This window comes from Strongylocentrotus purpuratus, unplaced genomic scaffold, assembly GCF_000002235.5.
Source record: "Strongylocentrotus purpuratus isolate Spur 01 unplaced genomic scaffold, Spur_5.0 spur5_scaffold_2, whole genome shotgun sequence".
In the NCBI taxonomy this organism is placed as follows: Eukaryota; Metazoa; Echinodermata; class Echinoidea; order Camarodonta; family Strongylocentrotidae; genus Strongylocentrotus; species Strongylocentrotus purpuratus.
Window position 1 is genome coordinate 1084378 of NW_022145605.1, and position 72089 is coordinate 1156466.

Consider the following 72089-nt stretch of genomic DNA (forward strand, 5'->3'; position numbering starts at 1 on the left):
ACGCGTCATTACAGCGTCATGGTACATTAGGCTGACTTACTCCCATATCACTCGACCCTCTCTCTCTCTCTCTCTCTCTCTCTCTCTCTCTCATCTCTCTCTCTCTCGTTCTCTCTATCCCCCCTCTCTCTATCAATCTCTCTCTCTCCCCCCCCCCCTCTCTCTCTCTCTCTCTCTCTCTGCATCTTAACAGTCTTATCATCCCCGAATTCGACTTTTCAAACTTACAATTGTGTTGTATTATTTTCCTATAATCTTGGTTTTGACGTATATTAAATGTGCAAAATTATTGCTTATTTCCAACTTTATGCTATCTTCGATTCAAAGTCTACTTTACACGTTACATTATCTTCTTCTTCTTCTCTCTCTCTTCTCTCTCTCTCTCTCTATCTCTCCCTCTCTCACTCCCCATCTTCCCTCACTCATCCACCTCCACCGCGGTCATCCTCATCATGAACACGATGATTCAGCGCCTAATGAGTTCGCTCTTTGTCTCATGTCTCTCATACTTCCAAGCAGTTGATCGTACTTTCTACTCAAGGTGTCAAACCGATAAGGATATTCAGCGTTACGTCATCATCGTCTGCTTCGCTATAATAAAAGGCGCCAAACATCTTTTTGGCGGGTGCATGGTGACTGGCCTTGCCCACTGGAAATTACATCCCTTATTATGCACAGTGTGTATCTCCGGTATATTTTAAAATTCACATTTGAATTACATCCATTACAACAACAAAGGTCTTTCTCTTGTAAAATATCGTTATCGTCCACATTTTTCTCCTTCTCCCACTTTCCATCTATTACCCTAGCAATTTCCTCTCTCTCTCTCTCTCTCTCTCTCTCTCTACACACACACACTTATAGTATTTATATGTTTATACATACATAAGTCTCTATACAATTCTCTGAGTTGGAATCTTCATTAGACCATTATTTACCCCTTTTCAAGTAAATTAAAGTATGTACAATTTAACATTTCACTATCGTGGGGGCGGGGTGGGTCGTCAACATATCATACGAAATTTGAAACAAAGTTTTAATTGAGATCCCATCATTCAAACATGCGCTATTCATACCAGTAAATTCGCTGCTGATATTCGCATACTTATGTAAGAGAGCTTTTTTACTTTTAATTCACATGCAAACGATTTAATGACAATTTTGAATAAAATGCCTAAATATTCAAATGGTTACAAAAGTATTACAATCTACAGGTATATATTTTGTTCTTGTACATGCACGTATCATTCTTATAATGAAAGGACATTGGAATGCAGAGATCCACATTGCATATTATATGCAGACAACAAACATTCATCTACCACCATGTCGAAATTATGCACACCCATTTTGTCTACCCATGATGCCTCAATTCGTACGGGAAGAATTGGCGCGGTCGTCTCCAGTTTCTCCGTTCGTCCGTACTCTCCCCTGCTTCACAGCCGTACATAATACAAGGGGGTTTGACAGATAGCTAGCGATCTGGTGTCATTGAAACGGGAGACGAGGGTTTTTACCAAAAGAGCGTGCAGGCTTGCCTTAGACCAATTGTTTTCATTTCACCTTAGTAAAATGGCGTCGATAAATCTTCCAACCTGTCGAGTGGAATTGCGTTACAAGACGAGCGCGATACACGACTAATTGTTTACGCGCCAAATTCGTCCACCGCTTAAAAACTGGGTAATGTCCACCCTTGCTTTACCGATTCGTTATCTTTCCTGACAATGCTCTCACACGCTCTGACAAGCGGTAAACGTAAATTAAACTTGCATTCCGCTCTTTCAAGGGATTTTCCTATCTTTGTTATTATCCATAAAAATGTAATTTCGTTGATGACAAATTGCTGGACACTTAAGATGATTTCAAGTGGTTTTGAGGTCATTTGGTCTCATTGATATAAATTGGTTTTGGTCAAACTTTAACAGGTTTTGAGGTCCAGTTTCCATTTCTTCTTTTTTTTCGAAGGAAAAACAACGAGTGACCGATTCTTGACCGCATTCATCCTTCACGGTTTGGTTCGAGGAAAGAAAATAGAACAGAAAACCTGGTTCAATCATGAGATATATCGATTAATATAAATGCTAATATTCTACAGTAGGTGGGAAATTTTGATTAAAATGTCGATGCTTTACTCGCACCTGTCTCTTCCCTTCTTCCTGTTTCATCTATTCCTCTTCCGGGTCTCCACAACCTTTCTTTTACTCATTCCATAATACATCTCATACGACAAAATTAATGACTGAATGGATAGGGAGGTGTAGGAACCATGCAACAAATTCAAAAATAGGCTACGGATACCACGTTAATATTTCTCTGCATATGCCTACAGATAATGTTGTTTTAATCGTATTATAAATATATCCTCTCGGTTGTTGACCTGTAGATGGAAATACACATTGTGAAGAGGAATTTGAGAGATGGTGTTTGACATGGTAGGTAATATAGCTATATACCCTGGTAATATTCGGTTCGACACGCTTTCAACCTCAACAATCTTTGTCCAGCGTCGTTCTAGCCCATGCCTCTATGCTGATAATGATGACGGGTTCTTAGATGCTTCCCGCAAAAGACTTCTTCCACATCTACCCCAGATTTAAAGTTCACATAAACAATAATACAACTATACTATCCAAAAAACTTTTTCAACAAGTAGTTTCAAAAGTATTTGAGGGAATGAGAAAAGAGGAGAAGAAGAAGTAGAAGGTGGATGAAATGATGGTATTAATCTTACCTGTATAACTCTCATGTTAAGTCCTGTCTCTTGTGCGAGTTGTTCCCTGATATGACGCGTTGGTTTGGGCGTGGCTGCGAATGCTGCTTTCAGGGTTTCTAACTGTTTGGCCTTGATGGTAGTCCTAGGTCCTCTCCTCTTAGCCCCACTCACAGGGATCCCTGCTGTGTTCTCATTCTCCCTGTTCTCAAGCCCTGCCTCGTGGTTGTTGTTGTTGCTATTATTATTATTGTTATTCATGATGGATGCGTCCTTGACACGATCTAAGTCATCTGGGGTAGTAGCAGGGGTGACGCCCAGGGATGGTGAGATAGCATCACTCTCTGCTTCCAGAAGACTCATGTCCTCTGTGCTAGGGCTCTCTGGAGGTGAGCTGGAGTCATGGCTGGAGAGGGCGGTATTGCAGGAGCCCGGGGGTTTGTTGAAGTGATCGTTATCCGGGAGCTCTGGTCTTCTGACTGTGTATATAAGAACAAAACAAGATGGTTTCTGGTAAATACAAATTGTACAAGATTTAGAACTAGTACCAACAAAAACCTAAGACTGAACTATACCATGTTTGGGGCACACAAAGGGCAGCGCATATTGCAGTACTGAAACATAATGAAGTAAAAAGAATGGGGCATGAATGTAGACATTCTCAGACATAGATAGTTCCATATACATAAACTCTAGGCGCTTTAGAAATTACACACTAAAACATATACACGTACATGTGCATTTTTGCTTTCATAAAGTCTACTGGAACTATAGCATTATAAACACATTCACTTATGATGGGTTTTATATTGAGTTGAAACGCTTTCCGCTCTCCTGCGTTTAGGTTTTCATTTCCAGTTCAGATGACACGATGTGCAACGGGGATGAAAATTTATGAGATTCGGGTTTTGATATTAAACAATGCGATTTAAATAAAATGACAATAGGGCTACGTCCTCGCTGAGCCATTACCAACATCAACACTTCTACTATACGTATTGTTGAACTGTACTAAGGCACAAAGATCAAATGGCCATGTGTTATGTGTTATTGCATGCCAGTTTATCAATTAGGGGGAGGGAAAAGAGGCGGAGTGATGAATTGATATCACTCTCTCAATTAATCATCAAATAAAATGATGGCGCTGAAACTTCGTATGGTGTTCCGACTGAGTGGTCCCGTTTCTGTTTTAAAAAAGCATCTTCTTCCTCTCCGATAATTTTCTATTTCGTTTCAAATTCACATTCCCTATATTTCAGTTAGCCTATATCGGCCTGCGTGGTTTCGTCTCGTGGAATGGGATGCGCTTGCTTTCTACATTCTCGTGGTAAATAGCTTCTATCACTATCCACATACATTTCGTTAAATAAATGCGATTTCGACTTATCAAACGACATATTCAGAAAAAGTATCATCAAAGTGACTGGATGGATAAGTCTATAACAGGAGGTCGATGCACTATGGTGATACCTCTGTGGTGGGGTGTGGGTTGGGAAGAGGGAAAACGCGCGAGAAAAAAAAGAGAACGCATAAATATTAAATGAAATATTCAGCAGCATAATCACTATAAAATGTCCCCGTTGTGGGTTAGGGTGAAAATTATAGGAGCCATAGAACGCAAATAGAGCTTATGATGGGACTATAAAAAACAGTCCTATGTATATAGGCAATATCATTAAGCGTGCAGGCAGAGGGATGAGTGGTTTGCTTTCAGTCCGTCACATTACGACTGAGGATGTTGCGGTGAATAACTGCATTTATTGTTTGTTGATGTATTGAGTAGTACAAAACAAATAACGCTGTCCCTACTGATCAGTGTAAGAGTGCAAAAACAATAATATAAAACCTAAAGTCACTTAATGAAATGATACATGTAAACTTATTCGATATTTAATGATTTTGACATGGAACGATTAGGCACTACTAATCTACAGTAATAAGGTTATCATGATTATCACCCGATCGTTAATCATTTTTGTTTGTTTGTTAGTTCTCCTTCCTTGGTTCTCCTTCCTTTTTTCTTTGATTCAACTTAATATTTATACCACAGGTATAGAATGTAGCAGTGAATGCTCTACAGTGACCGTTATATTTTCGGATAAATCATAACTCGTATCTCTTTCTCAGGTTGTTTCAATAAACCTCATCTTAATATGAAACAAGTCTGTTTGGTTTGAATACGTTAGACAGTCTACTACACTCCAACAGCCATCACAGGGTGCACTAAAGAACAGAACGGGAATACCAAAAACAGGTCAAAGAAATCACGTTTGCGAGGAGAACATACGATAGAAAGTGATGAAAAGCTGGTGTGTATGATCGTGTCTTTGCCGCAGTAACAAACTTGGTCAAATATCCGAAACTACTACATCATCAACTCCACGAGCACCCTGTAGCTTGGCTACTTCTTTTGACGGCTTGCTTTTACAGGGCCTTAACTACGTGCTATTAAACCGCAACAAAATCTTTCAAGTCTATTACAATCTCCTTTTCTCCTTTCCTTCACATCATCTCTCTTTCTTTCTCTATTGCTATTTTCCACATTCATTTCTCATTCATAATACAAAGATTTTGCCCCATTTTATACATTATAATTTCTTTTTCACAATTCAATAGATCTAATTATACACTCTTTATATTGCTTAACTATATTTTGTTGTCTTCACTCTCTTTCGTTCTGTCACTTATTTTCTATGTTTGTTCAGATATTATTCTGCTTCGCATTTCCCATTCATAACTCTTACTCCACTCATCCCAAATCTCTCTCTCTCTCTCTCTCTCTCTCTGTTTTTTCTTTCTTATTCCTCCGATCAATTTTAATTTTAATTTCCCTTTCCCATTCAACGGGTTGTCATAAAATGAAAATCGCCTCTTCCATCGGTTATTTCCATATCTTTGACATATTTTAGGATATGGAGGTATGATAAGATCACCTAGAGGTCATCAAGTAGAGAGAAATCTTTTCGATTACTAGTGACGAAAACTTCTGACTATTAAATGGGAATATGCCTCTTTACAAATGCCGCCTTCTACATTAATCGCATCCACTTTCCCCTCGAGTGTGGAACAGGGGTGGGGGTACGAGAGAGGAAGAGAGAGGGAGAGAAAGAGAGAGAGAGAGAGAGGGAGAGAGAAAGAGAGAGAGGGGGAGAGAGAGAGTAAGAGGGGAGACAGAGACAGCGACAGAGAGACAGAGAGACAGAGAGAGACAGACAGACAGAGAGAGAGAAAGTGAGTAAGAGGGGAGAGAGGAAAGAGGGGCGAGAGAGAGAGAGAGAGAGAGAGGACGAGAGGGAGAAGGACTAACAGAGGATGAGAGAAAAGAAGAGAATGAGTGGGAGACAAATGGAGAGGGGAGAAAGAAACAAAGGGAGTGCATGTAGGGTACCCTATTCAGCTTTTCAAGATACACTGTAATCATTACGTGTACAAAAATTAAAACAAAGTTTTTAAAATAAAAGGCATCATAACTCATTTCTAAAAGCTCTTATACGATTATTTCTCCACTCAGGAGAAACGCCACAGTCGAAGTTGTTGATTGTTGTGCTTATCTTTCGAGTAACGAAATATAAAAATGATTTTTGAGGCTTACAAAAACCACTAATATGTATCCATTTACAATTAACCTCAAGAATTACTTACGTAGTAGCTTAACGTGTAATCCAGTCGAACGGACATACCTGCTTATGATATACTTTAATCCTTACGGTCAGCTTTTTGGACTCAAAAACTAAATCTCAATCTTTTATATGCATATAAAAATAGGAATATATCAAACTAAATAAAACATGAATATAAGATCTATTTCCAAATATTAATCCTCGATGCTCTCACTGAAAGTAGTTTGTCAACCGGAGAGGCAATCCTGTTTAAATACAGCAGCAAATAAGAAAATGATATCGTCTGACGAATTTATTCTCAGAAGTGTGTTGTAAACAAATCTAAGCCTTCGGCAGTTTTAGATAAAATAATCCCCCTTGAAAGGTTGTGTGGTAGTCCTAAATATGAATCTACTTTTCGTTAAACTAGAGTTTATGAGAGGGGATACTTAAAAAGTAGTGCGATCATCTCCTTTTTCTTAAATTTTTTCGGGGGGAGGGGTAGTGAATGTATACAAACGTTATAAAAGAATTATAATCAGTTGCTGCTCAATTTAGTTATTATATATTATGGACTAACAAATGTTTGTTCATATTATGAAGCGACAACAAACATTAGGTTAATGACTACTCATTCGTTATATGAAAATGCAGATTTCTTCAATTTCTTTTTATATTCCAGATACTGACTGCTCGATCTTTTCGCACACAATGTCAGAAGATCCAATATGACCTTTTCTTAATGTTTCACGGCATCATGATTCTCCACTGATGTTTTTGAAGGTGTGAACATTAAAAATGCTTCAAATATTTGCCAGTCTCGTCACAACATGGAACAACATGGGCATCTGTGGGTAGAGCCTGTCATATGAAGGTAGATGAAGAGAGGATACTCGAGGGTATAAAACAGGCCTTCTCACTCTGCATTATTCAGCGAGGAAAACGAGTAAATTATTAATACATCCATCGTAGTGGGACCCAGGTGGCTAGGACTACTGGGTGAGGAGCCTGCCTGCCTACAGCACTCACTTATACACCGTTATCAGAGAAGCAAGTATACAGCGGAATATATCAAAAGAGATAGGCAGAGATATGGATCATAACAATTACATGTTTCTGCTTTTCTATGATTCCTATCAACCTTGTTTATAACATCATCTTGCGTGTATTTTACATGACCTTTGTAATCCGATTCGTCATGAGTTTCAGTGTGATTATTTTCAATGCCTTTATTACTAAGCCGCCTATACTACTAATAATACTATTGAGTTTTGAGTTTATTGATTTCACATTTCACATGCAGAAATAATACAGATAACAAAATATACATAAAAGACATATTGTTTCATAATTTAAAACAAAAATGATTATATTAATTGGCAAGGTAATCATCACATTTGTTTGAAAACTAATATAATTTGAAGGAAACCCAGAAAAAAGTACAAACTGTGAAATGTGCAGGAACCTATAGAAAAGCAGAGCTTGTAAAGAATAGGTTCCTGGGAGACTTGAAAAACTACTACTACTACTACTACTACTACTACTACTACTACTACACTACTTCTCCTACTTATGCTACTACTACTACTACTAATACTACTACTACTTCTACTACTACTACTACTACTACTACTACTCCTACTATTAATACTATTGCTACTATTACTACTACTACTAGTAGTACTACTAATACTACTACTACTACTAATACTACTACTTCTACTACTACTACTTCTACTATTACTACTACTACTACTTCTACTACTACTTTAAATTCTAAAAATGTAAGCGGTGCTTTGCAAGAGTTAGCTATCAGATAAGGACTGTACAACCCTAGTCACAGACGACAGCGCGTGGTATTAATAATTCATCCAACAAATACAGACATCTCGATTCACGGCAATGAGACGTAAAAATGCGAGTGACAGAGAACTACAAATAACCGCGAATTTTTAGTTTAGACAGAATGAGAAAAGGTTCGCTGTGGGTTTCTAGAGGGAGACCCTGGAGACTTTAACATACATCATTCAGGTTCCACACTACAATGGGTATCAGTGAAGATGTACACTGAGCATAAACTATCAGATTCAAGCATGTGACACACTATATGGCCCCAAGATATTGCTCTCGTTCTATCTCCATTTCGGTTTTGTTTTGGCCCAAATCGGAGTCACGCATAAATGGATGACAATAATGTGTTATGACGTGAAAATACTCCAGTGGTTTTTAGAATGTAGGACGGTTAAGTTCATCAGAGTAATACACTCTACCGACAAACAATAATAATGATAGCTCATGAACAGCCTGGAGACGAGCGTGAAAAGCTGTTTTAAATTTGCACGTGATAAATATAATGAAGTTTCGACTATCTTCTATTTTATAATACATGAACTGTCATACAAGTAACACAGTTCTTTAGTTTGAAAAAAGAACGATGATTACCAATGACCACTTCACATGACATGAAGACGATAATAGATGACATTTAAATTATTTAAAGAAATATTTTTAAGAACCAGGGATGCCTTTAAGTATACGTGAGGACCAGGTATGCCTTTAAGGACCAGAGATACCTTTAAGAATCTTTGATGACATTCAGTTGAAGGAGAAGAGAAGGTTTGAAATCAGCCGTCAGGTGACAACAGGTTACTCTTGATGAATGTCACAACCACAGCGCCCCCTACTGAGTGAGATAGGTTCATACCATGTACCATGGAATGTAGTCCGTGTATGCGGCTACGTATCATTCACTCCTTGTTGTCATTCTAAGGTCTTAACCAAAGACCCTACGAATCGAAGCACAATGGTTCAGCGGTTGATATACTCGTCTCCGAACTCAAAGGTCTTAAATGGGTTCGAAACCGCTTCTGCAATGTCAGCGCGGTAGGTCTCTTGGGTGATGCATTCATCCTAAATGGTATCGTCCTTCGGATAGGACGTACATAATAAATCCTTCGGTTGGCTTATCCCAAAGCATTATAATTACATATTCGTATTTCGATTAAATTCACTAGATCAATGTCTAACCTGATGCCGTGTCGGAAAAAGAAAATACATATTTTGAACAATACGCCATACTTTGGAAAAAGATGCCTACACCTTTTCAAAATGCTAACTTTATAGTGTAAACATCACTGCTGCTCTGTGTTTAAGATAAAAAAAAAATCATAATCAATGGCGGCTGGGAGAAAGACTCGAAGCTTAGCATGCCTGTGCAATGAAACATAGAGAGAATGTTTGTGACTTCCCCATTCTCCCTTGAGATCGGAGGAAAGAGAAGAGATGTGGTGATAATGTGACAAGTCACGTGTCAGCTACTCTATATGAGGTGGCGAAGGAATACAATGGTGTGAGAACGACAAAGATGATGATCATGGTGATGATGAGAATCACGACTTCCATCATGATGAAAAGATGACGATGATGATGATGATGTCGACGACTATGATGATGAAGATGATCATACAGAGAATTATTAATCTATTTATAACTACACCCTTTGTGCTGACGTTCAGGGTGACGAAACGGGTGACGAAGATGAGGAAATGAGATTTTTCGATTTTTGGAACAATGACGACGACAATGACAGGAATAATAATGGTTATAACTGCAAGCGGCGAGACTTAATATCCTCATCCAAACTTTAGAAGTCAATTTAGAGGGACCAAATGAATGGTAACCACTGTGATACATACTATTGATTTTTAAACCTAAACATGAAATGATTATATCAAGCATGGATCTTCAGAAGTGATACCGCTTGAAAAGCACTTTCGTATACAAAGAATTTTTTTCAGTATTTTTGGAAAAAAAACTGGCCTATTAATGTATTGATCCGTTTTCTTAGTGTACGTGACAAACGCTCACAGTCATTATCTTGTATTTTCATTATTATTAGACAAGCAATTGTTTTATCTTGATGCCCCATAAATATCGACATGATCATGGGTCATGGATGAAATTATGACAAATAGTACATTGAAATTGCAAAGTCAGTTGGAAACTGAAAGCCCCCTGAAAGAATCGTGTTATGATTTAGAAAAATGAGCTCGAGTAGGCACAGCTTCTTCTTTATCTGGTAAATATTACCTGATAAGATGCCAAACATTCTCCAAGTGAACACCATTCTTACATTCGTAAAATGTATATGCTACAAACAACAACAAACGAAATGTTTGAGAGTCTGTCTCGCTATGATTGCGGCTGCTGGATGAGTCGACCTTGTCTGGCCGTGTTGGCCCCGGGAGCCCGGCGGGTGTGAGAGCCAGGTAGGTACCCCTGACCTTGGTCTGTCACATCAGTCAAACATTAGGTGGGTAACCAATGAAACATGAGTGACATACTGTGGACTTACATGTGAGAGATTGCTAGGAGAGACTCAGCATCTATGAGGACACAAAGGGGATAGGGTCGGGAGGGGTGGAGCAGAATGGGGAGGGGGAGGAGTGAAATTAAAGGGAAATCCAACGCTTGTAATAAGATCATTGGTATGGAAGGAGAAAAATAAGAGAAACGGAATGGCGAAAGTTTGAAATAAATCAGGCCAATAATAAGGGAGTGACGAATGTTAGAGATATGAAATCACTAAATCCATGCGAATCTCAAAAAAGCAATATATGGTCAGTGGATTGTGATGTACACAAATGTGATTCTTTTCTCTCGTATTCCTAAGTGCCTACTCTCTTGAGGCACTACTCAATATACATTATGGATAGTATATTAGTAAATCCTTAAAAAAAGACACTGCTCTTTTTACTGCTTTCATTTAGAGAAGTTGTCTGTTACGGATGAATTTCCCTTTAATTTTTGGTAGAGGACAAGACGAGATGGACCAGAAAAGTAATCTATAGCCCCACTTTCCCTTTGATGCCGTTGAAGTAATAAAATAAATTTCGTCACCCCAAAAATATCGTGAACTCTTCTAAAATAAAGTTGCTTTCTTTAGTTCATAAACATGAAATGTAAAATTAAGGACGGTACCACCTTCTTCTCTTGCCAATGCTGTGAACGCCTACTACAGAGTCAACGAACTCGATGGTCATTTTTAAAACTAGATATTTTTTCAAATATGAATCAGTCGTATACGTAAAGATGAATGGTGTACACGTGCGAGTTTCACATCTATATGTCTGTCCGTGATGTCAGAGGGTGTACCACTCAAAATGCATATCTCTCCTGCAATATCTCACTAATGTAACTTCAGGATAAATCTCTCTCCATTAAGTGAGGATTATTAATCCCAGGAATTATAAAAATTTGCTTTAAAAAGAATCTAAGTTAGTCAATGATATGCCAAAGGGATATACCGACGAAGTGTGTTTGAGACACCGAGCCTTAAGAGTCTTAAAAGACTCCATCATCCACACTTCATTATCATATTTCTTCTCTTCGAGCAGAAAATATCAAAGCATATTTTCGCTCTTGCGAAGCCGTAACACCTTTTACAAGACAGAGTGGTGTATCAGTAAATAATCAAAGGTCTTTTCTGATTTGTTCGCATCTCCTAAGTGCTCGTCAAATTCAAATTTTTGACTTAACATTGTGTTAATTTTAGGCTAGTTTTAAGGGGTTTTGCTTTCTTAATAGTTCTTCTATTAGCAAAGGAGACACGGTCTGACGTATTCTAATCATAATTTCTATTAAAAAATATATTTTTGAAGCAGGGTCATGAGGACATCTCCAAACTTTCATTCTTTCATTAACGTGCCGATATTCAATCAAACTATTTCCTGTTAGGAGTCATTGGGGTGCACACCTGCCACCTCCCCCCCCCCCCCTCTCCCTCTACCAACACACATATATTTTACACCCCTTCACTTTCCTGAGGGGAGCCCGATACACGCTTACTATAAACACATCCCTTTTTCACGGATATCCTTAAATTTCATTTCATTTTATTTTCTGCAATAACCTGAATAAAGGAAAACAAAAAGAAAATATCTAATTCAGCAATTGTCCTGGAGCTAGAAGGGAAACCTTTCAGAAAACTTGTAGATTACCATTCTTACGTGATCGTATGTGAGCCCTCTCTATGTGCCCTTGACTTCAACTATGTCATTCCAGCCTTTTAAACACTGCTTTACCATCAGACTGTCAGACGTATCATCAAACATCCATTTCATTCATCTTCATAGACTGACTGCCTAAAATCGCATCACATTTAAAGCTTTCATCGATCGGATATGTTACTGTCGCCCGATATGACACCTATATGATTACGTAACAAATCGATTGAGGGAGACATGGTTAATAGGTCAAATGGATAGTAGACTAGGCAAGGGAGAAACAGAAGAAAAAAAATGAAAATCAAAATGATATACACTCATGACAAATAGAGGTATCTTAATAACTTGAAACCTTCATGGCCTTTCAGTGTTTAGACATATTAAATAGCCCTCTAGCCATTTCAATTATTGAATAAAAATAACAAAGATATAATAATAGTAAACTATACATAGTGTTTTTAATATGTTTTTAAGTGCTTTATTATTATCATGATCATTACCCCATCATTGGCCGATTTACCCTGATGAGGCGCTCTGGTGTTCAAGAAGTTCTTACTACCGGGTAGCCATTTACCCCATCTCGGTGAAAAGTAGCGAAGGTAGATTAATGCCTTGCCCAAGGACATAAGTGCCGTGGCGGGGCTCGAATCGCAAACCATGTGATCTACCGTCCGGTGACGTATCCACTAGACCATGACACATCTACTTAAAGCTTTTCTTTGAATTAAAACACTACTAATTTCATTTCGTATTTAGTTGCATGGCTAACATGGCTTCGGGAAGGAGGTCGCCCTCCTGAATGGATACAACGACCTCGGGTATGTTCACCCCATATCGAATCAATGGTTGTCTGCAGCACGCACGATGGCTAATTGAATGCGGGCGAGTCGCAATCGGTCGTAAATGAATTAATGATCGACAACCGTGTGTAAGTTACATCCACCCCTTCGCTAATTTATAGCGGGCCTAAATCTTTGATCTCATTTCTGTTCGAATCTTTAGAGTCGCAATGCAACGATGAAAAGGATGTTTCTTCCACGTTCGACCACTGTAAATATGCATAGCACGGTTCCCAAACCATGTGATGTCATGTCATGCTCAGAATAATAACCTATTTTTAAATTGACGCTATGAAAGTTTTTCAGTACAGGAGAAAATAAAAACGGATGAGATGCTAAAAAATGTAAGGGCAAAGTGTCACACACAGAGATTGACCATTTTATTTATAAACTTGAGCAATGGAGAAAAAGCATTAAGAAGTGTGTGTATTGCAACCTCTGAAGAAAGATAGAAACACGTTTCAAAACTATTGAAAGCAAAGATGAAATCAGGTAAACCGAACACAAAATATATCACAAATAAAATGGGGAAAGCGGGAGAAAAAAAAAATCATTTTCACTATATTGAGATTTTAATAGTCCTGACCACGACTCGTTATTGTAGCTATTATTGGGGAAGGCAAAGAGGGATATTAAAAGCACTCATGTCGGGCGTCGCGGCATAGGAGACGGCCTCCCATTATTCTCAAAACGTTAAAACAGTGTGAAACTTAACGAAACGGTGCGAAACAGCATGAAACGTGAACAAGGCGGAATCAAATCACTTTAGAAACACTGTCCGTCTCATGGACCTCTAGAAGGGGGTTCAGTATGCTACTCTGTAGTGAGACCAGAAATAGAGGAAGACTAAAGTTACTATCTTGGTGATCTATTAAAATCGGTCATGAAGGTCTGATCTCTGCTAGAGCTATCAGTGGTGTAATTGGTCCAATTCAAACCACTCACTGTGAAGTATTTTGTCACTGCTTATTATTTCTTCCCAGCCACCATACCGCGGCGTTATTACGATGAATTGGTGCATTTATGTTGTTGATTTAGCCTGGGATAGCGTTAATATACCTGGTGTGAAGGAATGGTGTCGCCGTTCATCCCAAACCCATTTCACACGATCTAATCCTAATATATTCTGGATAAATCAGCTAACATTTCGTTTAAAACAAATTTTGATAATCTTTGTATTCCTTGACCAAAAGCACAGACTGAAAGGATCAATTTATAATTAAAAAGAAAGAGAAAATAGGATAATATTCATGTTGGCACTTTTTTCCATACATTTTTAAACAGTAACAAATAAGTTTTTAGTACACTGTATGAAAGCAAAGTAATAATTATCCATACATGTAATTATCGTAAAAGTACTAGGCCTATATCGCTTTGTTTGAGCAGTGTTGTGCAGTGTTGTCTGAGAATGTATGGCATGTGTTCATAATTCGGTTCATGATCCATTTGACTCTGATCGATTTGAATATTGATTTAAGCTCCATTATACACAGATTTACCAAACTATGGGTTTGGAGTCATATTGACAAACCTTCCCCGGTATGTTTCGTCGTCTGTTTTCACTTAATGCTTTTTTGTTTTCTCTCATATTTACTCTCCATCCCCTCCCCATCCTCTCTCTCTCTCTTCTTCAGACTATCACCTTGAAACATGTGTAAATTGAGCAATACGCCTCAGAATATGTCATTTTTATATCTTGATTTGTGCGGAGTCGGCACCGAGGGGTCAGCAGTAGAGTCAAGACAGCGGTCTAGTTCAAAGACACTAGCCCGGGTCATTGTGCATAGTAGCTAGGCCAAATCACCGAGCGAACAACTCAAAGCTTGTAGCTACACTATGGTGATGACTGCTAAACTGCTCCCAATGGACCCACATATAAAAAGAAATAGTTTTTCCCTTCTCTTCTTGATTTTACTGGATTTCATCCTTTCTGCCAAAGAACGCTGCCTGAAAATGGTGGTGATATCACATGGAGAAAGTGTGCCATGAGCCCCAGGCTACTACACAACACGCTTAGCCCCCTTTATCCAACCGATTTGCCGGAAAAAATCCTAATATTCCCTCTCATTTTCAGTTTTTATTTTGCTATATCTTAATGAAAAACAAATGATAGTGCCATCTTGCGCATATTCCTATAGTAATCCTTAACAATAATTATATTCAACTTATAAAAACCAAAAAACAATGATTCAGGCAATTAATAGGTGTCCCCATGAATTGCGCACGAACGCGTGACACATTGAAAATATTTGAGTCATTATACTTCAAATTAAATTAAAATTGACAAACAATTCTGTTTTCTTCAAATGAACAAACATCATTCATTTCCACATAAATCAAGAAGTACATTACCAAAGTATGGAGTTATAAGGTCGTCAAAAACTAGTACAATAAGTCGATATGATGTTCGTTCAAAATACACTTTCAAAATGTCTGCGTTTTTCCAGGGAATATATTACTCTTTAGTAGCATGCTGTGAAGTATTTGCACAAAAGAAAGGATTATTCTTGCGTAAATGTTAGATTCTAAGCGACGCAAACAAATTGTTGCGCAACACTTACTTACAATTTTTTTCTCAGTCCTAACCTACTTTAAAAGTTGCTATAACAACACTGAATTTGCGAGAGTTTAGCTGCACTTTACAAGTGACGATCGGCATCTTTTTTGTAGGTCGGTGTAAACTTGGTTTCTCTTACAGCTTTTCTTCCTCTTTTCTTTTCGACAACTTATGTTTATGCGTCTGTAAAAAGGGGCGGGCGGCACACTTCAGATAGAAAAGGCAAAAAGGGGGAAAGGAGAAGTATAGGAGGGAACCCCTTTCTTCTTCTTTTTAGAGGCTGGAGACAGGATTCCGAACGACCGCACCACGCCGCCGTCTAGTGTTTGCAGTAAAGCTATGAATTTTGGTATTGTCCAGCCTGGTTCGACACTCAATCTCCGTCCCCATAGCAAAGTCACGATCATACCTATTATAACGAGCAGTAACAGAGAGAACAGCGACTGATCGATAATGTGGTTGTTTGGGGTCGGAGAAACGATCTCAGAGATGGAGATGGTTAGAAAGAAAATATTATGATGTGCGAGTAAAGGAAAGAAAAGGAAATTATGTCACTTATGTAGGGAAATAAAGAGAGAAAGAGAAAAAGAGAGAAAAGTGGATGGTTGCAAAAATATTATGATGCGAAAGTAAACAAGGAATAGAAAAAAACATTCTGGGTAAAGAAATAGTGCATATGACAAGAGACAGATAGAGACAGGGATAGATTTTGTTTTAAATATATAAACAAAATAATGAGAAATGAAAGAGAGAGAGAGAAAGAGAGAGAGAGAAAGAGAGTGAGTAAGTGAAAGAGAAAGGAAAGGAGGGAGAGAGTTGAGTAAAGGTTTGGTGTTCCTCTCTAAGGCCCGCCTTTCAGTCGTCGAGACACGATTGTCGATTTTTCTCCCCTTGGGCAGTTTGCTGACAAGCTCCGGAAACAATCAACGCATCGATACTTCCGGACTACATCCCCCTCCTTCTCCTCCTCTCCCTCCTCCTCCCCCTCCTCCCCCATCCTCCTCATTACTAGAAATTTATAAAGATCATTATCAATAAGAATAGATCAATGTCCTGCCAGATTCGTTTCTTACTAATCATAGTTTGATATATAGGAAGACAAAAATAGGCTTAGACTTTTAAGTATCGAGATTTTTCACGAAAAACTTTCTCTATCATCATGATCAATCGCTCCTAAATACTCTTGCTGACATGTACATGTAGAAGGTATTTTCAATGTCAAGACAAAAAAAAAACATATTAGACAAGCTAAGATTAATCAAAGTGATCACGAACGAAACACAACGAGTGACAGCTCGCGTATTGGAAAAACACATCATTATTCCACAGTGATGAATCTGAGTCAAAAGAAAGAAGGAAAGAAATATGGCTGATTGAAAGAAAGAAATAAGAAAGAACAAACAAAAGAACGTTTTCCATGCTGGCGTATTATTAAACTCTGTTCCAAAACGATTTTTGATCTTACATCTCGATCTCGCAAGGTTGGTTTCTACGTCGAAATTGTCACAAACATGCAAAGTCGTCTAACAAGGGATAGCCTACACGGATATCATTTGCATTTTAATATTTGACTGCCAGCACGGTTGATGAATTGGACAAAAAATCGAAGAAGATTAAACAAGGATAACGTACATGTCTTTTTATTATTCATTACAACCCAAAAAAAACTCACGTACGGAGGAATTCTAGCAATCTTACTCTCTTCCACGCTTCTGTTCAGATGTGTGTTTAAATATCCGATAACCGAAATAACTTCTTCAGTAGCAGTGATCCTGTAGTTCTCGTACCACTCTTTTTTGTTGTTGAAATAAACTTGAAATCGACTTGTCGAAACCTTGATTTCCTCTCTTTTATTATCTTGCTTAAAACCCAACTTGTATATGTCTTAGACGGACTACACGGCTCAACTCAATGATGTAATAATAATGAGCTAATATCCTGCATTAAAATGAAGATATATTTTTTTGTTAATTTCATATATAAAGTTACTGCTTTCTCTCTTTATCGATTTTATAATGATACCCATTATATTGTTTTTCATTATAAACCTTCATTACAGTGCTGATTCAAACGGTGGCGAGGATAACATTCATGTAGTTTTATATAAAACGTCATGTTTACAAGATGCCTGTCAATGACTAACTTATGTAATATAGATATGCAGATTTTCAAACAAGGAGCTCAAAATTATTGATCTAAATTTTAAAAATCATTCCATTGCTGTAGATCATGATAATATATGATGACGTAACGCAGTGAAAGATAACAAGACATGCACGTATACGTATTTTCCCTGCATATCTACCACGAGGATATAGGTTTGTTCTAGCATTCTTAGCAGCCTGAGGACAATTAATCAATTTCAATCTTTAGAATTCTGTTTAGCAACCTGTTGTTAATATTTCCCCTCCGCCTTCATTCCATAATGTCACATACAAATTTTGCTCATCTCTCAGCTTGAATTAAGTAGGTCGATGTTTGCTCGAAAACTCGAAAACCTGTCAGAATTTTCTCATTTTAGTCAGGTTGCGTGCGAATAGCCCTCATTTATCACAGAATAACTTCATCATGGACGACAGACCGTTGAATATAATGGTACAAAATAATTCGACTTTTCACGAGTATCTGACGCATTTGCATTTTTTTTTCTCTTTTTCTTCTTTTGAGTAAATTTCATCACATTACGGTAGCGCAAAAGCGCGCGCATTTACCCGTCTCTTTTGTAGGGCATCAATGTCATTTATAGATGAAATACTAAATGAAAATCAGGGACACCCAGACCCACATTCCCGCAATAGAAAGGCACTAATTTCTGGATATAATTTCGTGAAGTAGTAGGTCTTTTGTATTTACATTCCAAGAAGCGGAGAAGTATTGGGGAGGAGATAGAATCACGGAACGCGTCTCCCAGAGCGTTAACGAGGATGTTATTACATTATCCGATATGCTCCAATTGTCTCCTTTCCCCCATACGGCCTATATAGAAAATGGTGGTGGAGCTTTATATACAGACACGTCTCTTTTCAATATTCTTCCTTTACTAAATATTTCAATCTTTCTATTTTCTAACGCAATATTTTCTAACGCAATATTAATAACTTGAGGAGCCTATATACGCACCCTTGAATATCACCTATCAATAGACCAGTCGTGCCAGTAGTGTGTATTCGTTACATCGTAATGTAGGCCTATCTAAAATAGAATGATCAATGTAATACGTTCATGTCGTGTGTAGTCGTTTTATTTCTCTAAAAATAGAAAAGCTCCATGCCATAATTTCAAACTACAGGTCTGTACATGAATCATCTGCAAATTGATATCTCCTCTAAGAGCCGTCTAAAAAAAAAAAAAAAAAAAACGGAAAATTTTAAATATCAACTTGTTATCGGTTATAATATGCATCGACTTAACGGCGCTTACTTTCCAGACTTAAAACAAATATTGAAGGCCTAACATTTATTCAACAATTGTATCACATGGCGTTACTGGTAATCATGTCTCGTTCACTATTGTATTGTAGTATTTCATGTCTGGTAGCCATCAACTCGGCCCGCCACACGCAGTGCAACTCGCCATCATTAGTCTGGTATTCGTCGACCCCTTACCATAAACCTTCCACTTGGGTGTAGTAGAGCGCAGTTGAGGTGAAACATTACAATCAACAAACTAGAACCTACCCTCCATTTATAGCACGTGACACTTCCGTTCCTATAACATTTTCAGAGCGTTCAAAGATTTATAATCTTCAATTATGTAGTCGAAAAGAATATTTTTTAAACATTTAGATACACTGAGAATAAAATGTAAAAATCATATTCTGGAAGGCCTGGTAAAACTATGTAAAATTAAAAAAAAAACCATAGGTCGAATATTTGTGCTTATAGACATTAAAAAGCAATACATATTTAGTGTCAAAGAATTATGATTACAAAAGAAGCAAGCAAAAATATAATATAAACTAAAATAACCCATGAATTGAGAGACAACTAAAGGTTTATATGTATCTCGCTTTATAGGTGGTGCTGGCAGAAGAGAACTCGTTCGCCTCTTACTACCCTCATCCTGGTCGGTTCACCCACGGCAGCTCCCCGCTGAGAAGCTGGCTCGCGCGACAAACCTCGCGTCACCGCTCAGCGTCTATGCTGTCCGAATCAATTCACAGGACATAGCTTGATGTGTACGACGTATCATCATACTGATATAGACCTACTAGAGATCGACTTTACGATAGAGGGGTGCAACTAGATGAAATGGTGGTATAAATGGGGAAGGAGCTGAGGTCGGGTGGCTCTATGCATTATGATACATTATTTGTCCAAATCCTATATTCTGGTTTTCTACAATGCAAAGCTTTGGTCGAGTAATTATACCAACACATATTTGATGCACTATTGGAATGCATCGCAGAATGCCCCTCTTCTACCCCCCCCCCCCTCCACACACACTTTCTCTCTCTCCCTCTCTCCCTCTGTCTCTTCTCGCTTTCTACCTCATTGGTCCATTTATTATGGCGAATCCAGAAAATATTAAAAAGGGCGTTTGTGCCTAATCTCCCCTACCCTGGAGGAACAAATGTCATGAAAGTTAGATCATATTAAACATGAATCAGTTGAATAATATTATGTATCAACATGTACATGTATAATCATATGTTAACATTTGTTTATTATTATTTATTATATTGAAAACGATATTTTGTAAGTTCTATTATTAAAAAAAATGTTCTTTAACCTACAGATAGGCCTATGCCAATACAAGGAGTCAAAATTGACGAGAGCAATAATTGATTATTTCCTTTAAAATAATTTACATGAAACCCTTTTTTCTACCATACCATTCAAAGTACTTATGCTGAATCTTCGAAATGTGAAAAACCGATGAATTTATGAAAATAAGTTATGGATTCAAAGCGACAGAAAAAAATAATAAAAATGGAACAGTTCAAGAAAGAGAGTGGGATAGATTACAGGCATGAGTACAACCTATAATGTGTAAACCTATATGTTATATAATTGTTCGATAATTTATCATCTATTTGATCAGACGTGAATTTTGTGAAAAGACCATATTTGTACAAGGGCTGCTTTGTGCTCTGTAAATCCAGATGGTGCTCTTAATTAGTAATGCTCAATGTGTAAATAAATTGACGGCATTTCCGAGGAACTTAAAACTCGAAAAGCCATTTAAAAAACACGAAATACGCAATCTAAAAATCAACATGTTCACATTTCTGTGTCCTTCGCAAAAAAGTAAGATCGTGAAGATAAATCGAGTAATTGTGTAGAGTTTCATTATTACTTGAAATGTATATTTACATGATGACTGTATAGTCAATATTTATTATGTTATAGTACAGGATATTCGAACTAATGTTCCAAAACTTACGTAGCTTTTTCACGTGACATGTTTGTTGTATTTTTTGCCATCGTATGTTCATCCTGTTTGTTTTGTAAAAGTATAATTATGTGCATTATTGTTTTGCCATGTTTTGTCCTGTGTATACAGGCAGTAGTCTAGGTATGAATGGAGTTATTTTACGTGCTTTAACTTGTTATATTCAATAAATAAAGTATATGACAATAACAGAGTGACTACAATAGTGCAAAGCCTATAACACCAAATGAAAATTCGTAATAGGTATACTACCATCTTTCAGCAAAAAAATCTATATCAAAAGAAAGCTTCTTTGAAATGGATGTGATATGAATAGCTAAATAGTACAGGCTACCCCGTTTCCCTTTTTGATTTGAGTGTATGTTTGCGGGCGACCCCGCTGTAGCGGCGAGCGAGCGAGCGAGCCCAAGCTCCGTATCATGAAGCGGAGACGCACCGAGCATCACAGGAGGAGCCCCGGCAGCCGTTTGATGTAGCGTACCGATGTTTGGACAACGTGCTAGGCCAAACACTCTACAACACTGTCAACGGGACATCAATAGCCCTGAACTTCTGCCCCCCTTAACAAACCAAACTCCTCCTTATTCTACTCCTCCTCCTCCTCCTCCTCCTTCTCCTCCTCCTCCTCCTCCTACTTCTCACATGCCCTCCATCTACCTTCCAATATCCCCCGTTTGCATTCCTATCCATTGGTTACAGGCTATTCCCTCTCTTATAATATCTCGGCGTAATAAAATTTAAACTTTTCTTGCATCGTTTATAAAAAAAAACGCGCATTGAAACATGTTTATTAAACAGACTGATAAAGTACTTATAATAGTGATTAAACATGGCGCCGCGCATTAGCCCCAAGACTCCTTAATAAACCTTCTTCTATCCACTCTCCCCGCCCTTTCTTGAACTCGTGGAAGCAACCCTTCTAATAGACATATAGATAAACAACTTTTAGCTTTCTGCAGTAGTTTACACGTCTAAATGTACTTTAACCTATCCGCGTAAAGTACCTGACAATGACAATAGAAAAGATGTCAGGAAGCGAACCTCTGTCCACCAATATGAAGAAACAACCCTTGGCGGAACACAATAGGTCCCTCTGGTATCACTCCTTGTTTGTCGGAAGGGGCGACTCTGTCTAGCGATACTATCCGAGTTGTGTTACGGTCGAGTTTAAACAGTGAAACTAAACAAATACTTATTGAGCACAATGTCACGACTGCACAAGAAAGCTCAGAAAGACCAGCTTAAATATAAACCATTCTCTCCATTTATATATTATATTCAACCTCGTTTCCAAGATTATTTTGTGAATATTTTGTGTGGAAAAGGACTTAATATTGACTAATCGTGTATGTTACTATTGACATTGGGGCAGAGGACGGGGGATCAAAAGTACACAACACCCTCTATCGGCTTCCCTCTCAGGGTGGGCGGCATCCTAAAACCACGCAAAAAAACACCACACGTTATGCTCCTGAATGCTTACTAAAACGCAATGCATGGTCGGCAAATAACACAAAGATTAATAAAGAATGAAAGTATCGGTTCATGAGTTAAGGATACTTAAATGACAAACAGAAAGAAGGGAGAGAAAAATAGCTTAATAATTATGACAATTTTAGAGCTCTTTTCTAACTTGCTGATTGGTAGGTTTTACACGGTCTCTACATTGGCTGCAGATTGAAGCATGGAGCTGAATAGACAGACATCATACATGCATGTGAGTGGGTAGAATCTGTTCAATATTACGACGAATATGAAATGTGTTGGAGAAATACTGAACACCTAAATAAGCAGGAAAAAGTTTGACTTTTGACAATCGAAAAAAATACATTTTTTATGCAAGTACGCAATCGGATCGGAATGCATGTCAACATAACCCTGGTCTGCGGCGAGTGTACTTTTGTGACAAGTCGGTTTTGACTTCCTGCACAGACGTAGAAATCATGACAAATGTATCGAGCTTTCTTGCCATTCAAACTCCTTTCGAAAACACGAATTCATGTCAGCCTCGGATGGGTCTGAAGCTAGCCGACACATTCACATTTTAGTAAGCGGACAATCCCGACCAATGCTCGCGACAATCATGGCGTAAATCGTTGATAGATGAGCAGTGTGCGCTACACTGTCACTTGCGCTTTAAATCGACAATCCTTTTGGCTTTTCTTTCTGTCGTTTCCTCACTTTTCCATCAGACATCATTGTTTTGATGAATGTTACAAATTTCTCTTCTATCATCTCCTGACCTGGGTTGACGTGGTCCATTGAATAACCATTGTGCACGGGTTTGCATGCATGGCGTGGTGATCTGAGTGAGTGCTATACAATTAGAGGGTAGATCTAACACACACTTGTGTGTACCTCGCCAATTTTCCACTAATATTTTTTGCCGATCTCACACAAGATAGAAAAATATGATAATAGCTGCTCATTGGCTTGAGACAATTATAACAGACAAAATAAACGAAAATTAGGGTTCTCTTCCTTGTTTCTCTCTCTCTCTATTCCTGTCACTCAAAATCAAGTACACACAACGTGAAGCCCCTTTTCCAGACACAATTTTTTCAGAGAAATTCAAATTAAAAAAAACCCATAACTCAAATTATTGAGTAATTTTCTTATATCAAAAGCTAAAGGACACATTTTGAATCCATCTAAGACCAAAATGATATACTTCTCCTAGTTTACATGATTCTTATCTTGTACATCTAAACATTACCCAAACCAAATTTCTCTCATAAAAACAACCCCATTGTTAAACGGTGCCCCATGTTCCGTATCTTAAAGCGGCTACGCCAATATGGCTCTCCGTATACGGCCCATTTCATCCGTGCCCCTCCCAAAATCGATGCTTGTAACTATCACCCTTATAACCTTGGGCGCCTATTCAATATGCGTATGAGACGATTTCAGCACAAGCAATAAATAATAAGAAATCAAAAAGGGGGTGGCAGTCTTGGTTGTCGTTTACGGTGATGAAATTACAAGTCACCTTGACTTTAAAAGACAAGAACAATCTTTAAATAATTCTCGTTCCATTTCAAGCCTCACTGAAAAATTAATGGCGTGGTTTACTCCTGGTTATTTTAAATCTTTCTGCGTCGGCCTTGGCGGTATTTTTACTTTATTATATTCAATTCTTTGGCAACGTAAACAGATATGTTCCGGCACATTATGCAGTTTTCAAACTCCATATTTAAAAAGCAATCACTTCCAGTCAATAGAATCAAGGTCGATAAGATGGTAGAAGTTTCGAACTGCATGCATGATTTCTAGCAGTAAATCATTTTTATCGATTCTCTCATTGTAAGATTCATATTTTGTATTGGTGTGCTGGTACAACTGCCAGTATATTTTGCAACATGTGGGACTGACATGAAACTGTCCTTGTTTTTCGGTAAGAAAGCAATGACCCATGTTTGACCACAGCCCACCTGTTCTCTCTTCTCGTTCCGTGTTTTCACTTTGTCTCCATTCGTTCTCTCTCTCCCTCTATGAAACGGGGAAAACTAAGAAAAAGCAAATACACATAGGACGAGTGTTGCACGTCCCGACTTTTGTATCGTTCTCTCTCTCTCTCTCTCTCTCATAGAAACCCATTTCTCCCCTATATTTTCTGACTCCAAAGTGCATTTTGTGCACGACCGCCCTTGAACCTGTGTATTTGTTGGTCTCCATCACTAAGGTGAGATAGAGAGATAGAGAAAGGGGAAGCATTGCAACAGTTTCGCTTTTATGCCAACTGTACGAGCGCTGATAGCGATCGATAGGTATGAATAAAAGCGACACCTTCGCCAATTCTTGATTTGAGTTGTTTGTTTCCCTCGTGTACACAGTTGGATGATAAACAACAATTTGTTTGTGAATTGTATCGATGGAATTCAAACCCTCGTGTTGTAGGGTACTCGATCTACTGACAGGATTTCTATACGTATAATTTTCAAAGAACATGCCCATAATTATCTCCCAAACTCAGGTCTATACAGACGAATCAAATCTATTGATAAATCGGCATTTTAAAGACCGTACGTTGTACAGCAAGTCAATGTATGCAGTACTTGAGCGTTGATAAACCCGTTGAATGCAACTACGTTGAGGCAACCCTCTCTATCAAAACCATGGCAAACGCGTTAAAACATGGATTTTATGAAACACCAAGAACGGTTGTTTTGCAGATTATTTGAATATATAATGGCACACGCCCTTGTAAGTCAATCAAATTATCCAATCCATGAATTTTACGAATAAATATTTGAACAAACCACGGTGATATTATTGAAGGTAATACATTAATATATTACAGATCCATCTTTCGATTTCAACATTCAAAACAATATATGCCTGAACTTTTCAGGATGCTTTTTCTCACGCATTTTTAAACGGGTGTTTGTACGCACAATCCAACCACTACTGTTAGCCCGTATAGGAGAAATAGTACCTTTAAAGGGAGTTTAGGTTGTAATGGGGTTTAAAGGACTTACGTTGGCACTTTGTGAGGTAGTCTTCTTTACAGATGAACTGATTTTCATCGACCACGTAAAGCTCTTCGCCCGTAGAGAGTTGCTTTCGACATACCATACATGTGAAGCAGTTGAGATGGAATACTTTACTACGAGCTCTCCGCACCAGATCACTAGGTAAGATTCCTTGAAGACATCCTGCGCACTTTGTCCCGTATCGTCTGTAACAAGAAGAAACAAATCCATTGGTTAAACGACATGGTACATTATAGAAGGATCTTACTTTTTAATCACCTATCCTGTTATCCTTGTGTTTCAAAGTAAAAGTGACTGTTTGACAAATGAAATTGATATAACTTATTGTTAAACCTATTTTACTATTTAGTCTACTTGAAAATCAGTGCCACTATATTAACAAATACAACGCACTTTTCATTATTCGTTTTGATTACCAATATTTGTAACCCTTGCTGTCTTTCCCCGCCATTTTTAGTCTTGACCTACAAACTCAGCAGTACGCCAAACAATTACCATGGTAACAGCCGGTGAGCCGTGGTCCGCTCTCATGCTTGACCCCATGCTATGGTGCGTATTTACATGGCTATCGGAGCCTTTAATCTCATGAAGATATCATCATTCATCAACTACAAACATTCTCACACCCCGCTAATTAACACCCTCCACTCGACATCAACAAATACTGATTTGTTAAGAGAAAAGCATCAATGTGATTTTAAAGGTAATATTGAGCTCTGGCTATGAAAGAACATTTCGAGAGAAACTGGTTAAAAGATGTTTCCAAATGTTAATTTCGCATTAAATGGGTTGTTTGGAACCCCCACGAGCCTGTATAATTTTAGGGGGAAACTAAATTATGAAAGCACAACAATTATATTCATTTATGGAACTACATGTACTGTACGAGATATAGTTTGGTCGAGGCTACTAGCTCAAATTCACAACTTTTATTTGCTCATTACTATAAAGTTAGTTTACACTTTCTATTTGTAATATGGTAGACTTTCACCTTTGTAAAGTTGTGTTCGATCGTGTGATAATTTTTCGTCATTTCCACAACACGACTTCAAAATGCGGTTGTTCAAGAAACAATGACGATGATAACAGCCAATGCATAGCACATGAATACAAGATACATGCATGGTCGACGACTACGATATAACATGCTAAGACTTCGGAACAAGTTTGATCACTTTTTGATAGAAAATAGTGAGGCTGTCACATCTAAAGTGAGAGGTATGGCGATGCACTTTCATTGTTTTACTACTGAATCTCACAGTCACGAAGCCTGACTCGAACGACTTCCCTCAAAGCATCGCCGAAACATAGAAATCAACTTATGATGTCACGTGACCGCTACTTTGCCCCCAAATCCCTCTAGATTTAAAGGGATTTGGTCATTATTTATCCTCACATGCTTCTGGATTCATGCTTTATTCAAAATGGCGTCAGGGTCGAGAGGGTGCATGTATCTGTTTGTTTTACCTGCTGGTAGGCAGCTATAAGAAGTGTATTGAACCAATATCAATATAAATGGGTACCTGATTTGGTTTAAATTGTTTGTAAAATGGATGACATGATTGTATCACTGTAAAGAAGGTCGATTCAAGAGAGGCGATCTGACGGAAAAATCATAAATATGTCACTTGATTTCAAATCATTCAAAGCAAGGATTTTCAAGAACATTTATATGATTAACCTCTGACGTTCGGCTTCGTTCACTGTCATTTTCTTTTGTTTTATGGGGAAATACCAACACCAGAAGTTCATTGCACTTACATTTCATTCATTCATTCATTAACAGTCTACATCTACAGTATGTCTTATTTTAGGTCTACTGTGTTTCCTTCAGTTCGAAGGAGATTTACTACATCGAAAACAGCGAGAAAATCATACTATTTGAATATGACATAATTGACCTTAGAATGATCTGTGGGTAGTTGCGTTACTGGAAAGTTGCATTTCCTTCTACCTTCCATAATTCCTTCCTCTTTACATGTTTCTTCTTCTTTTATCTCTCCCTCTGCATGTTATGCCAGTGCCATGCATTAGTAAGACTGACAACTTAACTTCTAAACGTGTTTATTCATAGCAGAGCTTACACACTTTTTGAATAAAGAAAAGGTGAAATAGAGGTTTATTATGGCAGTATCTGACTACCACTACGCACGCCCACCATACAAGGGCGAAACATCAACACCCTCACTCCAACCGCTTTTGAGAAAAACACCGACCTAACTCCTCCGTTTTATAAGCTGCACCCCACACGGGTTCCCCTCCTCCGCTATGATGATGCCCTTAATGGTGTTAACAAACACCAAAGATGTTATCATTTCTACATCATTTCATCCACTGGTATGCGCACTTAACACCCACCACCTTCCAAGGCCCGGTCTGCATTACAAAATCGGCTAATAACGTGTTAACCCTGATTCTTTTCCATAAACGAAAGAAATATCTGGTATAATATTCAGTATAAAATGTAAGACAAATAATTTTTGTAGAAACAGTTCGTAACGCCCCTATTGCCAAAGACACTTTTCGGTTGGTGCCCTACATGCATGTTGGATCAACAAATAATCGAGAGTTTTCGCTTTAATGATGTAGGTTCACACCATTTTTATTATAGTATACTAGCATACACGGTGACTTAGCATTTGATACCTTGTAAAGACTTAGTTATACACGTATACATTCTAAAAGTGTAACAAGGACATTGTGCAAAATTAAAATTCAGGACAGCAACAATCCTGGAATAATACATAACTCAGCATGTCATTCAACATGTACATGTAGCATAGAGAGAGAGAGAGAGAGAGAGAGAGGGGGGGGGGGATGTATTCAGATATGATTTATTCACGGCATCATAACAAGGACAGAAACACTAACAACAGTTCAAACGGATGAGTGGGTCCAAAGCGTTATTTTCATTGAATGGGTTGTATGGGAGTGTACACTCCAAATCGAGTCGCTTACCAGACAATAAACGACATCATACCGGGCGTAAACACTCAACCAAAATACACCACTGCTCACTCATATGCAGTAAGCCCAGAAATAAAAACAGAAAAAGTAGAAATGAGATCAGGTAAGATCAGCCAAAAACCACAGTAGAACCGACATGATATGAGTAGACGAAGAGTTAACACAGTTGGAAACTACTGGACTCAGTCAATGTTCTCTCATTGCCAAATAGAGTTTGGGTGATATTCGTACATTATTAGTATTTCACAATACATGTATTTCTTTACTTGAACCGGTACAAACCTTCAGTTCAACAATTGTACAAAACTTCATGTAATTATCATTAAAATCAAACTCAAACATCTTTACATAATAAGCATTGTTGCTGACAATTAACATCGTCGCGGCGATCTCTTTTATCATGGGATAAGAATAATTATAAGAAACGATATTAATCACGAAATATTTGTTACTCACATCGTATTAAATTAAAATTACGATGTTTGTCATCTAGCGAGATAGCATATTTTTTAACTACAAGATATTTACATTAAACACGATATCTGAATTAACTGGAATAAACTGTAACACACACATGTATCAAAATAACGATTACTGTTCAACCTCAAGGCAAATTTTCTTCCATTTTGTTCAATTTTTAGCATTTTTTAAATATCCAGTCCAAAGTTCTTCTCTTGGTTTTAGAATTTGAAAGATTTATTTATTTATTTATTACTAACAAGTTTCAATCCAAAAATATAAACTGAAAATTGTAAATATTGTTTATTTCATATTTTGTGCGTGTATGCTTATTTCAGTGCAGACTTAAGGAAAAGACACGATTTATTTCGAGCTGCATGAGCAGATTTGTGAGAAAGAAACAACGCTGAAAAACCCTCTCTGGCAAAGACAAAGCAGAATGGTATCTCAAGATTGATATGGTGAGATAGATTGGATAAGAATGGTCTGTTAGGTTACACCATCTTCCAAGACACGCTCCCGGCATAGAAGATAGCTATCCCATACAGATCAGCACACTGTTCTGTGGCGTCGTTCAGATAGGGGTATACCTCTCTCTCCTCGCTCGCCTCATGAATTCATAAGTATGCCTCTAGGCATACAATTACGAAGCGGATTTAAACAAAACGGTCATTTCTGCTCTCATTTTAGATTTCCTACGTGTCGACGATTGGAAAATCAAGTGTATCTAAAGAACAAAAACTAAAAGAGCTCGATTTATTGCTGGTGTAATATCCCTATAACTATGAGCTTCTCAATTCCTAGATGTGAACGTTAATCTTGATACAAATGAACGAGTGATTGCGCCTTAGAGGCAGACTATATTTGATATTTTGTATCCTAAGCCAGCGCGGCTACCGATATAATGGTCTGCATTGGGGAAGAGTGTATGATGAATGATATTTGAATCACGACTTCAGGTCATGTGATTGGCTACTATTGTAAACATTGTCACATGATACGAGAGATGAAATTAGAGATTATGATGTCATCCGTGAATAGAAGGACACATGGACGAACCTGATGATGAAGATGATAATAAATTATACAATCATTTGTGATAAGTGACAATCGTATGGTATTATGTTGATCTGGTAAGCAATGTTTCTTATTATTATAAATGTATTTTGTGGCTGATTTTCTCTGGTGTTTTAATAACAGCGTTATTTATTTACACGAATTACAAGGAATTACTGTAAACTGTAGTAAGAAATTCAATATTGATCGCTCAATGTGATGTCTACGATTCAAAGGAAATTCAACTTTACATGTGCGTCTTTACAGAATGCTTAACCAACCTCAACTTATCTGGCTTCTAGATTTGAAACACAAACAATGTAATGACTCATATAATTGAAATGTAGTTAACATAATACAAACATTGTCACGGAGAAACACGAGGAAGGGATGGTTTGAAAGAGAAGACTTACACGTATCACATTGAGAAGAAAGATGAAGAAAGGGAGAGAGGCAGAAAGAGAGGGGAGAGGGAGTCAGAGACGTACTTCATTGGAATGGATCCTTTTCAAATGAAGATGAGCAGCTGAAGGATACAAGGATTAAACGTTACAATGCTCACTTACTTCAATTCAAATACAACACAAACACAGTAACAGAGGACATCATTTAGGCAATCGTGAGGGAAGTTTTTATTTCATTTTGTTGATTCTCTTCAGGTTTTGAAATGTTTAGGAGGAATGAGGGACTTTCTTCAGAAATCAAGATCCATGCCTTAAAACGAATGAATTGATTGTGATAGTATTTTCGCGTTATTTGAAGCCAATAACAGAATTGGTTTGTCCTTGTGAAGCGGTAAAAGTGGGTGGACGAGATGGGAGCGAACCTGTACCCGTAGAGGGCGGCGTCATAAGATATCCAATCACTCTTCTCTTGCCACGGCAATCTGGCAATTGAATAGTATTGATTAAAAGTAATACACAGCCTAGAATTGATCAAGAAAATGATATTAACATCAGTATTCTATCAATTAGACTGACAATTGTTGATTAAGATACATGTAACTAGTAACTTTAACCTTTAACTTTGTTAATATTGCTACTTTCAAACAACCATAACATTTCCTCATACGAAATATCTTAAAAGTTCTTCCAAGAAATTCTGTCCAAGGGAAGAAATTAAAAAACACGACCTTGGTATCAACATCAATGTTTTTTTTTCTTCTAAAGAGCACCTTTGGCACTCCACTCTCTTGCACAAATAATTAACGAACATGATGACTACCTGTCCGGTAAAAGGGTGAAATCGGAGTGCACTCATTTTAGAGTAATCAAACAGGATGCGCAGAACAAACCAACAGGTCCTTGCAACCTCTCAAAGGAACAAAAAAGCCATGTTTAAAGCCTGAACATGGTAGAGGAAAGTATCTCGACAATCAGAAAGCAGGACTAAAATAAAAAGGGCCACGAGCAAATAAGGGTTTCTTACGAATCAGGGGATGACATCGATATCCCGTCATCGTACGGTAAAACGAAATCTGACACCAATCCTGGTGTCAGACATTTCTCTCTTTCTCTCTATCCCTCTCTCTTTCTCTTTACCCTTCTCTCGTTCTCTATACCCCTCTCTCTATCTCTCTCTCTACCCTCTCTCTTTCTCTTTTCCTCTCTCTCTTAAATCTCACGAAACGCTTTCTAAAAAATTCACCAGCAAGCACACAAGCTCATGGTGTACTGAGTTGATGGGGAATATCGCCACAAGAGTCGTCAGGCATAAAACTCGAAAGGTAAACACGATGGTTAAATATGATATGCATTCTTCAAGAAGGGATAAAACACCAAACATCTTCGTTCAGTACTTTAACGTTAAGGGAATGCGATGATGATACTCTACAATACCTCACGAATATACCCGCAAGAGAAAGACCCATTTTCTTAATTCGTTGGTTGACATTATACGAAGTAAACATGAATATTCCGCGGCTGAGATTCTTTGTTTTGGTGCCCTGATACTATCCGATTTGGGCATTTCATTGATAGTATCCATTGCTATTGTTTTAACCCTGTACAAGCATGGAACCGTGTTAGGTCGAATCTGGATAAATGGACGATTTATCACACTAACGTAACGTATCGAAGAAGAAAACACAGATGGGTGTTACATTTGATGAAAAGGCAGTGATAGATAAATATTTATACAGAAAGAAAAAAAGAGGAAAAAAAAAGAAAACGAGGTGGAAAAAGGTTTGTAAGAGAGATTGAAAGAGGTGGGTTGGGTATGCAGTCCCTTACGAATAGACGATCAATTCATGATGACTTTATCATGCCCGTAGGAGAAGAACAAATCAAATTAAAAAATATCATTTTATTTGAAATAACAGATAGTAGCAAATTATAATTGCAACAGGAGCGTTGATACCTTTGGGTAACTCTTTAAACAAAAGCATTTTCTTTCAATATACAGTTTATCTTATATGATCATGACGTAATATGACCTTTGACCGAACCATAGGGACTTTCCCCCAAGAGGCTCAATGATGACCAGTTTCACTTTACATGAGAGGTCTGATACGAATATGGGAGGAGCGAGAAGAGAAGAGATTTAAAGGTAAAGACCAGTAATGGTCATGCGATTGCATTGTGAAAGAAACATTGTGGAATCGATCAGAAAAGGTTGATCATCTAGCATCTAGCATCTGCAAGGTTCTGGAATCATCAAAATGATAAGAAATTTGGCCCATTCTTCGTAAAGTTACAAGCACTATACACAGAAAGATGTATATGGGACTTATCTCTCTCACACGACCATGAGAGAAATAAATTTACCAATATATGAATTAGTAGGTTTCCCGGCAAATTTTGTATCATCATGTATTAGTCAAAACATATTCTTTCACATGATTGGTAATGAGAGCTTCCATTTCATTTTTGAAATTGGGGCGTTACCAATACTGGTCTTTACCTTTAACTCACAGATATCTTGCAAACTACAAAGTTCATTCCCATTCAAGATTTTTTTTTTAATGCATTTAATGGTTATTCTGAAGTTTTGATGAAGACCTTTGAAGATATTTTGACACAGCATATACGCATCTTCCATCATGTCAAAGAGCAATTACGTGTGATGATCTATAAAAAAATGTAAGAAATGCATGCGCGATCAAGCTCCACCCCCTTCTCTCTCTCTCTCTCTCTCTCTCTCTCTCTCTCTCTCTCTCTTCTTTCAGACTATTTTCCTCCTACACAATAGCGCCGACGGAACACCTGAACTTGTTTAACCTTTGACCCAACTTTCAATATGAAAACAACGTTTACGAGCAGGGGGACGAGATTAAGGGCCTGAACACAGATTGAACAAGTTCCCTCTGCATAATTTGAACTTGGTAGCTTACAACATGTCACACTTTATATATGATATACGTCTCTGACTTAATATCATAAAGCACTGGATGAGGCATATACAGTGAATCATTGGTAATCTGTTGCGATTACAGTAATACAATTAAATACAAATGAATAATAAATAATTATACGAAATACTTAATACTTTTGGTATTATCGTTACGGCGAGTTAGCTTCTATACATAGACCTACATTGAATCATGATTTATGTTGATGTTAATGTAATACACTTAATTTAAAAAATAGTATACATTTAGAATACTAATTGTTTATATGATACATGGGTTATAATTATTGGTATTTTCTATATTTTATAGCTTCCATATCTAGTGAAAATATAAAATTAAATACTTGTCATCCTCATCTGTAAGTATTTAAAGCATATTGATTTAAATCAAATAAATGTTAAGATATTTTACAGAGTCAGTGGATAGAAGATTTCATTTCCATTTGTAATTCCTGAACAAAAAGCGACTGTAAACCCTATGATAACCCTACCATACCAACGTGTACCCGTGGAAGCGGGATGCCATTCACACAGAGAATACAAATCTATTTCATGCGCGGGTGACAAATACTTTACATGTGACATTGTCTTCTTTTATAAAGGCAATATTTCCCCTTTTCTAGTTGACTCTTCAAAAAGGTTGCCTGGACGTTATATAGACCTTAAAATGACACAATTGAAGAGCAAAACACTCCACGGTGGGATACATATTTATAGTCCTGTTTCGTCAACCGTTTCGGTGAAGTTGATCAAATATGACAATGAGGAAAGAAAGACAGAGAAAGAGAGGGAGGGAGAGAAAGAGCAAAACATGCGGTATGATTTTTTTTTATGCTGCTGTTGTGCAAATATAATCTCATTGTTGTAAATCCTACCTAGCAAATAGAACCCTTTATCAGAAAGTCAACAGGAATATGGTAGTGTAACATATTTCACCCCTCAAAAAGTACAAGTTGCCCTCTTAGGGCTTGTTGGTTCTCTTTCTAAACTTGACTTTGCTGAAGTTTACTCTGAGTAAATAGAAATGTGACTATTATTCGTCATATACCACCATAGTTTTCGCTTTAGTCTGGTTATTATGCATCTATTACACGCCTCAATTGAAGACAGGGAAATGGTTACATGTTTATGGCGATGACTTTCGTGTTCTCTCGCGGTTATCCAGAAATGTAAACTACAACATCAATGCACTGAACATGTATAGTTTACATTTAATGAAAATATCTAAAAAGTATGGAATGAATAAATATATATATAGAGCATAACTAAAAAGATGGAATATTGTATTTCCTTTAAATTAATACTCTGCCTTAAATTTGTTAAACTATTTTGGCGGGTTTATAATTTAAAAAAGAGATAAATGTTCTATATTCTGTAGCTATATAGTTTGATGTTATGTATATCAAAATGATCTTAGAAAAAAAATAAAAAGGAAACCATATAACCAATGTTGGTATCATTATCTTCTAGGAAGTCAATGCATAAAGATGTGATAGCGCGCTTTATTTCTAAGACTTCAATACAGAAATAGTAACTTCTAATCCATTGTGACGTCATTAAATATCATCTAAGATCTCATCGGTGGGAGGTCTGGTCTAACAATAGTCTTAAAGAAGTCAATTTTCCATCTATAATCATTAGCGTCAGTGACCCTATAGCCTAGGTACATGTACGTCTTAGCTGTTGTTGACAGTGTTGATACGTCTATTGATCCATTTAAAAGTGACAGATCGGTATAAAGGGACTAAATATTTAATGATGTATGTTTATTTGTCCGCAAACCAACCAGGCTGAGAAGCGACATATTGGTCAACAAATTGAATGATTAATAAGCATATGAATACTGATGGGAGTCAGTGACTTAAGCTCTTTATGTGGAAAGTATCATCTCGCTGTCAGCAAAATAACATAAAAATAGTTTCAACACATGATAACGAATCACTGCAATAAATCATAACAGTTATTTCTTTTATAATGATTGAGTATTTCAATGATTATTATCGTTAATGACCTATGGGTTTCACTATATTGCACTGTATTTGATAAAGAAAATGGAGGAAAGATGTAACAGTTTCTACAGGTGCTCGTTATGTATTACATTAGAGTAGAAACTGTACATAGGGTTACACACACAAATGAACAACCCGAGAACTGCCAGTAATTAAGAACGAGCGATGAAACACATAGATTTTTTCGAACAAGAAACTCATGAAATTAGGATTTCTAAATCATGTTGACTTAATAGTGAAATTAAGAATTCGGATATTATGTCCGACAAATTATGTAACAGTGTCTGATATTGGGTCACGATTCTGAGATAATTAATCAATAACTTTTAGGCATTCTACGAAACAGAAAAAACAGTTATTTGTTATAAGATAATACAAGATTTATAATTGCATCTACTTCATGCAATATTCATCCCTTTTGGAAAATCCCGTATTCTAAAGCGGTTAGCCGGAGCTATGAATATACGTTGACTTGTAGATTAAATAATATGATTTTGTGACATAAATCAACTTACGATTTCTTTCTTGTGTTGCGTTGCGAGATAGTTGTATTTTATCTCATTTTACCATAATCATTGTCTCGTGATTTGTATCCATATGTAATTAATACCGATTTTATTTGTATTCTTCGCCCCTCGCGTTAGATGATCGTGTACGCGCCGAGCAATGTTGAATATACTTGCCGCAAAATACATTCAGCATGCACACAAGTACACCTAGGCTTTAGGCCTTGTAAGCAGACATGGGATTGGATGTATACGTTATAAGATGCCCTATACTCTTTGAATTGATGTGATGGATAACTGAGGTCCAAGAGACATATACGATCGTGATCATGACATACAAGTATTTGAATTGTTTCTCAACACTGCCAACAGGATACAGGTCTGGTAAGAAGGTTGAAGAGAGAAGGGCTAGCCGTAAATGCGAGAGGTAGAAACTAGAAAATGATGTCTTTCAAATTTCCATTTCAACCTGTAAAAGGGGGGTATTAGGTGTGCTGTGGATCATGTTTGCCAGAGTAAGACTGATAAAGCAAAATATTCAATGTCCATACTCCAGGCAGGAGTTTAATAATATGAAATTAAATACTGATTATGCATACAAGAGTATTAGTCGTTGAGAGTTCACATAAGCTCAAGGAAAATAAACAAAAATACGGGTACGTTTGTGATTTTATTATGATAAATAGCATTCTTTAATTTCATATCATTATTGTGAATAGAATATAGGTGAGGTTAAGTCACTATCAAAATAGAAAACCTTTGGTAATATATCGCAAAATTCTTTAAAGACACACATCACTTTTCTCCCGAATTTTCGATAATTAATAAAGTGTAATAAAACTAGTATTAAAATTACAGGAGGTGGGGTATATCAGAGTTACTTTTTAGTTTTTACATTATAAGCTTATGAATGTTGTCGATGACAGAGCAGAAATAAAATTAAACATAGAAGATTATGAGCTTTTGAATATTACATCCATAACAGACAACTATAAACAAAATAAAAAGTAAACAAACATGAACACGTTCCTTTGAAAGCCATTGAGACCGAATACAAGAACAGTTTTGTAGAAGTAACTTGACTACATGTGACGATACATATCTGTCAGCTGTTGGGTCGGGAGGCTGAGAAAAGGCATGCAAGTTAATTAATGAGCAAATGACGAGCAATCCATCACCACGTCTCCTCTCAAACGCAGAGAAGAAAAAATGACATGCCCCTACAAATTCCCTCTTTACTGTTTGGCCTATACATGACCGCCCCTTCCCGCAATCAAGAGAACGTGAATATACTCGAATACCGAGACACGTTCTATTCTCACTGCCATAGTAATTATAGAAGTCAAACTGAAATAATTCCATTTCCCCTTTCAAACATCGTGATAAGATGATATGGTTTGTTGAATTGTGTTGTGATCTATGCTAATATTCAGATGATTTACTATGTGTAAGCTACATGTCACACTATATACAAAGCCCTCTCGCATGTCTATAGTATTCGGAATATCTCTATTTGTTTTACATGCCCATACCTCCTAAGAACATCTATATATCCGTTTACATCACCTAATTGAAATAAACTGTTCTTTTCCAGAAAATATTTATGATAAATTATAATATCTACTGCATGTTATCATTATTGTATTGTATAATTTGTGACACAAAATGTATATCCCGTTATTCATGGCAAAGTACTAATTATAAATGTCAAAATGCACCTGAAAATATATGATGTCACTTAATATTAAGTCTAAAACCAAACACATTGAGACACCCCCCCCCCTAAATTTAAGAATTAAAATATGTATTCTCCGAATTATGGTCAGGTTCAATGGCAGTGATTGATGTACTGATATTCATAATGTATTTATATTTGATCGCTTCTTTTCATTCCATGGGTAAAATACTCAATCTATTATACCGTTCCGTATGGTCTCGCAGGTTGTAAGGATATTGTATAATTTGCGTCGTTTCATCGGAGTTTGAAGATGGAATTGAATTATCGCTCACCCCTTAATCATAATAACACTCCTCTGCTTTGGAAGCACGTATTTATTGATAATTGACACTACAGTTTAGATCATCTATAATAAAATGCTTTAAATTGAAAAGTTGTTGCCCCAAGAGCATTAACAAGCGTTTGATACTCGTCCCTGCGCAAACATAATTACACTCAATGTAGTCACTCACAGTCAGATAATCACCTTTATTTTCAAATGACTTTATTAAAATATATTACACACTTGGTGATTTCGCCACGCAGACTGCCTGTAGACTTTCATTTGAGATGTGTTTTAAACAGGTATTTAATTACCAATCTAAATTTAGTAACCACGACTCTATGCACTTCAGTTTCATGTATTGTATGTCTTCAGATTTTAGAGGTATGGTATGGCTTCATTGTAGTTTTTATGTATTGTTCAGAAAAATGTGTAAATAAGAAATCATATTGTCTTTACGGTTTCGTCAATTTACATGTGTAACATAATAAATATCAACTATGATTTTAAGCTCAAATCTCTAAAAGTGAATAACGTCACGATTCTTATGATTATAATCACAATTTCTGTGATTAACAGTATAATTATGTATCTTGTTCTTCAATGTCCTTCCTTATTTGCTAGTAGTTGTTTACAATACCTCTTTACGCTCCTACGTGTGAGATATCATGTATTTCTTTGTTATTTCAAAATTAAACAAATTTAAAAAGGCAGTATTCTACACTCTTACTAATCATAATAAAAATATATACGAACTCTGTCATAAACCTGACACAAAGAAAATCAAACTTTCTTTTAAAATGTTGTAAATCTCGGGTGACAATAACTCTAGGCAACATTCTTACAAGGAACCCCCAATGCCCACGAGTCATGAAATGAGACAGCTTGAATAAACGGAAGCTTACTTCTAAGTTTACTAGAATTTTTCATAAAATTGTTCTTACTTTCTGTTAATATTTATTGACTAAACGTACATAGCAATGACTTACAAGTCAAGAGAAAAGTTAAAACAAATTACTTTTATTATCTGCCCAAGTTGTTTTACCAAATTCCCTCGAAACATATTGCTTAAAATTGTAAATAAATAATAAAAATTGAAAATGTAGATTAACTGTTTGACTAAACTGCAATATGGGCCTCCAAAGAAATGTATCAGTACCCAGTTGAAGAATTAGAAAGTCTTGCGTCTTGTAAATCATAATTAATTGTTTGATGTACGTCTATATTGTTGGTCTCGATGTGCTGTGTAAACAAAAGAAGCGTCTCTTCATGTCATTACAATACAAGATTAAGTTCTTTATCTCTGTGCAGAAAACTATACCTTACACCCCACAAGCAATATGCATCGCTATATAAAAGCCAATGACGCAGTGGTGTACTCCTAAAGTTTTCTCCATCCTTTGAAACAATTAAGTTCCGGGTTGTTTTTAATCGCTGATGAATAGGAATCCGTCCCCCTTATTTTCTTATATGACTTCAGAGTGATGTTTTGGAACAAGATACAATAGTGAAACGACCATCACGATCACGTCCCAAAGATCTATTCATAAATTAATTCTTTGTAAAAGTGAATAGTCAACGGTGAAAAACGGTAGAAGAATCTTTGAAAAGAAAGCGGTTTGAGACGAGTTGTGGCTTTCGACCACATTTTGAAGCGTTCGGATACCCACAACTTGCTTCCACGGCTTACCGACCGCAGAATAAGTTTAGAGAAGTTTGAACCAGTGATAATATATATATATATATATATATATATATATATATATATATATATATATATATATATATAAGGGAGTCATGTGTTATTTAAAACAGCCTTTTTAGGATGTATCGTCAATCATAAACTGCACATTGAGGTATAGTTTCAATTGTAAGACTTCTTGCTTGAGGATTCCAGACACTTAAAAAACACCAACACGACACTTTGTTACGGCAACTCCTAAATGCATCATATGAATATACAATGTATTATTTCTGCCTGACGTTCAACCATTTAGATAGGCCTAAAGCCCTAAGTGAAAGTAAGTTTCTGCCACCCTTATGACTTTTCTCTTAACTTCTAACACAATCTCGTCGGAGTACTCTTAAAGGTAGTAGTTGATTAATAATACTGTCTCGCCAGTTGTCCAATCCTTTTTTAATTTTTAGTTTTGCCCCTTAAACAAAATTTGTGTTATCAGTACATCAGGAAGTCTTTGGATTGTACCACTTCCGTTGTCTGTATTCCTTAAATTTCTTTTATTTGTTGAATATTGATAAGTTATCTCGTTTTACACAATCCCCAGCAGACGTTTAATCCCAGTGGTATACGGTGAAATTGTGTTGTGTGTTTTCATAAACATTACACAGATACCAAAGTGTTGATCCTCACAACAAACAGATCCCAAACACACTTCATATCTTGTTTGGTTGTTAACGGGATATAATCTTCATAACACATGGGATATAGCAAAGAAGAAACTACAATAGTTGAAATACATTAAGTGACAACAATCCTTGACAAAAAATTCAACAATAATCTTAAATTTCTCAAATGACTGCATTTTGGAAGTAGTATTTGTACACGGTAGCTAAAGGTTTAACGATAATGTAATTGATATTAATAGTAGCCAGAGGACTTGCCAATTAATAAAATTTATTGCTTGACAAGTTTAAGTTGACATGAAAGTAGGTAGGTCTATGGAAACAAAGGAAAGTGACATTAATATTTGCTTACAATAATTATATTAATCAATAATCTAGTTTAACGAAACGCACTAAGAATTTTAACAACGTTACAAATTGATCATAAATTACAAAAAAATGCACTAACCTGAAGAAGTCATTCTTGCAGAAGAGTTTCCCCTCTCTTGAGAAGCATTTTTCAGTGAGTTTAGCCTTGCATTCACAGCACTGGACACATTTGACATGCCAGGGTCTATCCAGTACGTTGAGCAAGAAACGATCTAAGATGGGCCGTTCACAGCCCGCACAAACTTGGACCATTTTCGTCGACCACCTCGCCCCGTCGTCAACGGATCGGATACCCACGAGAGTAGGAATGATGACGCCTGAGATCGCCAAACGACGATGGAAAATAGTAAAAATGGGTTATATGGTTGGTTGTTTTCCGGAGATTTCTTGCTGCGTTTCTCACGCCCCTTAGGCGTAATATGAAGGTTGGATTAGCGGCTTGGTATCGGCGTGATAAAGCATGAAGGCCGCTGATTCTCGCTCGCCTCCGCTGCGATCACTACCCTATTGTGGCGAGTCGCTCGTCGCCGACTGTAGGCCGCTGAGAGTGATAAGGGTTCGGTGTAGTGTCAGTGGAGCAAAGAGCTGCCACAATATTCCACTTCACGTCTACTTGAATTTGTCCACAAGTATGTAAGCTGGACCCCAAATCAGAGGTTCAGTTCCAAGTTTAGCAAGAACATGTGTGATGCACTTGATAAGGCGACATTGGCACAGCAGGAGATGGCTTGTTACAGCGTGACTTGTCGGGGAGAGGTTAGCAGGCGTTTACCGGTAGCTCACGGGCTCCTCATAAAGCGACCTCGCTTGCGGGTTTACCCTCCACTCCAACAAATCTCAGTTCCAGATATGATCAGAAACACCGCAGCTTACAATTCACAGCTGTAAAATTTCTTCAGATTGATGAAAATTCGATGAATATCGGGAGAATGTAAATAATACAATCCCTCGATTTAAACTCCTTCAAACTTGCGTTGAAAGTAAACAAAACAACTTGACATGTTTCTCCTCAAGTGTTTTACAATTCACAACATATCCGACGAACTGTTTCGGCAAAGTGCAATTTTATAGCATAAAAACATGCTGTGTGTTGCAGTATACTTCCAACAAAACAGAGCAGGATAAAATTACAGAAAACCGTCAAGGCGACTTGAAACAGCAGAAGTGGACACCAAATATGTGGTGTTGTGTTATCAGCTGACTAGTATTTGTGTGTGTTCGATGGGTCGATGCTGTAAGATTATATCTTCACTTTCAGACAGACACGCTGCAAACTCTGGTCTCGACGAATATTTGTAGTAGTATCACACAGTAGCGTGTAACAGCCACGGTCACAAAAGTCGAGAGATTATCACACAGCGTGTATTCTGTAGTTGCGCTCTCTGTGCCGTCACGACACAGTAATAGCAAAAGAATTCAACGATAGATACAATATTACCCGATGTGCTTTTTTTTTTTTTTAGTATTCCTCTCTCTCCTCTTCTCTCTCTATTGCTCGGTAGCCGTGGCTCAATGCACAGATATTACGGGCGAAAAGTTGAGCGAACGAGACGCTAGGTCTCTCCGCGCGGCGACGACGGCTCACGATAGTTGCCTATCATTTTCAACACCGACCAATCAGGGCGCGTGCTTGTTCTTTGTGCTTGACTGCAAGCCCTGGTTAGACGTGCCGATAATGCACCAATGGCGAGACGACAAAATCCAACCAAACTCCACCTTTTTATGATAATATTCCAGCACGATTCTTAATCGTGCGAGGGATGGAGAAAAGAGGCAGAGATGGGAGAAATGTTACACGGAACATCCGTATCTATTTTAAATGGCCTCACCAATCTGCTACTGTCTTCTACCCACATCGCTCTGAACCAGATCGCTCTTACCAATACAAGTCGATTGGTGGTTTCTAAGAGGGGAACAAACTTGGCCCGCTTGAAAGCCGAGGTTATTGATCCGAAAAAGAGCAAGCTTGTATCGGTGTCAATGATCGCAAATTTGTAAACAAAGGAGTTGGGAGATATGTTTAATAGGATCAGCCACTCGACAGTCACAGTCAGTTGCAACCAACGAAAAGGACAGGAAAATATATTTTATATTTCTTAAAATAAGGAGTACATGAAGTCGTGTTTTCAATAGTTATCGGTGAGATTGACATAGATTCTTGGGTGGTACCGGAATGGGGGTTAAGCATTTCCACTTATCAAATATTAGAACTGATTCGCACCACTTTCAATTAGAGACGCACTTTTCTGAATCTGATATCCATAAGCAAGCGTGAAACTTTAAGAAAGACGTTCTGAAAAGAAGCAGAATTTTCTATCTTTTTAATCGATAAACCACAAAGCTTTTAGTCGTGAAATGATGATATTTTTAATCAAAAATATTTTTGATTCGATGACGGCAATAATTAAAGAACATCATTCAATATAAATGGGATCATTCATTTATTCTTTCATACATTCGGGTTTTATCAACATTAAAGGCACACTGTCTTACTTGTAGCTACTTGCTCCCTCTATATAGAAAACTTCCCAAATCGGTGCCTGTTGGTCCCCCATGATCCTCTTTTTCTTATGTTAAATGAGAGCTGAGTTAATGAGATAGCCACCTGTCACATTGACCTCGCTGGCTCGATGTGTGGTCTAATCCCTTCTAGCTGCAGTAGTAACGCCTACCTTTAAAAGAAATTGAAACATGATACCTGATTTTAGTTTGAATACTAATATCATATTTACACCATACATCAAAATCATGAATACAGAGTAAAGATGAATCTTTAAAACCGATTGTGAAATCATGCTACAATTTGAATCGGTAGTTCAAAGTTCATTTTAAATTCATTGGCCATGTTTGTGTGTTTATTGAATATTGATGCATTGCGATAATTATGCTTATAACTCTTTTTTTAAATTTTTTTACTTATTCCGAGATATCTGTTTCCGGTTCTATCGGAAAAGAGCGCCTGCACAAGAAGAAACATAAAGAAAGGGGTCTATAATTATATGAATTCTAAGTCACTGAAACAGAAGAGTTCTCTGAAATACCATGACCCTACATACACCATAACGGCACAAGCCACTGATACTTGGAATATACATAATTATACATGTATGTAAACTGCCACGAGACCCGGATGTAACACGAATTCTTCTTGTCGTGCTCATGCAAATGTTATAATTCCATTCAGTTCGTTTATTTCAACTCCAGCAAATATATTAAAAGTACATTGGGTAGACAGAATAAATAGATATATGTTGTAAAATATATACACTATACTACAGTACATGTTATTTGAAGGAAAAAAACGTAGTATGGGAATAAGGATGGCCTTAAAAAACCAAGTGGGTTCTTTGTCGAGACGCCCAACCGAATAAAGCATCTACTGTATAAAGTGTATTGCAATTCTTTAGAATAAATATCATTAAACAGCCCCCCCCCCCCCAAAAAAAAAAAAAAAAAAAACGAAAAAAAAAAACGAAAAAAAACCACGAAACACAATACACCTACACAGGCCCGACACAAGATACACAATGCAGTATTTTGTTTTAAGTGATTAAAAAAATTTCAGATGTTAATATATATTTCTTCAATTTTCTTATAAATGTTTTAAACGAATTGATTGATTGACTTGAATTAGCATTAATTAAATAAAGAGTAAAATTATCATGATAAAGAAAAGGAACATAGGTTAGGTTATGACTCATTGGTCATAATGAATGTGTACAGACGGAGAACTAAGTAGTAGTAGTACATGTAGTATTCATTTTCCGTATGAAAAACAACATGAGACTTACAAAGCGAAATATATACCAAATAAAACATCCGGCTGGATAGCCCTAGCTGCTCAGCAATAACAACTTGATATCGCTGGTTTTCAGAGGGGTCTAAGAGCAACTATCATGAATATTCATCAACCAAATAAACACTCTTCTGCAATAATTTTTTCTAGGCGATTGCACTCTACTTCTCAAGAACGTTGGACTATCTTGAAATCCTTTCGTGCATGTAATGTTTTGTTTTGGTTTGTTTTTACTTATTGTATGTGTAAAGAGTGCTAATAATTATGAAAGTGAATATCTTATTCGTACAATACATTTGTTTTGTCAAAGTCAACTATGTTTTGTGGTCAACAGACAATGCCTATAGTACGCGCATACCCGGATCGACGGACAGTTACAGTAGCCGTAGATCGAGTTCCGATTGACGACCTCACCGGAACGGAAGAACATTCCAAAATGACATGCTTATCAGAGGGCGCGTGTCGGATTATCGGAACACACTTCTCACAATTAGCCCGTAAATGAGCTCATTATCAGCCATGTTTTAATTCAAACAAGAGCTTAGAAGATGATAGGAGTTAGACAGACTATACAGTTATCATTGAATGTCTTGCACAGAGGCGACGTTAATTTCCTTGATTTGACTATCTTATCTACACCTTATACTGCCATACGGCGAGGACTAGTTGTAGGAAAACAGCCCCGAAGATGGACAGTGTTTTACAATCATTATCTTTGCATGCCCGGTTAGGCGTGTGCCAGTTTGATAGAATTTAAAAACATTCTGTCGTTTAAATTAAATTAATTTTATCTATGCATTAGATTGATATCTTTCCGTTGTTTTCATTGAATCATTTCGTTACGCCATTCGTTACGTCGACAGTGAAAAAAAGAATAGCACTTAAAAGCATAAGACCTTCGTTTTAAAACATTTGTATTTCAATTAATTTTATATTTTACGATTGTCTTAAAATTCGACACGTACGTGTTTTTTAAGACTTTGTTAGATATGATTAAGATTCAGCAAAAGTATCTGTTTGAATTCTGCATTTATTTTAAATGATGTTTAGAAAAAGAAATCACAAAAATGAAATGAGGATATGTTCGAGAGTGATCATGACCATATTTTGTATAACGACACATTTAAAAACATCTGTGTCGGCCTTCTCGTTTGATTCACTGCGTAATATTTGGCAGGGAAAAAAAGAAGAAAAAAACAAGGTATCAATATTATTGATCAGATCAGAGTGCAATGTATTATTTTGTTTACCTTTTCATCCCTTTTAAAAGAGAATTAAATCGCAGATGCTTCGAATTGGAGGATCCGGCTAATCCAACAAATACAATTAAATACATTGGCCTATTATTCCTAGGGGGATCGCAAAAATAAATAGGAATTTATATTTTAGAACTACAGGGAATTGAAGGAGGAGAGTCATCAGAACGTGTTTATTATTCACTTTCATCCTGATCAAATAATTCAATTGTAAATTTGAAGTCAATTTACATGAAATGTTCTAATCAATGAGACGGATAAGATCAGAGAGGTTTCATTCATGTCATTAACCCTTGTCTAACAATATATTTAAGCTCTCTTTTCACGTCTTGATCTACATGAAGGTCATTAGATTAAGCTTTTTGAATGTTCAATGTACTAACGGTTAATGCTTTGACTTATGAATGTGTATTGGTTATATTATTTGTTTTGAAGTCCGCCAAGAATTCAAATCAAAGAGACGGGGCATTGGCGTAGCCAAAGACAGAGAAGGGGTATATTGCAACCCTTCCAAACCAACTATTTAAATTTATTGTCGGTAAATTTAACTTTGTGTATGCAAATATGACAGAGCCTTGTTCACGTTGTCGCGCATTCACCTGAAGTGCCCGCCCCAGCTAATGGCTACATTATGAAGCAGAAATGAGTGAATAATTATCTGTCCAGTTTATGATATTGGTTGCACTTCGAGCATAAATCATTAAAAGAATGTGTTCCTTGTGAAACCTACACCTTTTAAACTCTCCCCCTAAAAAAGAGAAAGATATAAGACAAGCATCAGCGACTTTACGACAAAGCGCGGAACGTTTGAACGTTTTGTTTCATGCATGTATATTAACCCCCTCCCCCTTTATAGCGATTTATCTTAGTATGCTAACATTATTGAGATTGCTTATAAGATGAGCTGTAAATGATTCTTTGGTCGTTTCAGACTCGCGTAAGTTTAACGACCGTTCTCATTGTATTCTGAACGTTAAGACAAATTAGATATCAAATCATAATCATGGGCGGAGACTACCGGTGAAAACGTTTTCCCTTGAAAATAATTGAACATGTTACTCAATACTTGAGATCTATATAAACCCTAACCTTCGGTCTATTTTATTCTGTCAACGTATGTAGACGGCTATAGGTTTCCGAAGGACATACCCAAGGAATGACTCTTTCATCTCTCGCCGATTTCTTTTGTTTCTTGGAAACTGAGTCCAGGTCTAGTCAAGACCGTTCCTAATCCATTATCTATGATCCTTCTACGACCAAGCTTCTTCACTGACCCCCCCCCCCCCCCTCTCTCTCTCTCTCTCTCTCTCTCTCTCTCTCTCTGACTGTCTGTCTACTTGCCGCATCTTCTTTTCTCTTTCGCTTTCTATTCAGCAATGGGGCGTTAGAAGGAAGATACCAGAGGACGTGTAGCCTTTTCTTTAGGTATTGTATGACCACCTACCACAAGTATCGATCCAACTCCTCGGGCGAAGGAGGTAGAGAGGAAAATTAGATTAACCAAGTTCTACAAAGGAAGGTATTGACTTATGAAGAGATACTCTGTGACGGGTCATTACATAGCCAATAAACCACGGAGAAGAACACAGCGCGCATTCCAAGTAACGACTGCACGCGGACGCGAAGCAATTGAAGTGCGTGAGCTTCGCATGCGTAGCGACAGCCATCGTACCCAATGAACAAGGTGCATGTAAATAGTTTGGGGAAAGAGATGGCTTACCCCTTTTCCCTAAGCTAGTTTTAATCGTTATGTGCAATCATAATAATAGGAGCACAGCTGAATGAATGAATAAAGTACCAAACACAAGAAATATAGGCCACATTTTGTGCATACTAACAGCAAGACATAACATGACAGAATCGACATGACATTCACACATTCTGTCACGTTTATGCTTCAATAAAATATAAGTATACATGACTTTTTAATGGATAACCCGTATGATAAGTATAACATTATCAAAGCAGTACATGGCTAATCCTTGCATAAATGTGTGCTCAAGCAACAACACAAAAGAGTCAAATACAAGTCTCTTATTACCTTATCACTTGTTTTGAAAACATGTGGCGCCATATTATTGTGTGATTGTAGAAGACCACCGTCACTGTGGAGAAATATTTAGACTTCTACATGTTTGCAATGTTATCCAGGCACAGATGAAGGAATGCATGGAAGGGAAGACAATTATTCTTGATCTCCTGGTCTATGGCACTGCATGGAATAATAGTTTTATCTATCTTTACGTTAACGGTGATTCGTTTAAGAAGCCATATTTTATTTAAAGACGAACAGAAAGTTTTTTAGAATAAAACAAAACAGACGGCAAAGATAATTTCATCTTGGCGAAACAGCACACTAATGCAAGATTGATTTAAAACAAATTCACATTTTTGCATTATTTACAGTTTCCCTATTTATTGTCTCACGAGTATTAACTTATTATTTGTTAAGACTGTCATTAACCTTTGTTCTTCTTCTTTGGTCAACCGTTTTATTGCAGTGAAGCACAATAATTGTGTTTATTGTATACAAATTTATTTCATATTGCATAGTGTACTAGATCAATATTTTTAATTCTAGTCGTCATGTTTTTTTTTTAAGAGGGCGGGGGGGGGGGGGTATTTGTGTATTACACTCAAAATGATTAAGAATATGTGTTTACCACCACAGGATATATAAACTGCACAACTTCCTCTTTGGTGAACAGATTTCACAATTTAGCATAGTGCTTGATGGTTAATTATTCATTTATTATTTTACTTTTACTTGTTGGTTTGGTTGCTTTATTAAAGTGGAAAAGAAAATTCAAACAGTCAATCAGTTGATGGGAAGTTTCATCACCTCCTAAAAGCACGATAATGAATGTTATTTAAAAGATGATAAGTATTCACCTCATCACGCTCAATGGAGTGAAACCATGGTAACACATGCTTTCATATTGTTACGTCATTAAACCTTCATCACATCAATAGTTCAGACAGTTGAGTACTAAAGTATCATGTGTTCAAGTGCGTCCGCCTCTTTGCTTTGGCTACCCTAATTGATAAGCAATTTCACCATAATCTCTTCTATTTCCATTCCTTTGAAAAAGCCAATGGAAGGCGTGCAAAAGGCAAACTATCCTTTTCTAATCCCTCCTTCCCCCTGCCCCCAGAAAAGGCATGAAAAGCCCCCCTCTCAACAAGAATTATCCCCCTTGTGTTAACCAATTTACAATGACTACATTACACCTTCGTAGACGATGGCTTACTACTCGCTGAAGAAGCATCCAAAAGGCTATTGGTACACCTAAGCCTAAATTCTAAAGACTGTGATACTATAAGAAGCTTTTTAAAACACACTTGGTCTCAGTTCGTCTGTTGTCCATCGGCTGACATCAAAGAGACAATTGAAAAGTAATTCCTGTAGAATCGGAGTATTGTCCACCAATCTTTTGAGTGTAGGTCCAGAGCGTAGGGCTTAAGACCGGTTGGAAGAATCTCCCTCAATAGCTCAAGAATTAGGCAAGATTCCGGGGACTTCGCTGCCTTTTCAGAAAAAGAAACAACAAATAAAACCACTGATGGTTGCGTTTGAAAAGAAGAAGGGTGAAAAAACGAAATCCTCACCAATGAAAAGATCTAGACCGAGTCGAGAGCTCTTTTCTTTCTCTCTTTATCGGGTAGAGGTGGGATTTCGGTGAAAGGAAAGAGAGGTGTTTGTAACGAGATTAATGTTCTTTTATTTACTGTTTAGATGGGGTAAATGTAATAGCACGAGTTAAGAGGGAGAAATCTGAGAGAGAGGAGTGTAATCCTATATAACGCCCTGGAGATACGAACATTATCATTACACGCGATGTTAAACTCAAACGAGCAAACAAGAATACGAGATAACTCCCTAGAAAATAATAAATAAGTAAACGATTTACCACTCATGATTACCACAAATACAAAAAGGCTTAAGATATATGAGGCAGCTCTAATTTGATTCGTGTCGAGTCGATTCTGTTTCCACTTACTAATGATGACTGCATCAAATAAAATCAAATATATAAACATTAATGTCTCTAATCATAAGTTTATCAATTGGAAATTATGCAAAGTAACCGACGAGTATCGGATATTTGCAAAAAGTAAACAGAGAAAATATTGCGACTATCAAATTTCGTTGATGTTTGAGATGGTAAATCTTAACGTTGTTATGGTATCAACCCCAACCAATAGTATGACAAAAGTGTGACGAAATGAAGACTTGCAAACGCAAACCTAAATTATGACTGAATTATTTGAAATTAATGTTTAAAATATCTCTTACATAGATGTGTGAATATTGTTTAGTTCTCAATAGACCAAGTTTATTTTGGGATTGCTGATGAAATCGAAACTATACAACACACATAAACCGCCACAGGAATGCCACACACGTTTCATTAAATTATAATGACCACACCTTATATACAAGTGTTGTATATGAGGTCATTGTGAGAAGTATAGGTGTGATTAATGCTTGAAAAGTGAACGTGACCAACTAGGGCACAAAACATGTTACAGAGATTATCATCCGTAGGTTGTGACATGTAAGGGAGGGGTTTCATGCTTCTTCTTACAGCGCTTTGAGTGGTACATGTAGCTTTATAGTAATTAGTGTCAAATCTTGCCTTTTCTAGATATTACCCAATTTGTTTAACTCAATTCAATACTTTTTATTAAACCATTTAAAATTAAAATCAGTATTAAAATCATGGATGTATGAAAATTATTAATACAGTGTAAATGGCCAGAGCGCCCCTAAAAGCCAAGGCTTGATTAATGGGGCACCCAATACATATATAAATATACATAGAATAAACGTGAGACACAAAACAAACTTAATTTAAAAAACCTTAAAATATTAAGCACTAAACATACAGGTAATGGGAGATAGGAAAAGGTGAAATAAGAAAACGTAGAGAGGAGAGATGAAATGACATGTTTATTTGGTATAGGTAGTTAGTATTGAACGTTTGAGTTTGGTTTTGAATGAATTAATATTAGTGCTGGAAATTACATCAGAACGGAGAGAATTCCATATTCGAGGACCAGCAGATTTAAATGCAATAAGAGTTGACTGATTGAGTGCTAATGGAAAATGGAATTTAGAGTGGGATCGGGTATTATACTGATGGTAATTTTTGTTAAACTGAAATAAATGTATTATATTGTGAAGTGTTAAATTATGTTTCACGTAATTACATCAGGATCGCAATCTGTATTTTATGAATATCAAACATTTTCAATGTGTTTAATCTTGCAAATATTGGGTGTGACGGAGTTAAGTAAGGGGAATTCAAACATATGCGTCAGGCATTTTTGCAGTATTAGTATAGGGTTCAATTTAGTAGTGCCACAACTTGCCCAAGTAATATTATCATAATGAATATAAGGAAGTAATAGAGAATTATAAAGCATAAACAGGTGCTTTTCTGTAAAGGTACTACGTAATTTAGATAATATACCTTTGTTACTTGACATCTTATTACTTATAAAGAAACGGTGTTCCTTAAATGATAGATTATCATCAAGTATAAATCCTAGGAATTTGACAGAGTTAACCAATTCTTAATTAACATCTTTCATTTGTATATGAAAATCTAAAGAATTGTGTGATATGATTATGTCAACATGTTCTATTGTATCGTACATTTACTAATTTTATATCGTTGAATAAATGAACTGAATTGAATTGAGGTCACAGATGATTTTTTTTTTATAATTCCTTGTTGAAAAGTTTGAAAGTTTTGCCCGTCTATGTTGATCACTACCGATCGACCGACACCCACTCCTTTCAAACTGTTCTACCAACGCCCCTGGGTAGGGCAGTAACATCTGGAGATCGAATAAACGGTGGTGTTTTATCCTTCTTTGATCCTGATTGTCACATCGTTTTAATCGATACATACATGGGCAGACGAGGGAAGAATGTATTCATATCGTAATTGTAAGTAAGCAGATCACATCATTAGCCAAAGTGTCACTTTTGGAATGTTTGGGATAATAGTGACGACATTGCGACGACCCGAGACAATGACTGTCTTCAGAAGAGAGGGAGCGAGTCAGTGTGAGAGGGGGAAATAAAAAGCAAGGACGAGCACGAATAAAAGAGAGAGAGAAGAGATGATATCTGCATTTGTCAATAGTCACAAAGTGTCGCCTTACCAAGTGGACATAACCACGAATTCACATTGATGAGAAAAGAGACGGGGCGGGGACCGTTCACATGTTTTTCGATTGCACCAAAGATCTTTCAAGCACTTTCACCAATATAATACTGCACACACCTTGCTGCAGGGACGGAGGTTGCGCACAGAGAGAGAGAAAGAGAGATAGAGAGAGAGAGAGAGAGAGAGAGAGAGAGCAATTGTGTTTTATGCGACAATGTGGACATGCCCCTATTTACTTGTATCTACTTAGATGATATTTGTAGGTTGTGTAAAGATACCACACAGGCGCTATAAACAAACATTTTTCTAAAGGGTGTTTTTGAGTAAAGATCTCTTTGATGAAGGTGTCTGCGCGGCTTCCCAATAAACCTTTTTTCTTTCAAAGGATGTCAATAACTATGACCATTTGCCTTTACATCATGTAACTACCTGTCTTAATTATATTACCAACTCTCTCTCATCATTTACAACGAGTTGGCCTCCACAAACCGTTATCGGTGTATTTCAAGGAATAAATCCCCTGAGTCGAGAAAGGCAACCCTAGATGAAATGTCCTGCAAGAGATTCTAATTATTGACCTGTCGATTGAAAGTCATGATAAAAAACGCCATATCAATGTACTCCCTCAATGCAACAGGTATAAAGAAACCTTCATATCTTCTACAAGATCACTTGTTTCTATTAAATCTTTAATAAAAGAAAAACTCAGACTCAACAACTCTAATAGGCCTATATAGTCGGTAGAGAAGGCGGCATGAGGCTTAAGGTTGAAGAAGGTGCTAGAAAATAGGAGAAAACTTATCGGTCGATTAAAGAAAATAACGCGCTTAAGTGCGCATCAATACAGCTATTGAGACCATGCCCCTCCCCCTTGCTTCAACTCCACTAGGGGTAATTGAGGCGACAAGAAGGGGGGGGGGGGTAAAGAAAAGACCGGTCCCTGGATACATGGGGGTAGAACAAAAGCTATGTTATAATACAATAGGAAGAAGACTTTATTTTTTGGTATTTGTATAGATTTTAAAGGGGTTTTTTTCATTTAAAGGGCTGCCCTGTATTAAGCTCAAAGAATTTGAAATAAAAAATCGCAGAACATCGCGCATTTTTTTAGTACGATGAATGAGCAGTTTTGTTATTCTTTTTTTTTTTCCTTCTATTTTTGCTATCACTTTCTCGTGCGTAATTCCTCGTCTTCACATAATCTTTTCAGTTAGATATTATCAAATTGAAATGTAAGTATTGAATTCATTCACTCGATAATATAGCAAATTAGTGATTTTCTGTTTTGAAGGGGGTCCTCTTCTTGTTCAATTTTTCTCTTATTCATAACCTCTCGTTTGTGTTTCATCAAACAGCCACTTATTTTTTTTTATCGACTTTTCCTTCTTTCAAAGAATTACTTTACCAGAAAAGTGGTAAAAACGTCATGAAAATAAAAAAATGCCACAGATTTTCTATCATCTTTTACTTTCCTTAAAGATATGGCAGGAGAAATGACATAAGAAACAATTTCTTATTCATCCTCCCCCCACAAGAATGTTTTGATACCAATGCTCCAATCTCGATACAGGATTACGTACACCAACATTTTATCGAATATGTTAGGGTTTTTTTTACTCATAGTCTGACTTTTGTTGTTCGGCTCCTTCAAGGCGGCGGAATAAGTCTTATCCTGTTGCAATTATTGTGAGAATAGGATAATGTAATTATTAGCTTTGCTCGAGCTAAAAGGACCTATAAAGCAGACGAATGTAAAACGGTAACATACTTGTATGGATGATAAGCATGATACAAGTGAGCTATAAAAAAGATAAGCGAGACGACCGGGGTATTAAAGATCCTGCATTATTGATGCGAAAGCTAAGTTTGTATTTCTATAGTATATCTGGGTATAGTTACGCCGACTGTCGATGGGGCCTATAATCGAGTTCAAAACACTATTGTAAGTGTATTGTAAGAGCAATAGCAGTCTATTCAGAAACTCATTATAACGATAGCTCTGAAAGCGGCTTACGGTCGGGAAGCCCAACCGAGTAGGCTGGGCTGTACTGGGTGCTTCTGCATTATGTATGGCGGGTTTTTTCCTTTCTTTTTGGAGGAAGAAAAGAGAAGAGTGAAAAGATGCTGGGTATTTGTGCAGAGGGAGGCTGTAGAAGAGAAAAGGGAATTTCTTTTTGGAATCTGGTCGGTATCACTAACAAAGGTTGGACGTCGAGGTTACTTAGTGTCATGAGAGACCACCCCTCTCATTCACTCACTCTCTCTCTCTCTCTATCTCTCTCTCTCTTTCTCTCTCTCCCATTGTGTCACGTCGCCAATAAACAGCACACATTTCCAGACGGCTGTGAGTTAACTTTAATCTCCCGCGGAATGGAAGAACGATCGCGTTTTTTTCTAAATCTTTTTTCCTTTCGCCACGTGTCCCACACATTTGTTTTCTTGGTCAACAATTTAATGATAGTTCTTCCATTAAAATCATAAAAATGGCAATTTTATCACAAGAGTAACACACTTGTATCGATATTGCTTAAACGAATATTCAAGCTTGATACGATTCTGCCATTCGGGGGGGGGGGCGTCTCGTTATCGATTTTAATCACAAGCAAAATGGGCAGTTTTTTTTAAACGGCACGGGGAAAAAATTACTGCTGTAAAATACGAGAGGTGCCGACAAAATAGCTGGATATCCTTTCTATGAATTCATATACATAAAGATAGATAAATTAATACAATTTTCTGATGGGGGGGGGGGGGTGGTCGACCAACCTGCCCCCTTCCCCTTTGCCAAAGCTAACGTTCTCCAAATCGTTCAATCTATTTTATGAACTATCCTCAAAGATTTTATTTATATCTGCTCACTTACAACAAAAGTGAAATTATCTCGCTTTAAAAATTAACGCAAATTGATGGTGATATGATAAATATACGTTCATTTACATTTTCATTCCTGTATTTGTTTAATCCCTCGATGTATTTGATGTACAACCATCTGAAGAGTTAGCACGCAGGTTACAGGATATCGACAAAGGTGATTTAAATCTGTCCATTAGTGTCTGACAAATGGCATCTTTGTGACAATGCCCCTCCCATATAATTTGATTAGGAAGTTACCAATCCCATTGCGCACCAATAATTGCGACTATTTGATGGTATTACAAATGATCAACGATAAATCCGCTATAGGAGGTCAAATCCATTTGACTGTTCTTTATTTCCTTAAACTGACCGATGTTCATTGTATAATTATTATCAAATGAAATGATCTCTTTTTAGCAGCCAGTGACTGGTGAGGGTTGATTTTCTCACTCAGTCATACAAACGATTGACAGTAATTACTGGCTGATTAATGGCAAAGATATCTGAAAGGCAATGGTTTTGGTTTTGATAAAAATGAGAGAATCCTCAGAAACTTTATAACTGCATGTTACACAGGTAAATCCTTGTTCACCTGCACCCAGTTCAGGGGTTTATTTTATACAGGAGATTTTAGTTAAAGAACCAACAAAAACAAATAAGGATATCTCCACAGAGTAGTTTGAGTGAAAGATCCAAAAGAAAGGATTTATTAACACTTAACCTCAAAGGTAGGCTAAGCTACAAAATATCACTCATCCAAATAATAAGTATAATACATAAAAACATGTATTGATAAACATATAATAGTTATATATATCAGCGGAATCTTTAGCCGACATGCAAGGCTTCACAAACTTACAGTGATAACTCTTAACATATACAGGTAAAATAACTGATAGGAAAGGAACAAACTAAACTACACTGTACAGTAGAAACATATTAGGGAAATAGAAGAAAAGAATAGATGTTCATATTAAGTACCAATGATAAAACACAAGTCGTTCGTCAGTAAGCACTAAATACATCGATCAGGCGGAGAGCGTTGCCTGAACAACGACAGCAGTCCCAACTCTTGTCCCGAGGGAAATGGAACTGGAACCATGGTGGAACCATGGTGGAACTCTGTTAAGAAACAAAATCAAGGCAGGTCTTAAAAAGCTGCGACATAGTAACTTCTGGGGAAGTTACATCACACGTCTATCTGCCTTGAAGTCTAAACTTGCTCTCCTACTTAATCAATAATAATTCTTCTTTATATGGAACACAGTAGTTCAACAAGAGTATTTATCGTCTTACAAGTAGTTATTGGGCTATCACTAAACTATCTAATCAAAAAGTATTTTACAATGACTGAAATATCTATAAATAGGTCTGGCTTGTGGAAAGTGGTATCTTAATTCATACACAGTCACAACCATCTTGTATCAAAAGTTAAGGAATAAACACATGAAAATATAACAATGGGTTTTCCAACGTAAGGAGAATCACACTAAACAATATCATACAATTAATTCAAATTGCATTAGGAACTTGTGATATCTCTATAATTTACTAGAATAGAACATGAATATACTTTTAGGAAGGTGGGTGTTCGCTTACCTGTTAAGAAACAAAATCAAGGCAGGTCTTAAAAAGCTGCGACATAGTAACTTCTGGGGGAAGTTACATCACACGTCTATCTGCCTTGAAGTCTAAACTTGCTCTCAACGAGAAAGCCAATCTTTCTTCCAAACCAGGCAAACAACCCCACTATTCCCTATCCCCAAGACAAAGGGGTACCAGTAACTGTATCCACTGGTCATTCATGATTTATGTACTCTACGAATAAAGGAAGTGGTCTGGGTTTAAGACATAAACAAGGCCTATAGAATAGGGGTCTTTTTGTTCCCATCTCTTTGTTTCACCAGTAGCATATACCAGAGAGGTGATCTTAATAGAAACATAGTTTAAAGGTACACTTTAAATAGGGGTTCAACAATTTAAAGTAATATAAGCTTACTCAAAAATAGAAAATAGGTTTACTCAAAAAAATAGAATATACCTTAATAAACAGGGTCTGACACTCTCCCCTCCTAGAATCATGGCGTCCCGACATCTTTAATTACAAGTCAATACAATGATAAATTTCCGCAGACTTCAGAGGACAGAGAGAGATTAACCAATCTCATACTTTCCTACCTAGATGGCAAGATGTAATTCTCTGTAGATGACCTCAACATTGGGTACACCTCTTCGGTCAAACACCGCATCCAACTATCAGACGACACTCCCTTTCCAGAGAACTGCCGAAGGATTCCTCCTGCCACTATTCTTCATTCTTGGGTAGAATGAGCTTCACCCGGGAAGGGTGGTGGCAATTAAGGATTTCATTGGTTTGGTGCTAACTTGTCCAATAAAACTTGTAAAATAAAAATAACCAGTGCCAGCGTTGTCGTCTCTGACTGAACGCAAACCTAATTGTCAGTGTGAAAGTGCAGATGGGCCTCGATGTACCCAACAATGTATGGAACTTCTGATTCCACCTGCACCAAACACGAACAGGTCGTCATGGATTCCAAGTGACGGTGCGCTAACTTTTCGTGATAACAATAAGCAGATATGCATGTCACTTGGGATCGACCTAGTGTCCATAAGGCACTCATAGGGCACACACTCCGTCAACCTCAGCCCAGACAGTGAATTGGGTACCCACTACTAGTGCGGCTGGAGATTTATCAGATGTGGCCTGATGAGATGGCGTCATCTGCAAACTCATAATTGCAGATCGCCTTATGGGACACTTTTTAGGTTTATCTTTGGCCACCTGTTCGGCCAGAAACTTCACTAGCTCTGCCTTAAACTTAGGGTTAGAGTCAGACATTTTTTTTAAAAAGATTATAAAGCTAAACTATCCAAAAACAGGGTTACAAAATAGTTTAAGATATTAAGGTGCCTAAATATACTATTTATAACACCAATCAGGATTCAAGAACGTGCTAATTATTATATAAAAAACAAAATAATTATATGATGAGAATATTGATATAGTAAAATAGAAACCACAGTAACAACTAAGCTGGACAAGCTACCCCTTGTTTACTGTTACGCCTGTCAGTAGTAGGGCTGCTACTGATTTGACCTGAACAACAGCAACAAAAATTGATTAGGTCACACTTCAAATTATTAAGACCACTTTCAAATATACGCTATGTCCAACTTAGTGTTTTACAAGTTGTGGCAATCAACACAACAATCATATACACAGAAAATAGTTAATCTCTTCTAAGCAAAAAGAGAGGTAAAGAGAACCTAATTCTCAATTGAAGCAATTATAAAAAAATGTATAATCTAAACAGGATTTTCCTTTTGGGAAAAACACCTATTATTTTCCAAGAAAATTTAATATCCGGGCAGTGCCTCCATTTGTTAACACAGGTAAATCCTTGTTCACCTGCACCCAGTTCAGGGGTTTATTTTATACAGGAGATTTTAGTTAAAGAACCAACAAAAACAAATAAGGATATCTCCACAGAGTAGTTTGAGTGAAAGATCCAAAAGAAAGGATTTATTAACACTTAACCTCAAAGGTAGGCTAAGCTACAAAATATCACTCATCCAAATAATAAGTATAATACATAAAAACATGTATTGATAAACATATAATAGTTATATATATCAGCGGAATCTTTAGCCGACATGCAAGGCTTCACAAACTTACAGTGATAACTCTTAACATATACAGGTAAAATAACTGATAGGAAAGGAACAAACTAAACTACACTGTACAGTAGAAACATATTAGGGAAATAGAAGAAAAGAATAGATGTTCATATTAAGTACCAATGATAAAACACAAGTCGTTCGTCAGTAAGCACTAAATACATCGATCAGGCGGAGAGCGTTGCCTGAACAACGACAGCAGTCCCAACTCTTGTCCCGAGGGAAATGGAACTGGAACCATGGTGGAACCATGGTGGAACTCTGTTAAGAAACAAAATCAAGGCAGGTCTTAAAAAGCTGCGACATAGTAACTTCTGGGGGAAGTTACATCACACGTCTATCTGCCTTGAAGTCTAAACTTGCTCTCCTACTTAATCAATAATAATTCTTCTTTATATGGAACACAGTAGTTCAACAAGAGTATTTATCGTCTTACAAGTAGTTATTGGGCTATCACTAAACTATCTAATCAAAAAGTATTTTACAATGACTGAAATATCTATAAATAGGTCTGGCTTGTGGAAAGTGGTATCTTAATTCATACACAGTCACAACCATCTTGTATCAAAAGTTAAGGAATAAACACATGAAAATATAACAATGGGTTTTCCAACGTAAGGAGAATCACACTAAACAATATCATACAATTAATTCAAATTGCATTAGGAACTTGTGATATCTCTATAATTTACTAGAATAGAACATGAATATACTTTTAGGAAGGTGGGTGTTCGCTTACCTGTTAAGAAACAAAATCAAGGCAGGTCTTAAAAAGCTGCGACATAGTAACTTCTGGGGGAAGTTACATCACACGTCTATCTGCCTTGAAGTCTAAACTTGCTCTCAACGAGAAAGCCAATCTTTCTTCCAAACCAGGCAAACAACCCCACTATTCCCTATCCCCAAGACAAAGGGGTACCAGTAACTGTATCCACTGGTCATTCATGATTTATGTACTCTACGAATAAAGGAAGTGGTCTGGGTTTAAGACATAAACAAGGCCTATAGAATAGGGGTCTTTTTGTTCCCATCTCTTTGTTTCACCAGTAGCATATACCAGAGAGGTGATCTTAATAGAAACATAGTTTAAAGGTACACTTTAAATAGGGGTTCAACAATTTAAAGTAATATAAGCTTACTCAAAAATAGAAAATAGGTTTACTCAAAAAAATAGAATATACCTTAATAAACAGGGTCTGACATGCATTACACTTTTTTTCCTCACAATGTGATCTAAATGTTAGTTAGGTTGTGAAGTGCATGATAAGAATCTGAGTATCTCTCTAACAAACTAACTGCATGATTCATTACATATTATGTTTGCTTCGAACTCTTACTTGTAACATAAGTATACCTAACACAATTATTGTAGTTTTCGGTGCATTCTTAATTAATACTTAAGTTACAAGAACATTGATTTCTATTTCCAGTGTCATGTATACTTTCAATTGCACTATTATAGTTTATCTTATTTATATTATTCCGTAAAGTTGCCCTTTTCTTTAAAAATCTAACGATCCTTTCACTGTAGAATTATTTACTTTCTTGAGTATCATATTTGTATGGTGGCCCTGAAGGGACATCGCGAATAGACTAAATCGTGAAAAATATGCGACAAAATTCACGATATCGTCAATTTTATCGCATATTTTTCACGAAGAAATTCACGAAATTGACGATATCGTGAACTTTATCGTGAACTTTTCACGATGAAATTGACGATATCGTGAATTTTATCGTGAAAAGTTCACGATATAAAGTTCACTCGTGTACTCTATCGTGTACTCTCCTGACGGGCGCTTCGTAAACAAAACCAGCCCTAGCTGGGGGAGACAGAGAGAAGGAAAAAAGGGAAAGGGAAAGAGAAGATAAAAGGAAAGAAAGAATAATAAGAAGAAAAGAGGGAAACGGGGGGGGGGGCGAAGGGCTCTTGCCTCCTTCTCACTCCCCCCCCCCCCCCCGCCAAAAAATAAATCAGAGAGAGAGAGAGAGAACGGAAAGGGAAAGGGAAAGAGAAGATAAAAGGAAAGAAAGAAGAGGAAGAAGAAGAAAAGAGGAAAACGGAGGAAGGGCGAAGGACTCTTGCCCCCCCTCCCCCCCCCCGCCAAAAAATAAATCAGAGAGAGAGAGAGAGAAGGGAAAGGGAAAGGGAAAGAGAAGATAAAAGGAAAGAAAGAAGAGGAAGAAGAAGAAAAGAGGGAAACGGGGGCAAAGGGCTTTTGCCTCGTCCCCCGCCCCCCGCCAAAAAATAAATAAGAGAGAGAGAGAGAAGGAAAGGGAAAGAGAAGAAAGAAAGAGAAAAACGAAAAAGAGGGAGAATAGGAAAGAAAGGAAAAGAAAGAAAAGAAAGGAGGCAAGAGCCCTTCGCCCCTGTTTCCCTCTTTTCTTATTCTTTTTCCTCTTCTTTCTTTCCTTTTATATTTTCTTTCCCTCTCCCTTCTCTTTCCCTTTATGGCGGGAGGGGGGAGGGGGAGGTAAGAGCCTTTCGCCCTTCCCCCGTTTCCCTCTTTCCGTCTTCTTCTTCTTTCTTTCCTTTTATATTTTCTTTCCCTTTCCCTTTCCCTTCTCTCTATCTCTCCTATTTATTTGTTGGCGCGGGAGGGGGGAGGAGGCAAGAGCCCCTCTTTTCTTCTTATTCTTCTTCCTTTCCTTTTTTATTCTCTTTCCCTTTCCCTTCTCTCTCTCTCTCTCTCTCTTATTTATTTTTTGGGCGGGGGGTGCAAGAGCCCTTCGCCCCCGTTTCCCTCTTTTCTTCTTCTTCTTCCTCTTCTTTCTTTCCTTTTATCTTCTCTTTCCCTTTCCCTTTCCCTTCTCTCTCTATCTCTTATTTTTTTTTTGGCGGGGGGTGGGGAGGGAGGAGGCAAGAGCCCTTCGCCCTTCCCCCGTTTCCCTCTTTCCTTCTTATTCCTCTTCTTTCTTTCCTTTTATATTTTCTTTCCCTTTCCCTTCTCTCTCTTATTTATTTTTGGCGGGGGGGGGGGAGGAGGCAAGAGCCCTTCGCCCTTCCCCTGTTTCCCTCTTATTCCTCTTCTTTCTTTCCCTTTCCCTTCTCTCTCTCTCTCTCTCTCTTATTTATTTTTTTGGCGGGGGGGGGGAGGTAAGAGCCTTTCGCCCTTCCCCCGTTTCCCTCTTTCCTTCTTCCTCTTCTTTCTTTCCTTTTATCTTCTCTTTCCCTTTCCCTTTCCGTTCTCTCTCTCTCTCTCTGATTTATTTTTTGGCGGGGAGGGGGGGGGAGTGAGGAGGAGGCAAGAGCCCTTCGCCCCCCCCCCGTTTCCCTCTTTTCTTCTTATTATTCTTTCTTTCCTTTTATCTTCTCTTTCCCTTTCCCTTTTTTCCTTCTCTCTGTCTCCCCCAGCTAGGGCTGGTTTTGTTTACGAAGCGCCCGTCAGGAGAGTACACGATAGAGTACACGATAGAGTACACGATAAAATTGACGATATCGTGAACTTTATATCGTGAACTTTTCACGATAAAATTCACGATATCGTCAATTTCATCGTGAAAAGTTCACGATAAAGTTCACGATATCGTCAATTTCGTGAATTTCTTCGTGAAAAATATGCGATAAAATTGACGATATCGTGAATTTTATCGCATATTTTTCACGATTTAGTCTATTCGCGATGTCCCTTCAGGGCCACCATATATTTGTGAACCGCATAAAGACTTTCCGGAATTATGCGCTATAAAGGTATTACATTTTTATTATCATTAATATACTTTGAAATTGTTTCATTCCAAATCTCAACTCTGCGATACTGTGGATTTCGCATAATCTTTCAAAGAAAGTGAAAACTCTTGAAATTGTAGATATTTGACGGAAAAGATTGTGCCAATGAGAGGGATGCAAATTCAACTAGTTTTGCTTTCTATTTTATTCAGTCCATAGTTCCATAGTTTCAGTTACTTTCGTATGAGTGGAAATGAGACACACATGCATGGCTATCACAATAGGGTTGAGCTTGATACCAGCGGTGCTACTGGGGAGGGGAGGGGACCCTCTCTCAACATTCTTATATATGCGAATCTGTTTACCAATTTGAATTAGTAATATATTTACAGTACTCTTGTTCAGCCACTTATGATTATTTGTGTTCTTATACATATTCTTTTCCAGCAGTACTATTCTATTGTTATTTTATTCATATATTTATCTTTATCCTATTATTTATCTTGATCCTATTATTTCTCGATTGTTTTAAATATGTCATTTGATGTACCATTGTAACTTTTTTAATATCACAAATGATATGTTTATTTGATGTATTTACATTGTTTCACTCGGTCCCAATGGAAATCAGTCTTGTAACTATTTGGGATTTTTTAACCGTGTATAAATAAAGACATCAATTCAATTCAATTCAATCATTAATCCCTTCCATTTTGTTTTTGTTTTTGTTATATGTTTGGTCATTACGCTTCGAAATAATTTGTAGTCATGGCATTTCAAATTGAAAATAAGCTTCAGCCAGATCCGACGATTGTGTTGTTTTATATACATCTTTTCGAGACACCGTTGGGATAGCAATATGTCTGAGGAACTAGTTAGCCATTATTACATTGTGTATGATACACTGGAAAGGAGTGGTTATGAGCCACATTACAGACACTCCTTGATAGGATCGTCGATTATGATAAGTGGTATTTAACTCGACAAATAAACCTAAATCCTCAACTTTTCCAGCTATCTCTCTTTTATATCTCGACAATAGACGAGAAGAAAATTACTCTTGCAACCTTTCAAAAACATCCTTCATCTCCAACCAAAACCCACATTCGGGCTCTTCCACACCACCATCAGAATACCATGTAGACATGACCAAAGCATGGTTTTAAAGATATTGACTGTGGAGCACAACCCCTTTTCTGGTTATTGGTGTGTGTTTTCAAATTCTTGTCGTCTGCATGAAGACGACACTATAAATAATACGGGTAAGAGTTCAGAACAGTAGGAAGGAGCAGTATTCTCATATAAAAATAGAAACTGGTGGATTTCGTGAGGGGAAGCATGATAAATGAGAAGAGTTATAGGAAATCGTGGAATTATCGAATCTTTTCAGAATGTCCCGCCAATGATTGGGGGCGCTTAAGGCTGGGATGCGTGTAATGATAATGGTATTATTTGTTGCTTTCTACACAAAGAGAACGATACCTTATTGAGGTCCCATAATAGGCGATTGAGTAGCCCAAGAGGCTTTGGCTAAGCATTGTCCAACCTTTGTTAGTTTTCTCTTCCAATTATCCTCAACAGAACGTCTCATGTCTGCATTCTTGAGTATCGCGACTATCATGGGTCCGTCTTGACTTGAAAAACATCAAACAAAACTCCCTTTTCCCTTGTGCCCTCTCCCAATTTCTGGAGAAAATAACAGTAAAGAAAAATAAAGTGGTAAATTGACAAACAATTTTGTGTCAGTTTATGGCCCATTATTTGTCAACATCCGATCTCTTTTCCTGTGTGACCCCTCCCCATTTAATGATATTTACTTTCTATTCCACTGGCAATGTAATGCTATCGATCTATAATTTTGTAATAATATAAGAATAAATAAAGGAAAACAGAGTAAGGGCATTTCGTGGTTAGGAAAGGCTTTTTGTTATTATTAGGAGTTACAGGGTATGTAACCCTACAGTCAAATGCTATATGAGCTTTATTACATACACGAACATGAATATTATAAATCAATGACAAAAGCAATGAAATGTGGGTTTCTTACACAATGGGAATCTTAAATAGTGCAGTTGCTCCTATCGACTTCATGCAGAAGTAAAAATGTACAAAAATCACCAAATCAAACATTTCATGTGATAGATTTAGCAGGCGCATAATGAAATGCACAAAAAAATATATAAAAATGTTATAGTGTAAAATCCTCTTCACTATTTTCGTTTAATTTGTATAACATTCCTCCATTATTTTTTATATCTCTTTCATCTTTAAAAAAAAAATCAATTCGTTCACGATTTTGCGATTCACCAAGGTGCCAAAACGGATTTTGTTGTAAGTGCAAATATAATAAATGGTAATCTAATGCTTAGAGACACTTCTCAAACTAAATCATGTATTAGAATTGTAGGTTTACACTTTGAAAGAGATTAAGCATATTAATAAAAGTTTTGCCCCCTTTAAAATTATGGCTACGCCGCTGCCCCTCAATAACTCAGATTGCGGTACAACTTTCGTACCAAAGAATACTCCCTACCCCGCCCCTATACACCCACATACACTCGCGCGCACACACACGCACATGCCCCCCCCCCCCCATCACGGAGATATTATACCGACGCCCCTGGAGCCGTGTGATGCGAGGTACACCTTCACGATGACAGCGACCTAGCTTCTTCACCTGTGCATCTCAGCTTGAATCGCCGTAACTCGACACCCGATGTCGAAACATTTGAGGGTCATGCAACGAGGCACAGGTGAGCCAAATGCAGTGAGCGATCAGACCTTTGACTTACTGAGAATTCGTAAAATATGTTGCTCTGTATGGTGATAGTATCGATACATTAGAAACAACACGATGACATGTTGTCGTCACGCACTGGTTAGAATTACATTTTGATGTCAAACTGTGATATCCTGAAAGTTTAAAGATGAAAGGGAAAATAAGTCAGTAGCAAGATTGCCCAATGGTAATGTTTGCACAGGTATACATTATTGAGACAATGTGCGACTTGCGTTATTTCAAATTATCTCATGATATTAGCAAAATCTTAGCATCCAAAATAATGTATAACTTCTTTTTAAGCTTATATGCATATTAATTCCTTTCAAATAATGATGTCATTATTATATTCAAAAGAAAATTTTCAGAAAATAACAGACACGTACCAAGCCAGCATCGAAAAGTTTCAAAATATTTTCCCCTATCTTCATTTGATTTCGTCTCAACTAAATACAGGAACTTCAACTGAGAGATACTGCTAAAATATACCGAATTTTATGAGTACTGATTTGTAAACCGACTGACAAATAGGTGCTAGCCAACCCCCCCCCCCCCTCCCCCTTCCCCTTCCCCCTTTCCCTCTTTGTGTCCGTCATCTTTGACAATTGTAAATGTGTTTTTAGGGTTAAAGAAATGACTATTCGTCTTTCTGTACAATGATAAGCCTTTCGTCTTTACTGGTATAGTGAGGAGCAATGTACTATGTATTCTCCAGGGTTTAGCTCCCTTGCTGAATTTAAATGTTCAAGTTTACAGAGGACAACGCCCATGATAACCAGATAATAAGATGGGTAGTTTCTAAACCAGGCCAGGGAACACTGGAATGCTTAGCAAACAAAATATCCATGAATGAAAGACAATTATGTAGTCATTAAAATGGAATAACTTATTACGAGCAATGAGGGACGGGTACGGATCAGTTTGGCTCTGATATTCATCGGGGGCTAGTTTGTACATATACAAGTTCAAGGTAAAAACGAGTGTTAGCTTAGATAGCGGCTTGTTTGTGAATTGGCCACAGTTCTCTTCTTTTGTTTAGAGCCTCACTCTCTCTGAAAGAATCATTTTTCTAGTCATTCAATGAATAGTTATGGCTCTGAATATCTACCTGATATTAACGCATTGCAAACAGAAACTTGTTGAACCCTGTACTCAGCCTATGGGAACGAGATAATTTAAAAATAAACGGGTTAAGTTGCAAATATTATTAATTTATTTATGAACTCTTTAATTAAATGATAGTCCTCAAAATGTTACAAAAGCTGAAAAGTGAGTCACGTCACTATTTCTCTCATACACCTGTATAATGAGCACCATGCACTTTCCAATTGATGGTGACTGATTATGGAAACAAAGGTTATATTTTCTCTGACCCCAATGCCTGTAGTACTGTTCTGTATCTTAATGAACATGACTGTTACCACTTCCACTGATGCAATTTAGAAATAATCCACACACAAAAAGAGCTTAATTTTACTTGTATTCACTGAATTCTGGCATCGATTTTTTTTAATAACATTATATTTGCCAGGAAATGACAATTGTAAAAAATCTATATACATACATAAATAAGTTTGAAATAGAACGTATATTTGGTTTAGTTATTTATTAAGACGAATGATTTCGTTTTGAATTAATATACCTACTAAAAGAGCATATCGAATAGTTATTTTTTCTAAGCGAAGTCAGGGAACCGTAATGTAGTTCTACATAGCGAAGCGCATAGCGTTTTACAGCTTAGATGTGACATGGTTGAAGTCTATTCACGAGTCATCTAGGCTACATCAATGGATGTGTCTCTTTACCTACGAACCTGAACGTAAGGACCTCGCGGCAGGTGCATTTGACCTCTGATACGTCATCGGTCACGTGCTAAGGTCAAAGGTCATCGCCGAGATCAAAGTGTTTGCCGAGGGGGAAGTCCTAATCGTCGTTGATCAGAAAGAGTGATAGTGTCGACATCTTGTTGGTATTCTAACTGACGACCATCGAGAGTGGTGGCCAATTGTTGCACGTAGGTCCTTAGTGCTTAAGCACAGAATCCAAAAGTATTTGCACTGAATGTTCAAGATTACTAATAAATGACATGTCCCAAACAATTTTGGTAAAACCTGTATAGGTGCTGAGTAATGAGCATACAAAGATAAGGAAGTCATGGTACATGTAAATAGACCCGACACCATGTGCTTATCACAGGTCATAATAATATGTGCAAATGAGAGTTGTGGTTTTTATTAAAGATGATTTCTAGCAAGCATTTGTTAGTTTGTATTTATTTTACTGGTTCAAACAATTACTCTATACTGCAGGATAAACAATCCAGAATGAATTATAATCATGTTCTCTTGACAAACGGTTCCCATGAGAGCTCAAGATAAGCTTTCAGGGTATATCACTTACCTGCCCCCCCCCAAAAAAAAAAAAAAAAATGGTGAAAGAAGGCTACATTATGTAACATATTTTTTTCTGATCTTGTTGAAATCAACTTCGTTTCAAGTTTGAGTTTGATTTTTTTAACAGCGGCTCAAAGTAAAAAAGAATGTGAATCATATTTTCAGCATTTTTCTCTTTCTTTCGTGTTATTTCTAATATAATGAAACGTCAAAGTTCCCCCTCCCTTCACCCATCCCCTAGGGAGCGCGCTTCGCGTGCTCACTATCGCCCCTAAAAAAAAAATCCTAGCTACGAATTGATGAGGGAAACTAATAAAAGTTCTCTGCAATTTTCAAAAATAGGATACTGCATAAAAAATTATGTATTATTCTGCGTTACTTCTATATACCGAATTCCACTTTTATCTGTTTATTAGAAAAACTCAAAACGTTCAGTATTATTTTGCAATACCTTGTGTTCCTGGCAATATGTATAATTTTACAGGTTATTAACCTAACATGGAAAAAAAATTAAATTCTGAGAAATCATGAACGTTTGTGGGCAAATCACACGTACAGGTTGAGAAAATAGACAAATTACACGATCAGACATAAAGCTATGTACTGTAGGTCATTGACCTTGTCAGTATGGACAAACTGAATGACCCTATAAAAGACCAATGCACATGGTCTTTTATACATTGTACTTGGACGATGTGTATTTTTTTCTTCATAAACGGTTGTGATGAACGACCTTACAAAGTAGTGTGATCATGTGAAATGTAACATTTTATTAACCTCGATATCTCCTGATCAGAGACTCATACATGATACATGAGCAGCATTTCATAGTATTCCTTATTCTTCCACACTGTATGTTTTGTATTTGGTATTTCGTAAATGGGTGACACTACTATGCATAAAGTGTGAATACAGATGTGATTATAAAAACATTTGAAACACAATAAACACTGCGAAGACAAAGTTAACGCTGTGGACAGACTGAAGACATTATTCACAATCTGAATTCACTGTGGACGCATTGATCATACTACACATACCGTGTTCCCACCGAGTCCACGCTGTTAACAACACTGTGATGCATTTGTTCACACTATGTTCACACTGTGGATGTTATAATCATACTACACATACCGTGTTCCCACCGAGTCCACGCTGTTAACAACACTGTGATGCATTTGTTCACACTATGTTCACACTGTGGATGCTATGATTATCATACACATACCGTGTTCACACCGAGTCCACGCTGTGTACAACACTGTGATGCAGTTGTTCACACTATGTTCACACTATGGATGATATAATTATAATACACATACCGTGTTCACACCGATTCCACGGTGTGTACAACACGGTGATGCATTTGTTCACACTATGTTCACACTGTGGATGTTATAATCATACTACACATACCATGTTCCCACCGAGTCAACGCTGTTAACAACACTGTGATGCATTTGTTCACACTATGTTCACACTGTGGATGCTATTATTATTATACACATACCGTGTTCACACCGAGTCCACGCTGTGTACAACCCTGTGATGCAGTTGTTCACACTATGTTCACACTGTGGATGATATGATTATAATACACATACCGTGTTCACACCGATTCCACGCTATGTACAACACGGTGATGCATTTGTTCACACTATGTTCACGCTGTGGAAGCAGTGATCATACTACACAAACCGTGTTCACACCGAGTCCACGGTGTGTACAACACTGTGATACAATTGTTGACACTATGTTAACACCGTGGACGTCCTGGTCATAATAGTAAAACTGTATCCAAACACACTGTGTATAAAGGGACGTTTTGATGTTGTTGTTTTTAAGTGGCCCAAACACTGTGGAGCGTGTGTGTAGCGCTTTGTAAATGCAAGGAAAAGGCGCTATATCAAACATCTTTTGAATTGGATTGATCTTAAAGTCTTCCAATTTCCACCATGCATCACTGTAGGTTTATAAGGAAGGAAACAAATCGGGAGGTTAACTTAAAGGTACTATGTCCCTTTTGCAGGCCAAAAAAATGAAAAGGTTAAATTCCAACGGCATTTGAAAGATAATACTAATTTAGAACTTCCCTAAAAAAGGTGGGGCTTGAAAATGTCTTCAAGTGGGAAAATAACGACTATTAGTTGTCAAATCGATTAGTAGCTATAGAGCCAATAAGTAATAGTCTTGATTTTCAGACCATTGTACCGAATGGTCATACGTTTTATGCTGCACAAAGATTCAATCAGTTTAATTTTGGCCGTCACAAGAAGTGGGTTATTCATGTAGACAAATGCTCATGTACCCTTTACAGCTCATTTTATGTATGCTATTACCAAAGAAGAAAAAGCCAGTCCGTCACTCAATAGTGTCTGACAGTGAAGTCTAGCAAGTAAACGGGTTTCCTTGCATAATTTGAATACTATTAGGACACTGCTAACGTTCAAATTTCACAGATAGGACATGCATGACATATTCATAATTCCTGCAAAGTTCTACAGAATTTGAGGTTGGCTGCAAAAGGGACGTAGTATCTTTAACTTTGCATCATTGGTCTCCTCATAAGCTTGGTATTGGTTGAGTTACATTGAAAAGTCAACATTTGCTAGTATAATGAGACCACTATTTCCTCCACGAACAACATAAAATGAATAAGATAATTCTTCATACAACGGCCTCGATCGTCACTTTAATCTCAATACTACCAGAAGAAATGCATGTGTAGGATTTCTGGACTACACGAATTTTGTTTACTACTTCTCCACGTCTTCCGCAAAAGCATCACCTTCGGGCTCTCTTCTATGGTTGCTGAAGATACAAGATGGCGGCTGATCTTCTGATGATCGTGTTGTCACACCTTGCTGGACCCCTTGGGCTATCAGATTCCGTTCAATTCAAGACATAATCTAGTCATGCGCAGTTTCCTTGAAGGACGTGTATAAACGCCGACCATTAATGCCTGGGATAGCACGTTTTGAACACTTTGTTTACTCCTGACATTTTGTTGAAAGTCAACTGACCAAACAACAAAGTGACGTCCTTGAAGAGTACAAGAACATATCAATATTATGATTCTATCTTGTTACGAATATGCAAATGACCTGATTTGGAATATGCTAATTCCAGTTTCTCGAGTTTAGTACAATAAACCACGAATTCGGATCAAAGGTAACACAAATCGTCTTGATTTTCTTATTATATTAATATAATTCAAAGTTGTTAAAGGGAAAATTATGAGTCATTTGCATATTCGTAACAATCTGTAAAATAGTCAAAAACGTTCAATAGTATACACGGTTTGCATGAATATGATATCAGCACCAACTTAAATCATCAAAAGTGACCGTGGTGAATCTTGAAATGAGTTTTATTTTCAATTTTCAATTCAATTCATTTTATTCCATTCATCATATAAAAACATACATAATTATAACATTGATATTTACAGACAAGTAAAGAACATACAAAATACATAACGAAAGATTAACATAAAATACAAATATATATACGAATGAGGAACCAGCAAGAAAGAACAATTAAGTCTTAAGTGGTGCTGGATTATTGATCACATTACGTTCATTATTCCATTGTTCAATAATTGTTGATATAACATTAAGAGGCCGATACAGAAAGATACCGACGGGTAGTTCAACATCTATCCCTGATAACCTTCTTTGGATTATGTTATTAAACGCAACTGAATTTTGGCGTGACATGAATCCTAATGATTCCAATTGATTACTGAGTAATAGAATCGCGTAGAAGCTCTGTACTTATCTATAATATGGATATTTAATTTGATTTTGCTTTAATATTGAAAGGATTATAATTATGTCGAAACAATATCAACTGTAGGTAGAAGTTATTAGACAGATGAGATAGCATTGTGTTTCAATCATTTATAAGGATGATACACGATAGAGGCCTATGACTGCTATATAGATCGTACTGGCGATGTACATGGTAATGATGGTGAGCCTGTCTAATCTCTGACTAAAATATATGGAGTGTATTTTCATCTGTATGTACAATTAGGACCAGATATAATTTGAGCGTTAAGCCCATGCATAGCTGGCAGCGTCGTGTTAGCAGGCTTTTAGGGCAGATTTCTGTGACGGTATACCTAATCATATAAGTTGTACGTATACAGAATTTTAATGGATTGCGTATCGGCTAATGCACATGTTTGAAGCTACCAGAGTTCATGTGGAGGGAGGCTAGAGAGAGATCAGTGTGCTACCCATCGGGGTTCACATTCGATAGACGGAAACTGTACACCATTCAAAAAAAGGGATGTTATGATAGAAATCGAATCATGAGATGGGAAGATACATGATTAAACCAACAGCCCTAGCTGGCAACATCTAGAATTACCAACTCCTCGGGTTTTTCCCTCATCAAATGTGATCGAGCCAAGATGCTACACTACCAATCAAATCGAGGCAATTTAATCTCAGAGATTGATTTTACTTCGAGATTCTAACGTTCTCTTGACTTCTACAACTCTAAATCCACCACGTAGTGCGATGTTCGCGAGTGCTAACCCCATGGCATGTGCTATAACGAATTAATCCATTAACGCACGCGCTCTATCCCGCGGTGACGGTAATTCCGGTCACTTACTCTCCGTAAAAGGGATAAAAAAGGGAAAGAAAAAACAAACATTTAAAGTTGTTGATTTTCCAGCGAGGTCCTAACGCTGTGATACTTCCCATGTTTTGCAAGTAAGTTAAGACAGATCCATGAACCTTGAAGTAAGTACCCCCTTTGGTTTTTTTCT

At 37.1% G+C, this 72089-nt stretch overlaps 1 protein-coding gene and 1 long non-coding RNA gene across 2 annotated transcripts; both read right to left on the reverse strand.

Moving 5' to 3' along the window:
• Window positions 1–25582: 25582 nt before the first annotated feature.
• Lim1 (Lim homeodomain transcription factor 1) lies at window positions 25583–42544 on the reverse strand (the record flags this gene model as incomplete). Its single annotated transcript, NM_214645.1, is given in 2 exon segments — window positions 25583–25782; window positions 40755–42544. Coding segments are annotated over 2 exon segments (373 nt in total), but the record flags the coding sequence as incomplete, so codon positions are not given.
• Window positions 42545–55443: 12899 nt separating this feature from the next.
• Window positions 55444–59665, reverse strand: LOC115926582. Its single transcript, XR_004065136.1, has 2 exons — window positions 59204–59665; window positions 55444–58725 (listed from the first exon to the last, which is right to left on the reverse strand). It is a non-coding gene; the product is annotated as an uncharacterized LOC115926582 (long non-coding RNA).
• Between the last annotated feature and the right edge of the window lie 12424 nt (window positions 59666–72089).